The sequence below is a fragment of the Nelumbo nucifera genome, chromosome 4, assembly GCF_055504915.1.
Source record: "Nelumbo nucifera cultivar China Antique chromosome 4, China Antique-T2T, whole genome shotgun sequence".
NCBI classification, from domain to species: domain Eukaryota; kingdom Viridiplantae; phylum Streptophyta; class Magnoliopsida; order Proteales; family Nelumbonaceae; genus Nelumbo; species Nelumbo nucifera.
In genome coordinates, this window is record NC_142652.1 from 18,221,555 (window position 1) to 18,274,071 (window position 52,517).

Sequence of the window (52,517 nt, forward strand, 5' to 3'; positions counted from 1 at the left end):
GGGTTCAACCTGTAGGGGAGACCTTGCGAAGAAGGCTAATGAGGCTCATCCGCGCTGAAATGAGGTTGGTAGAGCTGCTTAATCGGTTGGCCATCAACTCCTGTGGGAACTATGAATGGCTCGACTTGCAGGGGCGACCTTACTCCGAGGTGCTTGTCACCAGACTGCTGGTTATTGAGGTCATTCTATTGCTGATTTTTTTTGTGGTGGCACGAATGCATCGAACTTCTCCCATGCTTGCATCTGATTGTCATGGGGGGTTCTCAAGGTTCATCATAGGTGTTCTTGCCCCCCTGTAATTGATTCTTCATTTTTTTGTTGTTAGTGCTGCTTAAAAATGTCATTGAATTAATAAAAAATGGAAATTAGAGTGAGAACTTAAATTTTTTAAGAGGGGAAATCTTAGCTTTTTGGAAGATAAGGACTTAGCCTTTTAGAAGGTGAGAACTTAGCTTCTTGTAGCATTTCCCACATATGGAGCCAAATGATGGTGCGCGATCTGGATGCTCCTAGTTGGAGGGCAGCTCAGACGCCTACAAAGAGAGGAAATCAGAGAACCCAGGGTGGCTAACCCGGCGAGGTCTCTCCGGTGCTTAAGTTAGTATTTGATATGTAGCGAGCTAAAAGTATGTATGCTAGTAGGCTAGTAAGCAAATAATCGCACGTACCTACCTCCATGTCACTGGGGTTGGTGCCTTTATATAGGCATTGTTTGGTGTGGGCTTCACGCATCACATCCGAGATTTCCGGGAGGTCGTGCCTAATTGGTCCTAAATCCTTGAAGATAACCGCCACACACGTTGGCCATCCTCCGGAACACTCAGTACGTGGACCAACTTCTGAGAAACTTGGGAGTGTCGGGATATGCATGCCGAATTTGTCGGTGAGCACAACTCGCATGTCGCCACCTAGACCTCAGTTAGGCCGGTAAGCCCTCGAGGGAGGTCACTCCTTGCATCGAGGTCACTTCGGCCAGTGACGAAGTGCTACATGTTGTCCCTGAATGAGGTGTTCCTAGCCGACCTAAGTTGTGGTCGAAGTCACCAGGTCGAAGCACAGACGAACCGCGACTTGGGACTCCAAATCATCGCTTAGGTGGTGTCTATGTGTCATCCAACTGCTCTAAGATGCCATGTGTCATGATGTCATTGGAGGGCCAAATCCGCCCTCATAAAAAATGTCATGCAAAATTTAATGTCAATCTAAAAATCAAATTATTTTTCTTTTTGGGTAGTGGGTTATTGGTTTGGGTCAAATGATATCATAAACAAACAAAAAATTAAGTGTGATAAGTAAAAATTATTTATATAATGTAAATGAAACTATAAAATATTAATCAAACTATATAATAGAACTAAAGGGACCAACCACTTGTACAATCAAGTTATAAATTTCTATCAAATTGATGTAAATTTCACAACCAAGAGTTTTTCGCGTGACTTCATCACCTTAATACGAAAATAAATTTCTATCTTAACTATGATATATCTAAAATTCAAGTAATTAATATGAAAAAAAAATCATGTACAATGCATGTATTTAATTACTAGTCATTCAAAAGGAAAGAATAGCTTTTATAAATAGTGTCGTGTCTGTTAGGTCAAAAATGGAAGAAACCTAAATCTCAAGTCTATAATTAGACGATAATGCGTTTCTAATTTTATTCTTTGTTCTAACGAATTCAATGAACAAGAAAAAATCACAAAAGTAGAAAAGCTACGGTGACAATTCGTCTAGAAACGAAACCATTCACATCTAATCAGATGGAGAACCAGTGACCAAAACAGGGATATATATATAAGCAAGCAAAAAATAGCATAAACCATCCCATTGATAAAAAATAGAATAATTTATTTTCTTAAGTTAGCAAAGAAGAGGGCCTTCGTGCCATGCTATACATAATCACAATCAAATGAGATGAAAATCTTCTGGCGAATATAAAAGGGTGTCTTTTATTCTTAAAATATTCTGTTCAGTGGTTTTTAATTTTTTTTCCCTAAGGCTGTGTTTGGAAATGATGCAAATATGTGTGAATGCAAATATATAGAGTGTAAAATGGTTCATGTAGATTGTAAAGTTGGATTAGTTTTGCATTGACAAATTTACCTTCTTATCAAATTGACTTTTAGCTATAATGGATGTAAATACGAATTTCAATAAAGCATATATTTTTATCAAAAGCCCAGTTGAATGCAAATTTATTTCTTTTTTTATTGATGTATTTTTATATCTTATTACCAATGTAAATATGCACTGATCTGCCACTTGTTAATGCAAAAATGTAATTAATGTTGTCAAACACAAACAAAAGTGAACCAGAATACAAATTTACCCTGAACTGGGATTTATACTCCATTTGCATCATTTCCAAACACAGTCTAAGAAGAAAGTGAATGATTGATTTTAATTTATTAGTGCGGGAAAGGAGTCCCACTCCCACTGTTATTTTTCAAAAATTCTGCTTCTACAAGATTTCGACACAAGGAAAGCAAACACCAGCTCTAAACCAATTTTGTAGTTTTCTTTGCTTGTTATGTTCAGTGTGTCCTTCCGTCCAGTGCCCCACTAAGTTAATTGGGCTGTTGGCCTATCAAGCATTTGTCTAATACTCCTACCACCAGCCAAACAGGCAGATCGCCATAGTTTTTTTTTTCTTCTTGTGGGTAACAGTTCAACCATTTAGTTAAATATTCAATATATTAAGTTATAATAAAATATAAAGATATTACAAATAGATAAAATGTAGAAAAATACAAAAATGTTGAATATGTTTTTAATATTATATATTTGCCATATAAAACAATGGTAAATTTAACAAATGAACAACATTGTTATATTGACGACAAAAATGGATAAAAATATAGAAAAGGAGAATGTCTGATCTCTGACCCATTGACTAAATCAAACAATTTGATTGGCAAGCCATCAGGTCATTAATTTAGTTTGTGTTTGTATAAGTTTCAAAGATTTATACTTTTAAAGCTCCATAGGGAAAAAGACTTGAACCTAGACCCAGCAAAAAATTGACCCAACCCACGAACCCGACTCAATCCAACCCGAAAAAAGGGTTAGGGTCTCATATTTAGCTACTCGAATGTGAAATTGATCCGATATGACCCGATCCGATTCAAAAAAAATTGGGTTGGGTCATGGGTTAATGTGCTGACCCGATTGTTAAGTCTAATTGGGCTTATTTATGCACCGTTACAAGTTTCCACTCTTTATTTTTTTTTTCTATTTAGTCTTTATTTTTTATTGTTTACTCTTTAAATTGTTAAATGCTCAAGTTTTTTTTATACTTGGAATTCTAAGGTTAATTCTTTTAATTTTGACATTTTTCATGTAATTTTTCTTTATTTTTTTTTAAATTTCAATTATTTTTTGAGATGACCCGAATTGACCCATGGGTCAACCTTAACCTGAACATTTAGGGTTAGGGTCTAGTATTTGACAACCCAACCTAAAATTTATAACCTGACCCGAAATCAACTCGAAGTACCTTGACCCAACCCACCCAACCCAATTGCCAGGTCTACTTGAACCTCCCCTGAGATTTCTCTTAAATATTAAAACACCCCCGATTGTTCCTATTGGACTTAAACCTCCCTGTCAAAATCATAAACTGTTTTCTGTAACAGAGGAATTAAAATGACTAATACAACCCTGCACTAAATTTGGGATTTAATGGGTCTAGTTCATTTAGAGAAAAAAACCCATTGCATTCAACATTGGAAAGGTGAAAACTTGACTAATGTTTATATTATTGTTGGGTTTCTCTTAACAAAGTTAGATGGATTGATTATCAGTTCTTTTACAAGAAAATCATAAGGAGAAATCAGAATTGATTTCTTTTTTAGTTTTCCTCCAAAAAAATTATTTCTTTTTCTAATGAAAAATCGATGGGTTCATTATAAGGAAATCATAAGGGGAGGTCTTAGTCTAATTTAACATGGACGGGAGGTTTTTGTCTGTTGACATCACTCATAGGGAAGGCCTTAGTCTAATTTAAAATGTGAGGGGATGTTTCAGTATTTAGGTGAAATATTAGGGGAGGTTTAAGTCTTTTACCCCCAATTTTATTTGTCTTTGTGCTTTGGGGCTCAAAAGTGTTTTGGCTATAGGTTTTTATGTTTGTAAAAGCAATTTTTACCAAATGCTCAAGACACCATTTTAGCACATTTTTATTTCCTAACTACCCCAGTCCAAAGCTCAAAATCAAAGGTTTAGCCAAATAACAACTTAATGTATTTTTCTAAGTAAATGGTTCAGAAGATAAACAAACTTGAAATCATGGCAATCAACCAACCAGCCAGGTCAATGACAAACTGAAAACATCGGAATCCACCAAGGATCTGTTTGTTTTATAAACAGAACCAAAATCAAAATCCCTCTGAATCAGAATGATCACCTATTCTGTAGTAAGAATTGGATTGGAATGAAGATTAGTTGGAATGGATTCTCATCCCAAAAAGAGGAAAAGAGGATGTTCATTCCCTTAAATAGGGGAATGCCATTCCACCAAGAATAAGAACAGAATTCTGATTTCACCCGATAACCATTCTAATTCCAATTTCAAACCTCCATTTCTACTAAATAAATGAACCCTAAACTATTTTTCTTTTATTTTTTTCTACCCATACCACCTAAGGTGTTATTTGACAAAATTTAGACTACACCGCATCCTTATAAATACCAAGTCAGGATCTGCTATAATAAGACACTATCTACAAGACACCATAGCCCCAAAAATATAGAAAGAATGACTGTTCAGCCACTCAAAATTCTTAATCCCATCATACAGGTAGGATAAATCCTAACCATAGATTGATATCAAATTAATGAACAAAATACGATTTATGGATAGGGCTACTAAGGGGCTGTAATTTCAAAATTCTGCAGAACTACAGTGTACTTTTCCGTAAAAATATATCAAATTTGCATATGGATAGAAGATACGGATTCCCAGGGTCAAATGTAAAATATTGCGACCGGATGAACTTACAGAAATCCGGGTTCATATATTATTTAGGGTGCCCTACATTAATTATATTAGAAAAAAAAAAGGAAAACAGAAAAAGGTACAACGACGTTTAATCGACTGTTGGGTGGATAAACCAGAATAATTTTCTATAGATGAAGTTCGACATTATTTATAGATCAGAACCATCAGTGGATGGTCTATCTCAGATTGCGTAACACTCCAAACCAAATGAACATTATTCAGAAGGTCTGACCGTGATGCAGTAGAACCAATTGAACCACAAAAAAGTCTACACCACCTCCACAATTATTTTTTTTTTTTTCAAATTTCATGCAAATTAAATGGACCCCAACCAGGCATTTAGGGATGTCAATAGGTCAGGTTTAGTACAGGTTTGCATCAATTATATTCTAATCCAATCTGACTCAATATCGATTCAATACAATCCCTATTATTTCAATTGTATTTTTTTATTAGTAATTTGTCTTTTAGATTTTAAGGAGTCATATTTTTAATAAAAAAAGAGTAAAATACAAAAACCTCTCCTGAAATTTTTGATAATCATAAAAACCTCCCCACTAGTTTTATTTTAATAAATATTCTTCCCTGAACTTTTGAGAAGCTTGACAAAAATCTCCCTTCCATCACCTTTCCAAACAAAAAACATTAAACTGATGTAGCAGTTTCTCCTAAATACCCATTCTACCCTTTTAAGCAACTCGTGTAATACACGGATTAAACCCGTATGATGTACAGGTTTGGTTGTACGGACCGGATCGGTTGGACCCATCATTTCGTATTCAAGCTTTTCGAAAACAGGTCTTAGTGACCCGCATAGGTCGTCTTCTTCTCCCAAACTATCAAACGGATCATGCGCTGACCAAATTAGTTTTTTGAGTGCTTTTTACTTTTTTTGTTAAATCTTCGTTTTTTCACAGTAGAAAAGACGTTTAGCCTCGTACCTGCTGTTTGCAATGGTTTGGAAGAGCTGAAACGTCCATGACCTCTGAAACGTCTTTCTCTCTCTCCGTCCGTCTACATATATAAAGGGTTGGAACCTTACTTCATCTTCGTCTTCTAAACCCATTTAATTTCTTTTCTCGGTCACCTTCTCTCTAGACTACTCTAGACAAGAAGATGCGTCCCCTTAAGCAAGAGCTTGGAATCAGTACTAATGGATCTAACAATAATGTCCCCGTTGTGAACTGCAGCTCGGACAATATCATGGGCATGCCACGCTCTGAGCTACCTGCTTTGTCCAGTAATGTCAACCCGTCTTTGGAGGATCAGATGCCTGAGCAGCTATAGGCAGCCGCTAGTGCTCACTACTACATGGGTCGTTGCGCCCTATCACACTCAATGTAATCAGATGAAGCTTATGCTCTTCGTGCTCTCAAGTTAAATATGTATCGTTGAATTTTAATTTCATCGTACATGCATTCGTTCTTTGCAGTTTGAAGATGTGAGTTACAGTATAAAGATGGAGAAGTCCGGAGAATGTTGGTTTTCTGCACCGGAACCCAAGCCTGCTGAACGCACCATACTCAACGGCGTTGCTGGGGTTGTTTGACCGGGCGACCTCCTAGCAATGCTCAGCCCATCCGGTAGCAGGAAAACGATGCTCTTGATGGCCTTGGTAGGCAGGCTTCTGGGGAAGTTCTCCAGCAGCATCACCTACAACGGGTAGACCTTCTCTGGCCCCATAAAGCGTAGGTTTGTGTCACAAGATGACGTACTGTATCCCCACTGCACCGTGCTGGAGACGCTAACCTATGTCGGGGAAGTTCTCCGGTAGCATCACCTACAAGCTGGTCAGTATCGGGCAAGAGATGCTGGTGAACCCGAGTCTGTTATTGTTGGGTGAACCCACGTCGGGGCTCGATTCCATCACTGCTCAGCGTATCGTGGCAACATTGCAGGGGCTTGCAAGAGGCAGGAGAACGGTGGTGACGACGATACATCAGCCATCGAGCTGGTTGTACCAGATGTTCAATAAGTTGGTGGTGTTATCGGATGGGTGCCCGATATATAGCGGCAGTGCGTCTTGGGCACTCAAATATTTTGGTTCTATCGGTTACATGCCCGGGGGTTAATTTGTCAATCCAGCTGATTTTCTACTACGCGGGTTGCTTAAAAGGGTAGAATGGGTATTTAGAAGAAACTGCTACACTAGTTTAACGTTTTCGTCTGAAAAGGTGACGGAAGGGAGGTTTTGCCGAGTTTCTCAAAAGTTCAGGGGAGGTATTTATTAAAATGAAACTAGAGGGGGAGAGTTTTATGATTGCCAGAGACTTTAGGGGAGGTTTTTGTATTTTACCCTAAAAAACAAAACCAAGATGTAAAGAAATCCTAGCTTTTAAAACTATTTAGAAGTCAAAAAGTTATAAAAATACTTTGCATACATGCAGGGGTATCATGATCTGGCTAAGGGGATCAACCAAAACCTGAACTTGACTCAGGTCAAAGAATCATAACCTTAACCAGATCTTAAAGCTGAATATACTTGACCCTACCACAGCCCTATAAAGTTGGGTCAAGTTGGATTCACCATTTAACCCTATCCATTGACATGGTTAATTGTTTATAAATAATAATTTATAGGGAAATTTCCTTATTAGTATCCTTTACTTTGGGCCTAGTGCCACTTTGGTCCCTGAACTTTAAAACATGACAATTTAGTACCCAAACTTTCAAAATGTGTCAATCTAGTACTTGTCATTAACCAATCTATCAGCTGTTAAGTGATATTTGAAAAGACATAAATGCCCTTTGAGTGTCATCTAATTTTCTTTATCAACTATCTCCATGTTGATAAAAATGAAAGTCTCAAATCCTTGCCTCTTCTATTCAAGAAAGTTGGGGTTACATCTTAGTGGGCATTCTGGTGACCTCAACTTTCTTGAACAAAAGATGCAAGGATTTGGGATTGTTTATCTTTTGTCAATGTTTGGATAGTTGATAAAGAGACTTAGATGACATTAGAAGGGCATTTTTGTTTTTCAAATGGCATTTAATGGCTGGTTAACGGCCAGGTTAATGGCAAGTACTAGATTGGCACGTTTTGAGGACCAAAGTGGCATTAGATCCAAAGTATAGGGTACTAATATGGAATCTTCCCTAATTTATATTGTCGGTTGACATTCCAAGCCCAAATCAATTAATATGGTTGGTTTAGCATGGCAGCAACTGACATTTATGTTTGGCATTTATGAACCCTACCTAAGATATATACACATACCACTATTATATATTAGCCTCTTTTTTTGGTGTAAATGAGGGAGACATTAAACATACTATTCGGTTCATTAAGTATATATTTGGCATCGATGCTGCAGATGTTGGAAGCACCATTTTTGAGAAAGTGGTGCTTTTTTTTGTTTGGAAACATTGTTACCAGGTAGGATGTTTTTTAGAGCAACAATAACACTTTCTGTTTGGTACTAGTGCTCTTAATCTGTTTTCAACACTGGTACCAGTGCTCTAAATCTGAGAAAATGTCAAATTCGCCCTTGCTCCAACCCACGCCTTTTCAATTTCTAAGGTATGGCTTGGAGCAATGTTTTTTATGAAAAAATAGTTTCAAACATATTGGCGTTTCCTAGAGCACCATTTTTTTCTTATATAACGTTGATATATCACCATTTTCTAAAGCAACGACATCAACAAAAGCTAATTTCAAGATAAAAGCTCCAAAGGTAGAGACAAAATATGATGCACATAATACCCATTGATCATATATATATATGTATATATATACGCCTCAGGTCAGGTCAGTGAGGACTGCTAGGTCCTCGCTCAGGTCAGTGAGGACTCACTCACCCACCTACTCCTTATCTATCTAATTGTTTCTTCTATCTACTGAATTCAAAAGGTGACCCGTCGCGCCGGGCTATAAGATAAGATACAGCTGTTGTACTACTTGACTGGTAATATATATATATATATATATATATATATATATAATTGTGTTCGATCAATTTATCTCCATTAAGATAGACACAACCCATTGGTTTAGCCCTAATTTTTGTTAAATAAAATAAATAAATTAAAAAAAATGTCTATTGAGGTGGGATTGGTATAGGCTATCTCGAACCACATCATCCATTGATAATACTAAATATTAGGCTCAAGGGGAGAGAATAATTTGTTAATAAATTATTTCCAAATAAATAAATCACTTAGTAAAATAAATAAATAAATGTTTAAATAATAATAATAATAAAATAAATAAATGAATAAATAAAAGTTGAGATAGAAAATAGAAGATTTTATAGGATGTTATAATATTAAATAATTGTATGTGGCACTAGTATAATTTTTGAATGCCATTGAGTCAATTATATATAAAAAGATTTGTTTTATACATGCCATTGCTATAATTTTTGAATATAGAGAAACTTGTGTTATACGTAGCAATCTTGTTAGTAATTTTAGACCGCAAAAAAGATATAAGTGTCAAGCCTCCATATATATAAATTGTGTTAATTAAAGAGTTTCTACCATCCATCCTACGGTCCTACACTCCTACCCCTTATTCGACCGGCGAAAGAAAAAAAAGAAGGAAAGATGAAGTTCGGCAAGGAATTTGCTTCACAGATGGTGCCGGAGTGGCAGGAAGCCTACATGGACTACAACTATCTCAAGTCCCTACTCAAAGATATCCAACGCTTCAAGCAAAGAAACAAGTCGCCAGCGGGGGCTACATCGGCTTCCCTCCTAAAGCGAAAGATGTCTTTGTACAGGGCGTTCAGCGGGCTAACGCAGAGGCACCATGGTGTGAAGATCTCCCCCAACCGAGAAGACAATAATATTGATCATCAGGACCATGTGATACTTGTGAAGGCAGCGCAGGGAGAGGGATCCGAGGGGTGCTACCGGACTGATTTTTGCAAGCTGTCCGACGAAGGAGGAGAGTACGAGCTGGTGTTCTTGAGGAGGCTTGATGACGAGTTGAACAAAGTGAACAAGTTTTGCAGGTCTAAAACGGAGGGGATGTTGAAAGAGGCCGCCATGTTGAATAAACAGATGGAAGCGTTTATAGCATTTCGGATTAAAGTGGAGAAGCCCACGCTGTCGCTGGGGTTGGACGAAACCGCCGAGATCAGTCGTCTTGCTTCAGATGTCGCTACCTCCGCCGCTACTGTCACAGCCTCCAGTCCCTCCGGTGCTAGAAGAACCACTACTGCTGCAGGTTAGTAGTAATTACTACAATTTAATATTATCGTACAGACTTGAGACTTCGTATATATGGTGGGTCCTGTGATGAAAAAACAAGAAACACAACCTCTATTCGCGGACCAGACAAAGAAAGATCGGTGGCTCGAGTTCGGATCTGCTGATGACAATCAGCATTACTATACGACCCGGGTCACCTACACTTTTTCATGCACTTCCTATTACGTGTAAAATATCTATATGCGCATAAACATATAATGTGGATGTTGTTTGGATCTAAATAATTATACTTTGAATTTTTTTAACACCTGTTCCTTTGAAATACCCTCAATTACATTGAAAAAGATAAAAATAACTTTTAACAGTTGTCAAAGTGTTTACCAAATGTACTTCCTATATTGTGGCTACCCAAGAAAAAAAATCCTCCCTCCCCTAGGTGTCAGTTATTTTAAGTACCAATTGTCTGACTTGTGGGTTTGCCATTTGTGAATTCAAACCGGGACCCGTTCGATAGCTGCCGGAGGGAAGCTAACTCGCATTCTGGTCGGTCGATGAGTCACTATTTACACTTTAATCGATGCCCATTCGGTGGAACAAGCTAGTCAAGTATATTGGTGGTTTAGGTGAGAGCATTTAATTACTACTCTGCAACCGTCGTAATTAACCTTTGCTGCTGTATGTTTCTCGCTATGGCAAGTAAGGGCCAAGGGGCCCTTGCAACAGCGATGTAGCTCCAACCTCTTTATTTTTCGGGGTAAAGAACGTAGCTTCAGCCTTGAACCAACGCAGTTCATAACAATGACTTCGCCATCTAATAAAAATACAAGGTTCAAATTTTAGATATAGTAGATCTAATATACAATGTTCAAATTTAACGAGTACTTGATAAATATATTCTGACATCTGAACAATAAAAACTCCATAATCTTTTTCAAGAATATGTTGGAGGTATTTTAAGGACAGGTGTCAAAAAATTTGGAATTTCCCAAATGTTCATTCATCGTACTTGCAACGTTGTACATGCTTACCTGATCCGGATCGGATCTTTGGATTTTGGATACACATTTAAAGCTGTTTTTTTTTTAATTAAATAATAGAAAAATATGTCTAAAACTGATATTTTGAAAAAATATATATATATATATATATCAATTCATCACTTTGAAAGTATTGGGGTGTATCAATATTTTGAACACCTTATTAAATGAATTTCCCGTTTTAATCTGGCATCATCAGATTTTTTATTAGAGCAGTTTTTGAAAAACAGACCTAGAGGCTTTACTGTTTACCCTCCATGTTGCAGGTCAGCCCATGAGTCCATGACAGATCATTGTATGTGTATGAATTGGGGTTTATTCCTACACCACATCCAGCCATGCATTAATTGAGGACATTCTCGTGCATGTATAAGTTTTAATTTAACTTTTTTATACTAAAAATAAAAATTAAGATTCCGGACGAAAAAAGCATATTTTGAGAAAAATAGTTGGCCAAGGCACCCCAATGCATAGATTGCAAAGGTTACCTAAAAACAAAAAATATAAATCATCCAAACTTGACCACTAAACACAAAATTATGGCCATTAAAAGTTTTCTTACCTTATATGCATATAATCTGTAACCCGTCACTCACCCGTTGTACAAGTCAAATGGGTCGACCGTTGAACCACCTGGGTCAAATCAAGTCATTCTTAGGTTTGGGATTAACCCAGACCGGAATCAATCGACACCAAGTGGCATTTCAAACAGTTCAACGGCAACGACGGTTTGAAAACTTCAGAATTTTGAGTTAAGGGGCTTAAGGCCAGTTAAAAGTTTTTAATTTGTCCAATATTAATTTGTATATCTGCATGAATGATTGTTGATCCGTTTCATCATTTAGAGAGATAGATAGATAAATAAATAGATACATAGAGAGAGAGAGATTATTCAATTCAATTGATATTCAATTAATTTGGAATTTATAATAACCAGATAATAATGAACTTGCAGCAAGGCACATGGATGTCATAGAAGAAGCTGAAGCTAGTAACAGAGGAAGTTCATCAGAAGAGTTGGTTGAGGTTGAGGAAACAGCTGACATCATCAGCCAAACCAAAATTATCCATCATGTTATCCATAAAAAGAAGCCGAACAGTATTGTCAAAGCTAATAGACCAGCTCCACTAGATGTCCTTAACCAGGTGAAGATCATCAACCCACTGGAGTCTCCTGTGTCCATGTTAAAAGGCGTCATCAAACTCTCCAAAGGTTCAGAGTTGAATTTCAGAAAACGGGAGCTCAAGAGAATTCAGGAACAACTGAAGCGGGTTTTTGTTGAGTTTTATCATAAACTTCGACTCCTCAAGAGCTACAGGTGACAATTTCTAGACATCTTCCACCGTTGTGGGCCGGGTGCCTTATTATCTTTTAGTTTTGCAAATTAACCATCTAATTTCTTTAGTACTGAATGAACCAGCTTTATCAATCTTTTGGCCTTCTCAAAGATCATGAAGAAATTTGACAAGGTGATCATATCTCCACTTTATATATATAAAACCCAAAATTTATATTTAAGTATTTCAAATGATCGACCTGTTGATCTCTTATACGTACACTTCAATAATATAGGTGACCTCACGAAGTGCATCAGGAGCTTACATGAAAGTGCTTGATAACTCCTACCTCGGCAACTCTGATGAGGCAAGTACCACGTACCACGTATCAATTCTTCTTCTGATGAATCCGTTGGCTCATAATTAATTGTCATTCATTGGCTTGTATGTTCTCTCGCTCCTCACAGGTGTCTAAGCTCATGGAGAGGGTGGAAGCTACATTCATCAAGCACTTCGCAAACTCCAACCGCAGTAGAGGCATGAACATCTTGAGACCCAAGGCAAAGCCAGAAAGGCATAGAGTAACCTTTTCTGTGGGTATGTAATTACTACCTACTTCTATGAGAGGAAATGAGTTGGTTTGTTAATTTTACCTTCGACCTGCTTAATTAATGCTCTAATGTAAAAGAAAAAAAAAAAAAAAACAAAGGTGAAAATTAAGGGAGATCGATCCCTTAGGCTGAAAAGTTGTCTATTAGTTTCTCTCTTATTTTGTATCAAACCAAACAAAGACTTAGGGACCCATTTCACATTTCAATCAATCAATTATCAATATGAATGTAACTGATAAATTGAATCTTGTGGTAATTGATCAGGTTATCTTAGCGGCTGTGTAACGGCTCTCATAGTAGCCATTGCTATCATTATACGTCTCAGGCATATCATAGAAAAGAAAGAGGGTACTCAGTACATGGATAACATGTTTCCACTATACAGGTCAGCTAATTAATCAGAGATATCTCCTCGTGTCCCTCATCACTAATTCCACTACTGTAGTTATTGAGTATGAATGAATCATGGATACCCATAAGTATGGATGATTCACAAAGCTCTGAATTTGAGAAAGTAGCCTGCAGTATAGCTTTTCTCCTTTCTGTAGCTAGCCAGAAAGACCACGTAGTTACTTAAATACTGTAAAAGCAAGGTCGAATTGATGCAGGAAACAATCTAAGCCTGTTACATATATAATTGGAAGATTTCACAATTTTGAGCAAGCATGCTTGATACCTGCAGCTTGTTTGGATTCATATTCCTACATATGGTCATGTACGCCGGGAATATACACTTCTGGACGCGATACCGAGTCAATTATTCATTCATATTTGGTTTGAAGCAAGGAACCGAGTTGGGTTATCGAGAAGTCTTGCTCCTCGCCTTTGGTCTTGCAGTTCTTGCACTTGGCACTGTGATCTCAAACCTGGACATGGAGATGGATCAAGAAACAAAGGACTACGGCAACAGTGAACTACTGCCACTGGGACTAGTTATTGTATGATTCCTGGGCTCACCCATCAACTTCTTCCCATTAGATCTGTTGGTGATGAAGCTTTAATTAGAATTACAAAGAGTCTGCATTTGACTAATAATCCTTCTCAGTGCAGCTTCTACTTGTCATAGCATTCTGCCCATTCAACATCATATATCGATCAAGCCGCTTCTTCCTACTTAGGTGTGCATTCCACTGCCTGTGTGCTCCTCTCTACAAGGTAATGCTGGCTTAATTGCTGAAGAGAAATTCTTCAGGGACATGATGGATGACGAAATTGCAGATCGAGAAAATTATATATTTATTTACATGCATGTTATCCTTAATTAATTTAATTACAGGTCACCCTCCCAGATTTCTTCTTGGCAGACCAGCTTACTAGCCAGGTGAGGTGAAGACCCATATTAGATGCTTTGTACCCGTAATCCAGTTTGTTTGAATCTGACCAACAAATGCTTGTTATTGTTCTATTACAGGTCCAAGCTATCAGAAGCCTGCAATTCTATCTCTGCTACTATATCTGGGGAGACTACAAACACCGACGAAACGCTTGCAAACAAAGTGAAATTTATAAAGTTTTCCTTTACATTGTCGCCGTGATTCCATATTGGTGCCGCTGCCTTCAGGTAGGTACTGGTTTCAGTACTCCAGCTACCTTCATTAATTGCATTGAAGCTCCATGTTGATCCATCTTCAATTCTGGCACTTGAAACTCGAGATATAAGGTGTTTTCATTTAATATTAGTGCATCCGGCGCTGGATTGAAGAAAAGGACCGAATGCAAGGATACAACGCCCTGAAGTACTTCTCAACTGTTCTAGCTGTTGTCATGAGAACAGCTTACAGCCTTTCAGAAGGAATGACTTGGAGAATCATGGCTGTGGCCACTTCAATCGTCTCAGCAATTGTGAGTACATACTGGGACCTGGTTTTTGATTGGGGGCTTCTGCAACGTCGCTCGAAGAACCCATGGTTGAGAGACAAGCTTCTCATCTCACGGCAAGGTGTTTATTTTGGAGCCATGGTATGTACCGCAGCATCATCTAGCAACTATATAGCATTTTGATTGATTTCCCACTTCCCAGTCTTAGTCTAGTATGATCGATCTTTTACATATTTCCACACATACTAATTGCAGATATTGAATGTGCTGCTGAGATTTGCGTGGCTGCAAACTGTGTTGCCTCTGAAGGTGCCTTTCTTACACAGAGAAGCCTTAGTTGCAATCTTTGCCAGCTTAGAGATCATTCGTCGTGGCATATGGAATTTCTTCAGGTATGTCTTACAGTTAAACGCTTCAGTTAATTAAGATTATCCCTTGAAATCTTACTCTTGCCTTTCTGAGCATAGCTGAGAAAAGCAAAGAAAGTTTCCTTCACTAGGAACCTTTTGTAGGCAAGGAAAAGGAACCATTTTCTTCCATATGCTGTTCGTTCTGTTTCTCTGATGATAATTAGAATTTCCTCTGTTCAGGTTGGAGAATGAGCACTTGAACAATGTTGGAAAATATCGTGCTTTCAAATCAGTACCACTCCCCTTCAGTTATGACGAGGACGAAGACAGGGATGAGTAGGAAGACTGAATACAGAAAGCCCACAAGCAAATCTTTACTATTTTCCGTGGCAAAATCCTTAAAAATTAAACACAACAACACACAGAACCAAAAGCAAAGCTTGTAGAATTGAATATGTAAGGTACATTTGTAAGCGGTACAACAAAACAAATTTCTCTGTTTAGACATTGCTCGAACTTGTGACTTATGTCACTTGCAATGTATTACGACAAATCATAAAAATTGAATAAATTCATAACGGATGGTAATAGGATCATTTGGGCGTTCACAGGGACAATGGGGGGAAAGACAGAAACTAAGAGTTGGTAGAATAGCAGAAACGAGGCCCAACCGTCTCCCAGATAACTAAAGCCTTTTAAGTTTTAACACCCCAAGGTGATATTGCAGAATCATTACACAGGTGTCCGTCTCAGAACGACAGAAGAACTGGATGAGTAGTTATTGGGTTTTTCTTTTCTCCTTTTCAAATGACTCCACTCACAGGCTTGGCTGTAAATTTATGCCTTGGCATAGAAATGACAGTTAATAAGCCTTTTTTTTTATTTTATTATAGAATCAGAAAGGCAAATATTACTAGAGTTTCATAATGCGACAGAGAGGGGCAGCCAAGGTGGTGCTCTGCATGCAGTTGTGCTCCAGAATGAGTATGAGATGGGGCTACGTCTAAAGCTTAAACTGTGAATGGTGATGCTGATCGATTAAAAAACCGCAGCCTAATATTAAAGGGGAAGAAAGTATGAACACAGTGGTTGTGAAACACAGCCATGCCAAAAACCTTCCTATTAGGGGGGGGGGGGGGGAGATGGAATCATTAAACATAAAATTAGACAAATGACTTCTTAAACAGAAAAGCAATCACAATTTACTTCAATTAATTTCCTATACAAGATATGCTACCCTAACCAAATACCAAGCTGGATTCTTTGTTGTTTTTTGAGAAGATCACAGAAATATAATGGAAAAAGATTGCTGATATCAGCTAGTAGAGTTCTGCTTAGTTCAGCCTTCTGTGAAATAATATCTGCAAACATGAAGAGAATTATATATACATTAGCTGGAGCATCTGGCCAAATGGGACATTAAGCCTGCCTTCTCTATAATATGCAACTATGCCTCCGTTAGCACAATATATGAAGAATAAGCAATGCAGAAATTTTTTCTTTTTATATTTGGTAACGACCTCAAATATTTACATAAGTTGCTAGCTTGATGCAATGCTGTGCAAGTATAGCGATAAGTATGAATACACACAATACAATATTAAGAGATCTGTGAAAAGAACATAATTTTAGTTAGGTAAAATTAGAATGAAGTAAGGTGTTCTTTTTCTTGACCTGTAAAGCTTGTGCCCTATTTTCAATTTTGCAACATTTTTTTTTTTTATTTTTGGCAAAAGGATAAACCTTGCATTGATGTGCAAATAAAAATTCCAAGTTCCATCTACAAAAGAAAATATATTAAAATCAAAAAATGAATTAAAACATATACCATGACAACTTCTACAAGGTTATCAGCGAATGTGGTCCTAGCATGCATGAACAAGCATCTCTGATTCTGTAAATTACAGGAAATCGCCCAATATTTCCCAAAAAAAGTAATAATTTGCCACCAAATCTTCAACAAATACCAGCAAAGTAATAGAAAGCAATAGATCATTTCACTATCTGATAGAAGTGTGAGAAAAATCTAGCACGCCTACCTGTCAAGATATCAGATGACCAATTGTAAAAATTTGTTCAACTACTATCATCTATATAAGGATCATGTTTGGAAAATATGGTGCTTACACACCTCCGAGAAAAAGACTAGGGGTGCAAGTCAGGCACCCAATATGAAGATTTTGCAATCCACCAGGCCTGGGCTTCCAGGCCAGGCCCATAACCCAAGTTTCAACCCTAAAATAACGCTCCCTATCCCCAAAAAATCCAACAAAATAATTTAAGGAAGAAAGATTTAACTTTGTAGCCAGGACCCCGTACTCTTCTATCCCCATTTCAAACGGATGACTACTGGATTCAGACCACCATGTTTACAAGTGTAACAGCTTCCCTGCCATTCATATATCAACAAATGCAGGGATCCATTCTATCTCAATTGCATCAGCTTGTAAAATTCCTGTACTGCCACACCTCTAACTACTAAATATACTAAGATGGAAACTCCACACTCAATGATCAACTCCCACACCAAGCAACCCAAAAAGAAAAAGAAAAAGAAACATGGGTACAAAATTTTGAATAACTAATCAAGGAGGAACAATTTAAAGCAGATGAACTCTCCAAACTCTTCACAAAATTTTAACAAAACAGGTTGAAGCTGTATATATCCACCTAAATGGCTAAACAGTCTGTCTGGACCCTAATAGAAAGGCCATTACCAATGCTGGTAACAGATCCAGGGTTTTGGGAGTGGTAGACTGGATACAGTCCTAGTGGCCACTGTCAAACTTGAACCCATGTTCTCATGCTTGCTAGCCTGAGATTTTACCACTAACCAAGCAATGCCTCCTTCTGTTGAACCATAATGCAACATTGCTAATGAGAAGCCACTGCAAACAGTTATCAAAGTATCACTCAACCATTTTTTTTCTTCTTTTTTTTCCTCCCATATTGATGAAGTATCAACCATGTGTATATAACCAACAGAAAGGACCCTTGAGGAAGAGGTTTTGCTTATTTTATGATATCATACTTTGAGAAGTCAATTTATTAAATGTTCCTCTCTTTGGAATATTATCTCTAGTGAGGCCCTTGAAAACATGCATATTATGTTCTGTACATGGAACATTACTACTCATTAAATTGAATGCTACACTATTTACTTCACATTTTTCCTTTCTCTTAATTTTACTTGGTATGAATTTGACATTGCGAAAAAAAAACCACATCAGATGCCCACATATTTAAATTGGCATGAATATATCTAATCATATAAACCATAAACCCCTGTTACACTAGTAATGTAAATAATGAATAATGACAAGCATATGCTGAAAGAGCAGTTTTTCTTTCTAAGAAAAACATGTCTGTTTACAGCACTAAATGACAGATATTGTCATCAGATTTCATTTTTTCTTTTAACATGTTTACCAAAGGCCATACTGCATATGAAAATGACTATGTCATATTTTGAAACTGAAGCATTCAATTCACAAAATCCATGGAGTTGTTGGGCACATTAACAAGGAAACATACATGGAAGTGAAGAATGTGGAACTAACTTTGTATAGGACCCAATCTTTGGAACAATAAATACTTCATGCCGCAACTGCTAGGGGCCTTTTGCTGGTCTTGATCCCTCTTATAGCTGCATGCAATAATAACATTTTATGCATGTAAATAGGCAGGTAGACCTCTGAAGTTTTTAAAGCCATTAGCAGAAAGCAGGAAAACAGATTAAGTAAATGTCTATGTGAAAATTTTGGCAAGGAATAATGGATCAATACCTTCAGCATAATCTTTAGCTCCAAAGACAGCAGAACCAGCAACCAATGCATTCGCTCCAGCTTCAATAACCTGTCAGAATATAACAAAAGTCACAGATAAGTCATGGTTTATAATAGATTAAAGCATGGAATGAAGCCTAGATAAAAATGCATCTAAGCATAAGATATAGAAAAAAAAAAGTAGATCTGCTGCCTCTTAGAGCCTGACAACTTGACATTTGATTTGGTAATGTTGTTGCGAAAAACCCAAGAAAAGCAGATTTGAATGGCACCCAAAATGAAAGTAAAACAGAGACAAAGAGAAATGAGCACAGAGAACACACAGATTTATGTGGTTCGGCTTATAGCCTACGTTCACGGGCAAAGGAGGAGCAGAAATCCACTATGTAGTCAGAAATGGAGAAGAAATACAGAGTTGTGCACTCACAACCTCACTCACAGAAAACCCTAAACCCCAAATACACTCAATGTCTCACTCTTCTCTCATAAGACAAAGACTAAGTGTACAAGAGAGAAAACCCCCGAAATACATAACTCTTCGTATTCAGTTCGGACCTATGAGCTGAAAATGGATCGGGTCCATAAAATTTCGCCTTCAGGTTTTTCTCAAATTATTTTGGAGCGGATTCATGAAGCAGGTCACCACAGAGAATTCAAGGCACAAACATAACGCATGTAATTGGCCTTTTTTTGTTGTATGAATATATTCACACTTCAAGCATCATAATCAGATCCAGATCCCAACAATTTGGAGTTCCCTTTTATTTTCTGGAGAGTTAGCTGGACTTGAAAGCATGACCTCATGTATAACAACTTGTCATGCAGAACATAAAAAAATTGCAACACTATCTATCTAGGATCATATCTCCATTCAAGCAAAACCATACACAAAAAGCACAGAAAATCTCATTGGAGCACCTTATATGCATTTGCTGGACCAACTCCACCATCAACTTCAATCCATGGATTCACACCCTGCAAAGGTACAAGTCCAAAATATCATCCTACGGATAAAGTAAGTTTGCATAATAGACAAGTATAATTCAAATCCCATCTCTTGTTATTCACCTTCTCGGCGCACATTCTTCTCAATTCAGAGATTTTCTTAACTTGGCTTTCAATAAAACTCTGCCCACCAAATCCAGGGTTTACTGACATAATCAATACTAGATCAACCACTGCCAACATGAGACGATAATCTGGTCATTTTCATGTCCATTTTATAATTAAACCTAAAAATTATAATATGATAAAGTAAACACATTAAACCAAGAATAACTTTTGAGATACAATTGAGAGCTCCAAGGCCTTAGTCAAAACTTTTATGTAGATCATCTTTCTCAGTTCTTGACAGGCAGAAAGCATATAGACTGTTGCATGTGATGTAGGTAGATAATTAGATAGATAGATACATAGAGCATGTGTTTTGTCTCAGACAATGTGGTTAGATAGAAAGAAGGATAGATAGACAATCAAACATGAAGCCAAAAAGGCAGATAGGGGTAAGAGGATTGTTAAGAAAACAGAGTCAGGAAGATGAGAGTGTTTTAATTGGAAACTACTCAAGGAGTGAATACTATTTGTCAATTTTTTCTTAATTCAAGTCATTTATAGCCACTTCAAGTTATGGATGAAGGAATTCCCCATTGTTTGAGCTAATATCACCCATCACAAAGATAAACAAAACAGACAAACAGGAAGTTAAACAAAGTAACTTTCTGAAATAAATTATGATAAGACTTCATTATGAAACCAGGGTAACACTGTTCATTATTGAAGGGTTCTTGAAGGTACTACAAAACAAATCTTACCATCAAGAACATATTCTATAGTAGATAATGGGGTAGCTGGATTTAGAACCACTCCAGCTTTAGCTCCTAGACTCTTAACCTGAAAAATAAGAAGCAAATGAATAAATAAATAAACACCACTCAGATAATGGCATAAATAAAACAATTGAATATTATTCTCACAAACTGATATCCAAAAAAAAATCAGATACATTTTTCCTCTTATTAAAATCAGAAAAAGGCTTAGCTTTCTCCTTGTCCTTTCCCTTCTGCAAATGCATTACAGTCCAAGTAAATCAGGGCCTGTGCAGTTAAATGCATTATCCTAAAAGGTTTACTGGGGCGTGTGCCTTGAGGCAAGGCACACAAAGGCTGCATTTAGGCTTAAGACTCAATGTCCTGATTTGAGGGTTAGACCCTTGTTAGATGGAGTATACACCTCATGCCTCAAGGTTTGAGGCTATAAGAAGCATAAGCCTCAAAAGTTAGTGATCCTAGACAATTTTAATAGGAGTTTAAAGTTTAACATGTATAGGGATGGTTATTTTGGTCAATATCACCAAATGACTACATAAACAATACATGTCTTGTGGGCTTATAAAAAAACCAAAAAAAAAGAAAAAAAATACATGTCTTGTGTTTAAATATATATTCAATTTATATTATTGTTATTTTGGTCCCAGTTTTCAGTTCCACATAGCTAGAACCAACATTGGGTACTGACCCTTTTATGTACTTCTATTTTTACTTCTTTTTTCATTATAAATTATAACCTATTAATGTGTGTACATATAAATTCCATTTGCATTTAGGAATTTGTATCTTATTATTTTGTTGCTTGTTTATTATTTCTTTATAATTCGTCAATTTGTATGTATCAATGTTTATAGTTTCTGGATTTATTTATAATGTACTATGTTTCATTGGTTTCTACATGTTAATTCAATTTGTATGTGCAGATGCATTGAATGGAATGTCAACTTTACCATTACTAATAAAGAAGCAAACAGTTTCCCAAATGAACTCAACAGCATCTTCAACCAACAAAATTCCTTTTCATCACCAAGGATTAAGGGGATTAACAATGAATGTTTTGCACATGTCTAGATGATTAAACCCAACATCAAATGACATGAAGATTGTGTAATAGGGAAGCAATACGCTTAAACAAAAGACTAGATTTGACATTTTTGAAAACAAATAGTTTATGAACCTAAAAATATCAAATGCACTGAAGGGTTTGAATACTATGATATTATGACATCCTATTGTTCTCTTTTGCGACCTTCCCAATCCAAGTCTTGGACTGTAGTGGAATTTCAGGTTGGGTTTGTGCACAAGAAGAATAGATCATGAGCAAACCTGCACCAGATAACCAGCTGTACTAGTCTGATTTCCTGAGTGGAGAAGTGCTGGGGTCAAAAAGAAGAGGTAAAGTGGCAGCTGCTGAGAGGGAGACGGGTGTTTTGGAGGTGAGATACGGGAAACATACACACACACACAGAGCTAGTTTGCCAACCTATCTTCTTTCCCATAAAGCCAGTTATAGGTGGGTAACTACTTGTCATGATCCATCTTGTCCATAAACAAATGGTGGTTCTTTCCATCAGATTTTGGACTCTTGATGCACATTACCAATGTCAGAACACCCACAGACCTGTTAATTGCATATACATTGTCCAGCAGTCAATTGTGTGCAGTTCAAGTCATAGGTCAGAACTATGCATGGTATCATTTTCATCTAGATATATAGTTTTTTATTTCTTTTCACTAAAAGGAATCAAGAAGCAAAAATGAAAATTTGATATTATCTCCCTAGTCCAAACAATATTTTGACCCACTTGTATAATCAAAAATTCAGAGTTAATCTTACTTGATTAAGTGTTCGATGCAAATGGATAGTGGAAGATTGTTCACAGTGAACACTGACAATGTCAGCCCCAGCCTTGATAAAATCTGGTACCCGCTGCTCCGGTTCAACAATCATCTGCAAGGTTTATCTTTCAAATTAGCCATCATTGACGACCATCCAACATCAATATGGGACTCATGCAACAAAATACAAAAATACTGCTTTAGACTTTCTCTATGCACCAACTAGTTCAGGCTATTAAAGGAAAGGGAACAATACCAAATGTACATCCAGTGGAAGATCTGTCACTGGCCTCAACGCATCAACTACAAGGGGTCCAATTGTGATATTTGGAACAAAGCGTCCGTCCATTACATCAACATGAATCCAATCACACCCCGCCAACTCCACTGCTTTTACCTAAAATGAGAATAATATTTGAAAACCCACAGAGAAAACCCCCTCCTTTTTTTTTAAAGAGTCTAACAATATAGAAGGGACTGGTAAAGATCACCATAAAAATGCTAAATGCTAGTCATAGAGCTTCTATACCATAAAAATTCTAAATCTAGTATCAGAGACAGAGAGATTCTACATCTGATGCAAAAGTTAGATACACATAACGGAGAAGTTATGTAAAACAAGAAACATATTCCCATTGGGAGTTCAAGCAGTTCCATATTCCCATTAATTACATCAGGAAACTTTCAAATTAGACACCTGAAGCATAGTTAGAAGAAAACCTGTTCACCCAACGTAGCAAAATTGGCAGAGAGAATAGATGGAGCAACAATGATATCACTTTTTGAGAACTTGTCAACACGTGCAGTTGCCTTCACTGTTGTTTGAAACTTCCTCCTGGACTTGAACAAAGGAAATTAGCATAATGGTAATAGCATTGCACTCTATAGATCACTGGACATATTAAGAAATAGATGAGACATCTTCCAAACACCATATAAAAATCAACTTTCCACTTCAATTCTGAAGCCCCTCATATAGGGGGCATTGCTTGGCTCAATGGAAAAATCTTGAGATTACTAGTGTGAGAACATGGGTTTGAGTCTGATAGCTGCCACTTTATGCAATAAAAAGGTTTGGGCGGTAATGACCTTTTACAAAGGCCCTCATATGATCGCAATTAAGTGAGTTGTAAAACTTCAATCGAATCAAATTGCATACCCAAAACTGATACATAATTAAGTCCCAATTGCAATGAGATTATTAAACATACTGTTTCACCCATTTTCAGAACATGCCCAGGCTAGAAAATTTAAGTTCATCTTGGCTTAACTACAAATAAGGAAGGTGCAATTTGAAGATCCAAATTATGGATATGCAGGACATAGTTCCTTCATTTTTAAACAAAATCCTAATCTGTCCATCTTCAGCTAACCTCCTTTCAATACCCATCCTGCATAAAATCCTTTCATGTTCAAAGAAGAAGCCAACTTCCCTTAACCTCTTCATCCTTAATTAAGTCACTCGATTCCTATTTATACCTTAAAAGAGTAAATCTACAACTTCAAGATACTTCCCGGCATTTATAAGCCAAATCGTGTATGGAATTGTAGAATTCCAAAGTATAGTGTTTTATGGGACAAGAATTACTTATATCTTCCTCGATTCACTCCATAAAAAATTACGACCGAGCTGCATAAATTCGTTTTAATAGCTTTGATCTCATCAGTACAAAAGAAGGAAGACATGTAACTAGTGATCCAATTAAGTAACTAATAGTCTAATAGCCATCAAACAGAAAGCCAGAAATAAAAATAAAAATAAAAGATTAAAGGAGAAAAAGAGATAAGAAAGATACCTTGTCGAGGTGAGCGAATTGGGAGGAGAGAGGTATGATCTTCGAAGCTTAAGGCCGCCGCCAAAGCCACTGATTTGGGATTGAAGAGTCGTCGAGCACAAAGAAGCTGTAGCAGACATTTTTCCTTTCTTTGCGGTTAGGTGCTTCTTCCGGATTTCTTCTCCTACTCCCTCGTCCCTCCCACCGGTCGTTGGATTAAGTTAGTTTTCTCTTCTTTTGTTTCAAGTCAGACAGCTCCGGAGTCCGGACTAAATCCTGGGTGAAAAAAGCAAACGAACCTACGCAAGACACGTGGCAACCTTATTGTGAGCATATTTATCCTCAACGGTTGGCCCCTGGTTCTGGCTTGAAAACTTTCTAAAATGGCAGATCTTAAGAATTGCGAGGGTAGTTTTTTGATATCGCCACTGGAATATTCCATTTTAAGACTCCTACAAACGTCTGCATTCAAACTGGCATCTTCCACTACCTATCCAAAAATCCATTCGTTGTGGCAATAACATCTATCTTTCAAGCAATGCTGAAATTTCATTTAGGGGGTGTATTTTTAAGTGTATTTACCCATGTTCTTTTATTTTCCATGTAAATAAGGTAATGTCCATTTTATCCATAAAAATCCATTATTTACAAGGGGCATTTTTGTCCCTTTCAAGTGTTGGCAACTTTCCCTAAGGTGAGAAAGTTATTTACCCACCTAGGATATGAGTAAGTGATACCCCGGAAAATAAACTTTCCCTGGTCCCCACATAAATCTGAAAAAAAAAAAACATGAGATTTTTGGTCAATGAGAATTAAAATCCCATTGGCCAACTTTCCCCCTCTTAAGGGTTTTGAGAGAGGGGAAAGTTGGTCAATGGGATTTTGTGGGAAAAAATTTTTCCCAGGTATCACTTCGTGAATTTTTACAGTGGGTAAATAACTTTTCCACTTGGGGGAAGTTTCCAACACTTGAATGAGACAAAAATGCCCTCTTAATAATGAATTTTAACGGTTAAAATGGTCATTTCCTTTTTTACTTGGAAAATAAAAAAAAAAAGGAATGGGGCCTTAGTTCCTAGGAAAAACTTACCCATGTAATTTACCCGGATAAATAACTTATCGAAAAGCGAATGGGGCCTTAGTTCATTTAATCAACTTTTCATTAAGACCTATTTGTTTTGCCATATGAAAATAGAAACGTGATCACCTAAAGTAATTAGAAAATGTTAAAGGGCATGGACCCATGGTTGTTTATTTCAAAAGTACCCCTAAACTGAGTGAAAAATGTTCAAGGATATGGATCCATGGTTATTTATTCCAATAGTACCCCTAACACTTTTTATATAGAAAATAAAATTGACCAAATAGAGAAAAATAGAGTGGTTGTCTATGTTTTACTAGGGGCAAAATTGATATTTTCATTTTAGTTTCTTATGATTAAATTTATTTGAATGGATATTAAGGTTAAAACTATCATTTTCTATTTTCATCTTATGGAATGTCGATTAAGGTGGTGTTCGGTAGTGTGTAAATATCGTGGACGGGACCGTTTTGGTCTTGTCCATGATAAGATATGGCGTTTTGCTACACAAAATAGCGTGGACAGGGATGGGCGACACCCAAATTTATCGTCCCCAATATTTTCTCGTGGATGGTCCACACTATGGTGTAGACAATTTGTGGGAAGGTTTTAGTGTAACGTACCTGCATTACATTGGTCCAATTACTCTCATTTTATTTAATCTTTTAATAATTTTTAAATTTTAAATTTTTAATATTTTATTAACAAAATAATATTTTTTAATGTTAATTCTAGCACAAGTTTGACGATTCTCCTTCTCAACTCTTTTTTCATTATTTAAATATTAATTTTTTAATATTTTTATCAATAAAATAATAATTAAATATTATTATTATTATTTTTTATATTTAAAATAATATTTTTTAATTATTTAAAAATGCAATTGTTTTCTACATATTGATGCCTTCTTTTTCAATTCAATTACCATATAAAATGCAAAAATTAGACATTTATGATCAACTATGTAGATTTCCCATAAAATGTATATGAGATACATGGAATCAAAAAGTTTGGTAGTCCCACACCACACTTATAGAACGCCACTGTGGGTGTGAACCGGTCCGGTGAGCACAATCTATCCATAGTTCAGAATAACTGTGGATTGTGGTGTGGTGTGGATTGGTCCCTACCACAGGGTGTGGTGTGTACCAATCCACACCCACCAATTTCTCATCCATACTATAGAACACCCCCTAGTAAATTAATTGAAAATTGTATAAGATGTTTTAGTAAAGTACAAACTACAGGGTAGGTTTTAGTAAATTAAAGAAATTATAGGAGTGTTTTAGTAAATGATCCTAAAAAGATTATTGAAGTATTTCAAATAAAAGAAAGAAATGAAAAGGACTATTGAACATTGAAAGCACGTAGGAAGATTGGGCCTTAAGGTGGTACTATCTGAAGCCCATTGGATTGTTTGGATGTTTTCCTAAAAAAGGATTTTTCTAGTTGAGGATTGGGCCTTGAGCCCTTGAGTTGGTATTAATTCACACAGAAGAATTGGACATCATCTTTTGAGACTGGATCTGCTCCTCATAGAGTGCACCTTGCACAGATCTCATAGCCTCATCCCACTATGTATTGAAAACATCTCTCGTCCTATGTGTTGTTATTCATGGGAAGATGTTCCCAACACCGTAGGCTGGGTTGTGAGGTACGCTTTGTGAGGAGCATATCCCAATTCTCATCTTACCCAATAACTTTAAGTTATTAGGTTATAGGTTAATCCTCACTTAGAAAGTACCATTCCACAAATCTTTCTAACAAAATCATTCAAAACTTCAATAGATTAAAAGACCTACTATTTTTCACAAAAAAAAATGTAGGCAGGAAGTTTGTTAAATAAATAAATAAAAGACCTACTAAGCTTTGGGAGCTGGGCTCGGAATATCTTGACCATTTGATAACATGTGATTTTGAGAGATTTTCCCAAAAGACAGAAAAATAGAAAAACCATTTGGTAAGTTTTGTCTAAGTATGATTGTTACATGATGTATGTAATAAATTAGACACGTGTGAGCCTAATTGATATCTATAATGCAAAATCGCACATTGTCCCACAAAAATATTTATACTTTTATTAATTATTAATTTAAATTATTTTTATTGTTGTTTAATAAATTATAAATATAGTAATTCTTTTACCATTTTCATTATTTTAAATACTTTTTACTAATTTTCAAATGCCTTATTTGTATATTTTAATTATTTAACACATATTACTTTATATTGTACTTATTTTATGATTATTTTTTATTAATTAACAATACTATTATAATTTATAAGAATAATAATTAATAATATTATTATAACAATTTTAATTTCATAATAATTTAATAATATTATAATTTTATGTTATAATATTATAAAACCGAGCTAGGAATAGCAAAGTGAGCCACAAACATCAAGGGAAACAAAGGTAGAGAGAGGAGAGAAAAAAAGAATGGGGCAAAGCCATTATTGTCGATGAGCAAAACCGAGAAGTTGAGAATTTTTAAAGAGCAAAGCCAATCAAGAACACAAAGGGGGAGACATAGAGAGAGAAGAAGAAGGGGGAGAGCAAAAAAACAAACAAATACATTTAATCCCAAAGGTGGAATTGTTGACCTACCAAATAGGAAAACAATTTCATCTTTAGGTTAGTTTTAAATTTTGTAAGTCATTTCCATCATCATAAAACACAATTCTTGTTTTTTTCGTTATCTTTATTTAATATGATTAATATAAAAAGTTAGAGATTGCTCAATTTTTATTTATTTATATTTTTTGAATTTATTTCTTTTTCAAACATTTTATTACTTAACAATGAGTTCATTGGTTGACCTATTTGACCTGGATGGTTGAATTGCTTACTTGCCATTAAGACAAATGAATGGTTTCATTTTTGGGTCAATTTTAAAAAGCATGGGTTTTATATTGCTTCTTTATGCCCATGGGTTTTATATTGTTAAAAGTATTAAATATAGATATAATTGATAGAATTTATTAGTGAGAGAAAGTATAGCTTAAATATAAAATTCGATGAGAGTGTGAGAGTTAATAACTTTAATATAAGACTTAATGTAAGAGAGTTGAAAGAGAAGAAAAGTAGTAGTTCAAATTATATTTTTCGCCCTTACAATTAGAAAGGGACCAAATACAAAAATGGTAAGTAATTGGATTTAATAAAAGATAATTGGAATTAATACCTTAAATATAAGATTTAATGATAGGGAATTGAATGAGGTAAAAAATAGTAGTTCAATTTACTTTTTTGTCCTCATAATTAAAGAGGGGCCCAATTCAAAAATAGGAGTGTTTTAGTTAAAAAAACATTTCACACTCTCATTCATACTTTTATAGTAGTATAGGTATGATATAGACTTTATTATTTAACTATGACTTTGTGGGTTAATCCAATATAAGGGTTTCATTTTTCATCCGCTTTAAAGAACATGGTTTTTATATGTCTTTTTTTGCACCCATGGGTTTTATAATGTTAGAAGTAGTGGATATAGATTTAACTGATATAATTTATTGGTGAAACAAAAATAACTTAAATATAGGATTGGATGAGAGAGTGTGGTAGTTAATACCTTAAATTTTAGACTTAATGAGAGGAAATTGAATGGTGAAAAGTAGCAGCTTAAATTACATTTTATGTCTTCACAGTAAGAAAGGGACCAAATTCAAAAATAGGGATATCTTAGTCAAGAATAAGATTCAGTGAAAGATAAATTGGAATTAATACCTTTGACATATGTCTTAACAAGAGGAAATTGAATGAGATGAAAGTAATAATTCAAATTACATTTCCTGTCATCACAATTAGATATATAATTATAATTATAATTATAATAACAATAATAATATTAGAGATGTGTTTGGATGTTTTTTATAGAATTTCTATATTTTCTATGATCTTTCATATTTCTATCTAATTTAAAATTTTTATTATTTAATTATCATCATGGACTGGCCCGTTTGACATAACATAGAAAATTGTTTTATTTCTATGTCAATTTTAAAATTATTACTCCATTTCCACATCAATAAAAATAATTCTTGTTTATGACACTTATTTTTATATAATATGATGAATGTATAATATTAGGGATGCCTTCAAAATTTTTTATAAAATTTTTATGTTTTTATAGCTTTTTGCATTTCTATCTATTTTTAGTTTTTAATTATTTAATTATGACATAATGGGTTAACCTAGACAATTTAATTCCTAATCCATACCTCGAATGGAAAATATTTTCCCTTCCGATACAACTTTAAATTTTGTGTTCCATTTCCATTACCCATAAAATAAGTCTTATTCATCAGATTTATTCTTTAATATGATTGGTATATAATATTACAAATATGCCAAATTTTCTATTTTTATATCTCTATATTTTTAAAATCTTATTATTTATTTATAACCTCACAAATTAAGCCATTTGGTTTTAAATTAATTTTGTATTTTATTACACCATTAATAAAGAGTTTTCGTTTATCACACTTACCTTTTTTTAATATCATGAAATAATATATAATATTAAAAATGTGACATTTTTATTTTTATTTTTGAAAAATCTTATTATTTAATTGTGACATCATGGGTTGAACCATTGGCCCACCACTTAGAGAGGAAAATGGTTTTGTTTTTGGATCAGTTTTAAATTTTGTATTTCAATTCCATTTAATATGACAAATATATGATATTAGAGATTTGTCCAAAATCTTTTAAAGATTTATTTATTTTTTCTATTTTTATCTATTTTTAAATGTTTAGTATTTAATTATGACATCATGGATTCACCTATTTGACCCAAATGGTTGACATGCTTTCTTGCCACTTAGAAATTTGGTTTTGTTTTTAAGTTTATTTCAAAAATAGAGGTTTTATACTACCAATATTAGTACTTATGTATTTAATAAATGAAATTTAATGACAAGAGATAAAATACCTTAAATTTAGGATTCAATGTGAATGGAAGTTAATGCCTTAAATATGAGACTTAATGATGCAAAGAAAATGCATTGAAAAGTAATATCCAAAATATTATTTCTACTTTCACAATTGAGAGGGACCACCTTAAAAAATAGAGGTATTTTAGTCAAAAAGGTTCACAAGCCAAGGGTCTAGTAGCATAGATATAGATATAAATGGCCTTTAGTAGACTTGTTCAAGAACCGGGCCAGGCCAAACTTTGTGTCTTTATTAACAAAAAATTTCTAAGCTCGAGCTTGAGCCCAACTTGACCATTGGGCCTATATCTTATATTCCCTTATATAAAGTTCAAGGCCCGGTCTGGATATGGAAAGTCCTACCTACAATGTAATTTAATAGACTAATAAGCTCATTCCTATTTCCCAAATTGTAAATTGGTATTTGATAATAGTTTGAAAACTAATATATATTAAATATTATTAATATATATTTTTATTATATATAATATTATTGGGTCGAGCTTATTTGAGAAATCCTAAGCTTATCCGTCAAACTACCTGGCCCATCAACAGGTATAGTCCCTCTATGTTCAATCACATGAGCAAAACCCTTTTCAACGTACAATAGGAGCTTTGATTTTAGACCATCGTCCATGTTTTGGCCGTTTTTCGAAAACCTTAAGAGTTTTTTTGGGTAAATTATGAAGACCCCCTTGTACTATGGGGTGAGTGACAAAGACCCCCTCTGAACTCTAGCTATTAGACAAAGACACCCCTCCATTAGCATTCCATCAGTTAATTTCAAAAAAGATTCTTCTCATCCAACTGTTTAAAGTTTTCTAAATACCCAAACTACCCTTTCTTTAATTTATGAAACCATCTTACTTGTTTTACACTTAATGCTGTTCATTGTCTTGTCCTTTAAAGTTAACTAAAATGGCTATAGTAAAGACAACAGGGAATGTCTAGAGTTTTCAAAATCCATACCCAACAGGTGAATATCCCTTTTTAATTAACTCACCAGAGATTTTTTCCTTTTCCAACGGTGAGTGTCCCTTTTTTAATTAACTTAGAGAGATTTCTTTCCTTTTCCCGTAATGATCACCGGTGAGATAACAAAAGTATTTCTTGATGAGAAGCAATGATGGTATTTTTGGATTAGTTAGGTTTTTAAAGAAGATGGGCAAGAAAAAGAACATAGAGAAAGTTTAATGTGGTATTTTGATAATTGAACGCCCCCCATCATCTAATTTAATGATTGAGGGGCTATTTGTTGCAATATAAAAGTTCAAGGGATCTTTATTGTAAATTAAAATATAAGAGATTCTTTGTCACTGACCAGGCGGTCATTGTAATTTATCTTTTTTAGGTAAAGTACAAAAACCTCCTCTAGAGTTTCTAACAATCATAAAAATCTTTCCTTAACTTTCAAAGAACTCAACAAAAACCTCCCTTGACAGAAAACGTTAGACTGATGCATATTTTTTCTAAATACCCATTTTACCCTTTTGTAAATTAATTTATATTTTTTCATTAAAATAATCCAATGCACATAAGCTTTCTCTTCCTCTTGAAGTAAAATACGAACAATGTATCATATGGTTAATGGAAGACTCGGCCCTTTCTCTAGCGGTGCTCAAAAGATCTGATACTCCTTTCTCATGGGTGGGTGAAGATGAGGATGACGAGAACTCTAAGAAAGCCATAAGGATTGAAATAAAGAGTTGTGTCCGATCTGATTGGATTTCTTCCACCTCAGGCTAGGGAATGCCAGAGCAATCAGAGTGGTTCTTGGGCCAATCATCAACATAATGGCAAAGGGGATGTTGTGGTTGTTCTCTGTCATTGAGTTTAGGCGATGAATTAAAGTTTCTGCAATTCATGTAAGAGCTTCGTTGCGTGGAAATCATTGTTTGCAATAACTTCGCATAAAGCTTATGTGTATTGGGCTATTTCAGTAAAAATGTATATAAATTAATTAACGAAAGGGTATAATGGGTATTTGGAACAATTGAAGCTTCGGTTTAACGTTTTCCGTTAGATCAGTGACAGAGAGGTATTTGTTGAGTTGTTTAAAAGTTTAGAGAAGGTTTTTGTTAAAATGAAACTAAAGGGAAAATTTTTATGATTGTCAAAAACTCCACCGATGGTTTTTGTATTTTACCCCTTCTTTCTCATGGGCTAAACGACCCCAACCCTATCCTATGGCAGTGTGATTTGATCTACTGTCTCTACCCCGACGAGTCAGAGATCCTACCGACGGTAGCCCAGCCGTTTTATAATCAATTAATTATAGTCAGAGATCCTGGTGGCAGTGGGATTAGATTCGAAAATTATTAGATAAACCCTCGCATTTCTAAAACGTCTTCCTTCCTCTCTGCATGAAAGTTGATCAACTGTTTTATAATCATAGTCACGGTTCCTCTGCAAGATCAGATCCAAGAAGTCTCCTTCTGTAAAACTCATCTCATTTTTCGTGAATTGAGTAGCCCAGCTGAGAAGTCGATGGATACGAAGAGATTCAGGACGCAAATATCTCCACCGAAGCACTCAGATCTGGCAAATGACTGTAGTTCTCAAGTAGCAGGGAGGAAGAGTACTGGACTCAATACGATGAAGTTGATGGGGATCCTGGTTGTATGTTTAATGATTTTCCCAGTTCTGGTCTCCATCATTTATCGAGACATGAAGTCAGATCGAGTTCGGGGATTTGCAGAAGCAAGGGATTTTCTATTAATAACCGAAGAAGGTACTTATTTCCAGTATATCTACAAAATCAAATCATGCGTTTTCTTCTTATCTATCATCTTCTTTTTCGGCTGTGTTCACCCATTTCTCGTTTTAATAATTTTTATTTCTTGGAAGACGAACTTTTGCCTTAGCTACTTCCAGAAAATTCTGACTTTTCTCATTTACGTAACCCCAGTAGAATTTCTATATCAATATGATGTTCAATTCACTTGATTTGTCGTCTACGTACGATATGATATTGTTTTTCTAACTCCGTCTTGTTCATCATCGTCAGTCATTGCCGTTGCCATGATCATCATCTTAATTCGTAATAACAACGTTTTGTGTTGTTTGATTCAATGTGATTGTATACTGGAAATGAACACAATTGATGAGTGTTATTTGGAGCTCTTAAACTAAAATCTACATGTTTGATCTAGGATACTAATTGTTAAATTTCTCACTGTGCTATATTTATTTTTTAAACTATGTTGTTCTCTGTAGATGTAATTATAGGGTTCAAAATAAAACATTGTTCTGCTCGTTCAATCAATATCTAGCTAGTAATTTCTTCCTTATGGGATCAGAATTTTTTCTGTTTTTAAGTCCATATATATTTCTGAATGTTCTTTTTAAGTCCGTATATATTTTTTAATTTGTTTCTTGAAGAAAGCATAGTTGAGGATGGATTTTATGGTTGTTTACTAATATTTTAATTGTCCAAGGGATTGATTGGAGGAAATTGAAAAGATAGGATAATATCAACTTCGACGTAATTAAACTGATCCAGTTAAACACTAATTAAAGAACCTTTCAATCTGCTCAAAATTTGAAGGAATGTTTGAATATGAATTCTTAGCTATAGCCTTTTTTTCTTTTTCTTTTTTTTTTGTTTTTTTGTATTTATGAATTTCTTACTGATGTTATCTCTGTCTCATTATGTCTTGTTGTTCATTATCTTTTTCTGATGTCTTCAATGCATTTCATTCCTCTTACAACACAACCCGGCTCGGCTTGTTTGCAAATTTATTTTTAAGCCATTTCACCTCTTTGATTGAAATACCAGTCTCTCATGTTGTAATTGCTTTACCACCATAGTGTCATTCAAGTATTTGGTTAAGTCCACACATTAGAGATCATGTACTCAAGTTGTTCAAGTTTCCACCTTGTTTAGGGTAAAGAAATATAACTGATGGCTTTAAGCTTTTGTTCTGGTCTAGAACCTGAAGGGTAATTTCTCTGATTTTCTGTCTTTCATCCTTTATTATTTATTATGTATTTTTGTCTTTTTCTCCGCCCCCAATAACTAAAAAGACCATTTCAAACAAATTAGGTATCAAGTTTAGAACATCTGTGACTATTTTGACATTTGAACCCCAATATTCCTTCTACAAAATTACAACATAAAGGGTGACTATTCCACAGCTGCTGCTTCACTTGAGATCATAGGTGAGCATAATCTACAGATCCATGCACTTGCGCAGTCTATGTTTCTTCCTAACCTATTTGTCTGTGGAAACAAATTAACATCTACCTTAAATAAGCACTCATGAAAAGAGTAATTTGTAGTTCATTTTGCATGTTTGATTATGATATTTGTACCTAATAAGTTAATTCTGAAATAAAATTTGAATTATGACTGAAAAGGAAGAGTCAGATGATGCAATCAAATAATATGCATTAACTATTTTCTTGTCCATTCCATAATTAACTAAATTTGGATGGAGCATGACTCAATGGTTTCAATTTGATTTCCTAATGCTTGATCTGTTTGCTTTAATGGTGCTCCCCCTCTCATTTAGATTGCTAATTTGTGCTCCCTTCCCCAAATAAAAGTTCCAAAATCAGGTTCCGAAGACATTATATCCGATCAAACTGTTGAGGAGACTCAAGACAAATTGCTTGGCGGCCTTCTTGTTGATGAGTTTGATGATGAGGAATCTTGTCTAAGTAGGTACCAGTCCATCTTATATCGCAAGACACTACCACACAGACCTTCTTCGTATCTTGTATCCAGGTTGCGAAGGTATGAAGCTTTGCATAAGCGCTGTGGAGCCTATACAAAGTCCTACAACAGGACATTGGAGCAGCTCAAGTCTGGCCACATCACTGGGCCCACAGATTGTAAATATGTGGTATGGATATCATTTAGCGGATTGGGAAACAGGATTCTAGCATTAGCTTCAGCATTCTTGTATGCACTTCTCACAAATAGGGTCCTACTTGTTGACCGTGGGAATGATATGACTGATCTCTTCTGTGAACCATTTCCAGGGGTGTCATGGCTACTCCCTTTGGAGTTCCCTCTTAATGATCAGTTCAACAGCTTCAATCAAGGGCATCCTCATTGCTATGGTAATATGGTTTTAAACAACTCAACAGGATCAGTACCACCACCTTTTGTATATCTTCATCTTGCCCATGATTATAATGATCATGATAAGCTTTTCTTCTGTGATCAAGATCAATCTCATCTCCAAAATGTTCCTTGGTTGGTCATCAAGACTGACAACTATTTTGTCCCATCACTCTTCTTGATCCCATCCTTTGACAAGGAACTGAGTAACCTCTTCCCCGATAAAGAAACGGTTTTCCACCACTTGGGTCGCTATCTTTTCCATCCCACAAATTCAGTATGGGGGTTGATTTCCAGGTATTATCAAGCATACTTGGCTAAAGCAGATGTGAGGGTGGGCATCCAGATTAGAGTGTTTGATACTGGCACAGGCCCATTCCAGTATGTGATAGATCAGATCCTAGCTTGTTCCCTGAAGGAGAAAGTGTTGCCGGAAGTTGATGTCCATAAACCCATCATCACTGGGCCATTGGGAAAATAAAGGTCTATAGCTGTCCTGATGACATCTCTAACCTCTGGGTACGTTGAAAAGATAAGGAATATGTATTGGGAGCACCCTACAGTCACTGGGGAGGCGATTGGGGTTTACCAGCCAAGCCATGAAGAGTATCAACAAAGCGAGAAGCAGATACACAACAGGAAGGCATGGGCTGAAATGTATCTCCTGAGCCTGAGCGATGTCTTGGTCACAAGCGCATGGTCGACCTTTGGGTATGTAGCTCAGGGTCTTGGAGGCTTGAAACCATGGATTCTCTACAAGCCTGAGAATAGGACAACCCCTGATCCACCTTGTCGTCAGGCCATGTCCATGGAACCTTGCTTCCATGCTCCTCCACTTTATGATTGCAAGGCAAAGAGAGGGGCAGATACGGGGGCATTTGTCCCGCACGTGAGACATTGTGAGGACATGACCTGGGGCCTTAAGCTGGTCGATTGCTCGTGACCAGTTCTAGGTGTTTGTATTTATTATCTCATCAGTATTATCAGTTGATGCCGAGGATAATGGTGAATTGGTGATTGATAAACACGACTAATCATCTCCACAGGTAGGGGCTGAATTGGACAAGTCCAAACTTAATGGTCCAAGGTATTTATTAAATTGGTTTGGACCTGGTTCATCCATAATAAATTTATATTAGATTGGGTTAGATATATCTGATTCATTAATAGAAGATAAAAATATAGGTGTCAATAGATCAGATTTAGATTAAAACTGATGAAGGGGAATTTGGCCCGACCTCGCAATCACCCGACACGTGGCAAAAACAAGCAATTCGGGACAGTAGAGCGCCCAAAGCGAGCACCGAAAGCAAGTCCAAGCTCACTACTGAGCCCGAACTCCACCAGATCGCCCTAAAAAGAGCCCGAGCTCCCTACCAAGAGTCCGAGCTCCCTATTAAGAACCCGAGCTCCCTACTGAGAACCCGAGCTCCCTGCAAGGAGCATGAACTATATTGGGCCCCAAGCCTCACAAAGCTGTGACCCGAGCTGGCCCATGGCAGCTCGGAACACTCCCCAAACCGAACTCAAGACATCTCGCTCGCCACTCCAACATCGCTTCCGAAACACCAGGCTGACCAAACGTACCTGACACCAAGGATGTCCGTACCCAAGGGCGACGCACCTGACTGATTTGAGATCTGACGCCTGACAGTCGCACTTCAAACGGCCTCCTGCTACCGCCACTTGCCACCGTCATTACTAGCCACAGAGACGGCTCCGACAAAAGGAGCAGTGGCGGTTCTGTCCGGCCAGAGGAAATGACATCCAAACTGGCAGGAGTTCAGAAGCAATCATGCCCGATCTGACGGAAGCCTGGAAGTGAGTGCGCGAAGTGGTTATAAAAGGCTCCTACCCCCCAGGAACGAGGTATGCTAACTTTTGCGCTATCTGGTCTATCTTGCCTTTGAAAGACTCTAACTTGAGCTTCAGAGCCCTTATGCCGGGTTCTCCCCAGAGCTTCTCTTCTCCCTCCGTTTCAGGTCCCTGCCACCCGGTTCAGAGGCAAGATCGTTGACAGCTAAGATCGGCCGGATTGTGCATCATCAATTGGTGACGTCTGTGGGAACGCTTCAAAAGGCCTCCCTCCAAAACTCTCATACCCCTTTCTTCTTCTTTGAAAAATTCAATACTCATGGCCTCTTCCAGCAACGCCGGATGCGGCACAGAGACAAACACCACCGGGGAACAACCTCAAGTTCCCGTGGTGTGTGTTGGGCAGTTCACCATCCCCCTCTCGGTGGACGGAATTCCCAATCTGAATATGCCACAAGCAGTGGCGCCTGTAAACCTACCTGCCACAAACATCCCCTTTCCTCTCCCCATCGAGACTACCTTCACTGAACCAACCGCCGTCCCCCTGGCAGCTAGCCAAAATCGGTTGGACGACCTAATGCAGTGCATGTAGGCAATGCAAGCCCAAATGCAACAATTCCAGCAACATCAGCACCAAGTGTTGCACAACCTCTCCCAGTATCACAATCAACAGCAGTTCCCCCAACTGCCACCGAACCAACAACTACTTCACCTCGCCACCCTACTCCGAAGCCGGTCAAGGCCTCTCCGCAGGATGGGCGCCTCCACCAAGGAAAGGCCTCCAGGCCCCAGAACCCCCCAAACAGCCAAGCCTCGTCCCCAGGCCAGAGAGAAAGAAAAGTCATCCCCGCCTCGCAGCTCGCAGGCGGGTCGGGAACCTCGCCCGCGAGATCGGCACCTCGGGGCTCCAAACCGGAGTTCCCACTCGTGGAAAACTGATTCGGCGCACTGGTAGCAGCGGACTACCAGCACTCCGGGCCCATCGAGCTCGGCAACACGGAGGCCAGCAGCGCCAGTACAAGGCCCACTCAGCAGCGAAGGCGCCGTCGAGGTCGACGAACCGCCACCCGCGTCCTGTCAGAGCTCAGAGGCAAAGGCGAGACAAGCTCGGACGAGGTAGGAGTTGCCCCGATTCTCTCAGTTCCTTCCCCCCTTGCGTCAGAACTCCTAACAATCCCCTTGCCCAGAGATTTCAAGCTTCCGCCTCTAGACAAGTATGACGGGTCCTTCGACCCCAACGACCACGTTGACGCTTTCCAGTCCCAAATGTACCTCGCCAGAGCCAGCGAATCATACATGTGCGTGGCTTTCACCACCACCCTCAAGGGGGTAGCCCGCACTTGGTACAGGAACCTGGCCCCCGGGTCGATAAAGTGTTGGGCTCAGTTCGTGCAGGTCTTCACTGCACACTTTGTCACCAGCAAATGGTGCCCCAGAGCAGAGGAAAGCATCTTCGGGGTAGTCCAAAGGAAAGGAGAACCCATACGGGGCTACATCAAACGATTCAATGAAGCATGCTTACAGATACCATAGTTAGACCCCGCGGTGCAGCTCGCCGCAGCAAAAAGAGGAGTGACGCACAAGGAGTTCAAATGGCACATGGTAGCTAACTAGCCCGCGACCGTGGCCGAGTTCCTCAAGCTCGCGGACAAGTTCATGAGGACGGAGGAGGAAATCAACCAACGAACCGAGGGCGGAAACGAGAAAAGAAAGAGGGATGGCGAGCCCTCTAACTCAGCCGACCGAAAAAACCCGGCCCGGGACCCAAAACCGAACCAGTCGTTCCGAGCTCCCCTACCAGTTCGGACGGATTACACGCCACTGAACACGAGGCGGACCGAGATCTTAATGACGATCAAGGATGCCCCGTACGTGAAATGGCCACCTCGCCTAAAGGGAAATCCGAACGAAAGAAACAATAATTTGTATTGTAGTTTCCATAGGGACCATGGTCATAGTACTGAGCAGTGCAATAACCTCCGAGACGAAATAGAGGGGCTCATCCGTCGCGGATACTTAAGAAACTTTGTACAGCACAACAATAATGGCAATAAAGCGGATCGACCAGGCGAGCACAAAAAGGATGCCCCCGAAACTAGCAGCAGGCCTGACGAACCGTTGCAGCGACAGCCTCCGGAAGAAAGGCCAATTCGGGGAACCATCCATGTAATTGTGGGAGGTTCGGTGGTAGCGGGGTGTACATCGGCGGCAGCCCGGACTTCAATTCGCGAAGCGGTCCTCGAGGAGCGGAACCCTCCAAAAAGGCCAAAGGCCGAAGAGCCAATCCTCTTCACGGAAGACGACGCGCGAGGAGTTCGCTACCCCCACGATGACGCACTTGTCATTAAATTAAGGATCATCGACTTCGAGGTTAGACGCGTACTCGTAGATTCGGGCAGCTCGGCGGACATCCTCTTTAGATCAGCATTTGATCGGCTACAGCTGCCGAGGAGCGAACTAAAGCCCGCAAACACTCCCCTGGTGGGCTTCAGCGGAGAGGAAGTCAGGCCCCTTGGAAAAATAACGGTGCCTGTGGAAGTCGGCACGTGGCCTTGTGCGGTCAGACTCAACCACGACTTCTTGGTGGTCGCGACCCCCTCCCCATACAATGCCATAATAGGACGGCCAATCATGCATATCCTACGGGTGGTGGTCTCCACCTACTATTTGGCCATGAAGTTCCCTACGGACTTCAGTGTGGGGGTAGCGCGGGGCGACCAGCTCGAGTCCCGCAAGTGCTACATTGTCGCCCTAAAGGGAAAGACCAAGGCGGCCGGCGACCTCGATCTAGAGCGGCCTGCGGAACAAGGCGAAGAACGAGCCTCGCCCACAGAAGAAACAGTCACGATCCCAACCTCGCCTACGGACCCAGCTCGCGCACTCCAGATTGGTGCTTCCGTCAAAGAACCCTTACGGACCGAACTGGTAAGTTTTTTACTCCAAAATTTAGATATTTTTGCATGGTTCGCGGCCGATATGCCTGGTATTGACCCTGGTCTTATGACTCACAAACTTAACACTGACCCTTTAGTCAGACCCGTTAGACAGAAGAAACGGAACTTAGCCCCAGAGCGCTGGAAGGCGGTCGACGAGGAAGTCGAGAAGCTCCTCGCGGCAGACTTCATAAGGGAAGTCCCTTACCCGAGCTGGGTGGCCAACCTTGTGCTGGTGAAAAAGGCGAACGGCAAGTGGCGCATGTGCATCGACTACACCGACCTGAACCGAGCTTGCCCGAAAGACTGCTTCCCCCTTCTTAGGATCGACCGCCTAGTGGACGCGACCTCGGGACATGAATTGCTAAGCTTCCTGGATGCCTACTCAGGCTACAACCAAATCCGGATGGACTAGTTCGACGAGGAAAAAACCAACTTCATAACCGAGTTCGGTCTATACTGTTACAAGGTCATGCCCTTCGGGTTAAAAAATGTCGGGGCGACCTTCCAAAGACTTGTAAATAGGCTGTTTCGGCCCCTGATTGGCACAAAGATAAAGTGCTATGTAGACGACATGGTCGTCAAGACATGGTTTTCACAAGAACTAATAAAAGACTTGGACTCTGTCTTCCAAATCCTGCGTCAGTTTAGCATGAAATTGAACCCTAACAAGTGTGTCTTTGGCGTCACCTCAGGCAAATTCCTAGGCTATGTTGTCAATCGACGCGGTATCGAGGCCAACCCGGACAAGATAAAAGCCATCCTAGATATGAGACCACCTCGGAAAATAAAAGAAGTTCAGAGGCTAAACGGCCGCATAGCCGCTCTAAGCCGCTTCATGTCCAAGTCGGTAGATCGCTGCCTACCCTTCTTCAAAGCAATCAAAGGCAAAGGGTTCGAGTGGACCCAAGACTGTCAGCTTGCGTTTGACGAGCTAAAAGGTTACCTCGCCAGTGTGCCAACCTTAGCTCGGCCCGAGGAAGGCGAAGTCTTAGAACTGTACCTCTTGGCTAGCGATGAGGTGGTCAGTTCGGTACTAGTAAAGGAAGCAGACCAGGTCCAACGACCCATATATTATGTTAGTAAAATCTTGCAGGGAGCAGAGACAAGGTACCCGTAGATAGAAAAGCTAGCGTATGCACTGGTGATAGCAGCACGGAAACTCTGCCCGTACTTCCAGGCTCACACCGTAATCGTCCTGACCGACAAACCTCTGAGACAAGTTTTACTCAAACCCGAGGTTTCCGGCTGATTGACGAAGTGGGCCATCGAACTCAGCGAGTACAATCTCCAGTACAAGCCAAGAACTGCCATTAAGGCCCAACCCTTGGCAGATTTTATTGCAGAATGCACGTTTAGCCTCGAAGCCCCTGAGCCGGTCGAGCCCAAGATCCCCAGTTCGGGCGAACTCGGAGCTCCCAAGCCAAACGAGTCTGAACCCCGTGAAGTAGCAGCCAGTGTGGCATCCCTCCTGGTTAGATCAAGCGCGAACTAGGATGAGGAGCCCTGGATCCTTCACGTAGATGGCTCCTCGAACCAACAAGGCAGCGGGGCTGGAATAGTGCTACGCGGCCCGAGCGGAACAAAGCTGGAATACACACTACGCTTTGAGTTCGCGACATCCAACAACGAGGCGGAGTACGAGGCACTGATAGCCGGGCTAAACCTGGCGCACAAGGTTGGAGCAAAGCACATGGTTATCTGCAGTGATTCCGAGCTCGTAGTCAACCAAGTTATGGGCGAATACGAAGCGCGCGAGCTCACAATGATTGCATATTTGGCAAAAGTAAAGGAGGCTCTGCTCAACTTCCAGTCACACTTCATCAAGCAAATCTCGAGGTCAGAGAACGCTGAGGCCGACGCCCTGTCCCGACTAGCTAGCACGAGCCACAACGCCAGGAGAACCGTGTACATAGAGGACTTACCTCGGCCCAGCATTCTCGGTGGGGCAGAAGAGGTCGCTCCCATCACTGAAGCAGAGCCGAGCTGGATCGACCCACTCGCGAGCTTCCTGCTAGACGAAACCCTCCCCGTGGACCGCAACGCAGCCAAGAGGGTGCAGCGCCAGGCAGCCAAATACGTCATGATAGACGAACGGTTGTACCGACGATCCTACACGCTCCCCTACCTGCGATGCTTGTGTCCAACCGAAGCCGAGTTGGTACTCCGCGACACCCATGAAGGCTTGTGCGGCGGACACCTGGGGGGCAGAGCCCTCGCCCAAAAAGCACTTCGACAAGGATACTACTGGCCAACGATGAAAACGGAGGCAATCGAGCTTGTCAGAAAATGCGACAAGTGTCAGAAGCATGCCAGCATCCACCATCAGCCCGCTGCCGACCTCAAATACCTCACCAGCCCATGGCCCCTTTGCCCAATGGGGCATCGACCTCCTGGGGCCATTCCCACCAGCGACAGGCAGGAGAAAATTCCTAGTGGTGGCAGTAGATTACTTCACAAAGTGGATAGAAGCTGAACCCCTGGCAATAGTTACAGCCTGAAACATACAGAACTTCTTTTGGAAGAACATTGTATGTCGCTTCAGGCTACCTCGGGTACTGATCTCCGACAACGGCAAACAGTTCGAAGATATCAAGTTCCAAGAATGGTGCCAAAGTATGGGAATTAGTTAGAACTTCACATCGGTCGCACACCCGCAGGCAAATGGCCAAATAGAAGTAATGAACAGAGCCATCCTCTGCGGACTGAAAGCACGATTAGACCGAGTGTTCTATGGGCTCACCGAACCACGGAAAAAACCGCCATAGGAGAGACCCCCTTCAACCTCACCTACGGCACCGAGGCGGTGATCCCGGCGGAAATCGAAGTGCCTACGTTGCGACTAGAAGCATACGACGAACAGACAAACGAGGGCGAGTTACGCACCAACCTCGACCTACTGGACGAAGTGAGAGACCTCGCGCACATCCGAACTGCGGCCTACCAACAAAAGGTAGCTCGGTATTATAACGCGCGAGTAAAGAAGAGGAAATTCCGCGTCGGCGACCTAGTTCTCCGTAAGGTCATGGTGCCCGAACCCGGCGTAGGGAAACTTGGACCAAACTGGGAAGGACCCTACAGAGTAAAGAAAGCACTTGGTGAGGGAGCATACGAGCTCGGAACCCTAGAAGGAAAACAAGTACCCCGAGCATGGAACGTCGTCAACTTAAGAAGATACTACCTATAAACCACCAAGGCAAGTACCCCGAAGCCTAGGTGTTAGAAAACGAACTGAAGGCCCGAAATGGTTAGTTCGGCAAAAAACGCAGCTCGAAGACAACCAGCACTTGAACAAAAAACCATTTCATTTCATATAGAGGTGTACATTCAAAAAAAAAAGCCATTTTACAAGCCAGGGGCTACTTCATCATTATCAGAAGCCACTTTGACAACACCCGAAGGACCTGCCTCCCCCTCGGAGTCCGGTTCGGCATCCGCAGCATTAGCCATCTCTTGAGTAATGCGCGAAGTGGATATGGCGCTGGTATCGAGCTCGAGGTACGTATTTCGGATCATCCACCGGCTTAGCTTGAAACCCCTCCTGTAGGAGTCCACCATCAGATCATCGAAATCCGGCGAAGCAATATAATCACTGACAGCTTTCTTCTTTGCGTCTTCGATGCCTTGAGAGAAGATCTGAGTCCTCTCCCTGATATCCTCCTGAAGATACTCGACCTGGTGCTACAGGTCCAGCTTCAATTCCGCCATATGCTTCACCACCACTCCCATGGCCTCGGCATCTCTCTGAGACCTCGCCTGCCTAGACCGCGCGAGGCGAGCAGCAGCCTTAGCAGCACAAGCAGCCTCCTCGGCAGTTCGAGCAGCCTCCTCGGCAGCTCGCGCCTGCCTCGAGCATCTCTCCACCTGGTTCGCTAAGGCGTGAATAGAAGAGTTCACCTATCAAAGGGAAACGGGATCAAAGGAACGAATAGAAGAACAAAGGCCGGAGAACTCTAAGGCAGGACACTTGGTGCAGAGGGAGCTTGGTCCACGCCACAACTTCCTCGGGAAACATCGCCTCCTTACTCCGTTGAAGAGCATGAACAGGCGACAGCACACTCCTGAAGTCCCCCGGGGCCTCCGAGCCCGACGGCCCAGCTCGCGTATGGGCAGACTCGGAGTAAGCGGGAGCCCCTGTGTGTGTGGTTTCGGCATAAGGAGCCCCCGCCGGCTCCTGCATAGGAGGAACCATCTCGGGCTCCATAGGTTGATCCTCCGCCGGATAGTCCGGCACCTCGGGCTCCGCACCCTGGGGTGGTTCGGCGCGAGCTCGCTTAGCCACCCGTTTTCTCCTCTTCATGCCTTGGAACAAGTGCCCACCTCGTGTCCCTCGAGAGTCCATCGTACCTACGAAAAGCAAGACAGTAAGACACGTAAAAGAAGAGCAAGACAGGATCGCTAGGGAAAGAACCTACCCGAATTCAGGCCCGCAGCAATAAGCTTGGCCTCCGTCAGATACCGTTGACACTCCAACCCAAGCCGCGCCCATTGCCGGAGGCCCTTCGCCGTCTCCTTATCGAGTGTGACGCCGGAGTCGGGAGCGGCCATCCCCCAGCTGGTCTGAAACGGCCACCCCAGCGCACTTCGCACCCCAAAATAGTCCCGCTTCCACACCTGGGGCCTTAAGCTGGTCGATTGCTCGTGACCAGTTCTAGGTGTTTGTATTTATTATCTCATCAGTATTATCATTATAACTTTCGATACGATTTTGGGTAGAAACTAGAAAATTTAAATGAATATGTTGTATATTATTATTATTATTATTATTATTATTATTATTATTATTATTATTATGTATACTCTGTGAGAAAATATCAGTTGATGCCGAGGATAATGGTGAATTGGTGATTGATAAACACGACTAATTATCTCCACAGGTAGGGGCTGAATTGGACAAGTCCAAACTTAATGGTCCAAAGTATTTATTAAATTGGTTTGGACCTGGTTCATCCATAATAAATTTATATTAGATTGGGTTAGATATATCTGATTCATTAATAGAAGATAAAAATATAGGTGTCAAATGGATCAGATTTAGATTAAAACTAATGAAGGGGAATTTGGCCCGACCTCGCAATCACCTGACACGTGGCAAAAACAAGCAACTCGGGACAGTAGAACGCCCGAAGCGAGCACCGAAAGCAAGTCCAAGCTCACTACTGAGCCCGAACTCCACCAGACCGCCCTAAAAGGAGCCCGAGCTCCCTATTAAGAACCCGAGCTCCCTACTGAGAACCCGAGCTCCCTGCAAGGAGCACAAACTATATTGGGCCCCAAGCCTCACAAAGTTGTGACCCGAGCTGGCCCATGGCAGATCGGAACACTCCCCAAACCGAACTCAAGACATCTCGCTCGCCACTCCAACACCGCTTCCAAAACACCAGGCTGACCAAACGTACCTGACACCAAGGACGTCCGTACCCAAGGGCGACGCACCTGACTGATTTGGGATCTGACGCCTGACAGCCGCACTTCAAACGGCCTCCTGCTACCGCCACTTGCCACCGTCGTTACTAGCCGCAGAGACGGCTCCGACAAAAGGAGCAGTGGCGGTTCAGTCCGGCCAGAGGAAATGACATCCGAACTGGCAGGAGTTCAGAAGCAATCATGCCCGATCTGACGGAAGCCTGGAAGTGAGTGCGCGAAGTGGTTATAAAAGGCTCCTACCCCCCAGGAACGAGGTATGCTAACTTTTGCGCTATCTGGTCTATCTTGCCTTTGAAAGACTCTAACTTGAGCTTCGGAGCCCTTACGCCGGGTTCTCCCCGGAGCTTCTCTTCTCCCTCCGTTTCAGGTCCCTGCCACCCGGTTCAGAGGCAAGATCGTTGACAGCTAAGATTGGCCGGATTGTGCATCATCAAAAACCATTTTAAAATTAAAACGAATTTAAACAAATTGAATAGAATTGAACTGATCTAAAATATTCAAGTTCAATTGACACCCTTATCTCGAGGGGCGTTATTATTCGTTGTAGTCGCTAGAGGGTAAAATCCCTCGTTAGCACTACAATCAACAGCGTTTTAATAAATGTAAATGGGGACAGACAGTGTTTGCCAATGGCCCTTAAGTTCATTGGGTATATGAACATCCCTTACCATCTGATCAATTAATGCTTCGTAGATTTGCGGATATGATGTGCACCGAACTACCTATCCATCCACCGATATAAAATGGCTTGGATAAATCATAAAATGTATGTAATCCCAATTAAGCAATTCTGACAAACACCTGGTAACGAGCTCACTAGTGGTGAGCTACTTGGTGACGAGCTCCATGGTGGTGAGCTACTTGGTGAAGAGCTCCATGGTGGTGAGCTACCTGGTGACGAGCTCCCTAGTGGTGAGCTACCTGGTGACAAGCTCCCTGGTGGTGAGCTGCCTAGTGATGAGCTCCCTGGTGGTGAGCTACCTGGTGACGAGCTCCCTAGTGACGAGCTCCCTGGTGGTGAGTTGCCTGGTGATGAGCTCCCTAGTGGTGAGCTACCTGGTGACGAGCTCATTGGTGGTGAGCTACCTGGTGACGAGCTACCTAGTGACAAGCTCCCTGGTGGTGAGCTACTTGGTGATAAGCTCCATGGTGGTGAGCTACCTGGTGACGAGCTCCTGAGCTGCCTGGTGATGAGCTCCCTGGTGGTGAGCTACCTAGTGATGAGCTCACTGGTGGAGAGCTACCTGGTGACGAGCTCCCTGGGGATGAGTTGCCTGGTGACGAGCTCCCTGGTGGTGAGCTGCCTGTGATGAGCTCCCTTGTGGTGAGCTACCTGGTGACGAGCTCCTTGGTGGTGAGCTACCTGGTGATGAGCTCCCTGGTGGTGAGCTGCCTGGTGATGAGCTCCCTGGTGGTGAGCTACCTGGTGACGAGCTCACTAGTGGTGAGCTACCTGGTGACGAGCTCCCTGGTGGTGAGCTACCTGGTTACGAGCTCCCTGGTGGTGAGCTGCTTGGTGATGAGCTCCCTGGTGGTGAGCTACTTGGTGACGAGCTCACTAGTGATGAGCTACTTGGTGACAAGCTCCCTGGTGGTGAGCTACCTGGTGATGAGCTCTCTGGTGCTGAGCTACTTGGTGACGAGCTCCCTGGTGGTGAGCTACCTGGTGACGAGCTCCCTGGTGGTGAGCTACTTGGTGACGAGCTCCCTGGTGTAACGCAACGCGACTGCCCTCTGCATGAGGTGATCTCCTCTCCTTTGTAGGCGGCGGGAGTTGAGGGACCTGCGAGAACTCCATCTTTTCCTCTTTGTAGACGGTGGGAGCTGAGGAACCTGCGAGAATTGAATCAGAGGACCCGGGGGTATTTTCCCAGTGGGGACTCTCCAATGCCTAAGTTAGCATTCTGATTGTAGGGAGCTTGGAGAGAAATGAGAGAGCTAGAGAGCAGGGATTACCTCCATTTTTTCATTCTCTCCCCTTTGTCTTTGGGGGTCGGAGTCCTTATATAGTGGTGTCCTGTCAAATCAGGTGTAACAGCCTCTGTCAAGTCAGGCATAACCGCCTCCGTCTCTCTGCCGCAACCGTTACTGCCAGAGCTGAGGTGGCGGGTGCAGGCGGCTACTGTAGAGTACAGCTCTGTTAGTCAAGGGACAGCTCTCAGGACTGGCAGACACGGTGCCGCCTCTTGAGAGAATTGGACAGGAGATCTTCCTGCGATACGCCGAGCTGCCCCTAAGTGCCGAGCTACCTATGCCGAGCTACCTGTAAGTGCCGAGCTGCCCCTAAGTGGCGAACACTTCGTAAGACGCCAGGCTGCCTACGGAGTGACCAGATGCCTGTGGCGAGCTGCCTATGCCGAGCTACCTGTAAGCGCCGAGCTGCCCCTAAGTGGCGAGCTCTTCATAAGATGCCAGGCTGCCTGCGGAGTGGCCAGCTGCCTATGTCAGGCTGCCCCTAGATATTTCGATTTCCCCGAGCTATGCCGAGCAGCTTGTGGCGAGCTCTGCCGAGCTGACTGTAAGTGGCAAGCTGTGGCAAGCTCTACCAAGTTGCCCGAGCTTCCCGAGCTGCCCAATTGTCAAGAGGCTGCACTTGGTTTGCATGAGGTGCCAGGTGTCACAATTTCCCTGGAGGGCCAAATCCGCCCTCATCATTTGCCCCCCACTCCCGAACTGAGGGTAACTCAGCGAAGGGAGTAAATTTCTTCTTTTGGCCTGTAAGTTGACGAGCTAGTAAGTGCTGATCCAATCTCCGCCAGTTCAGTAGTGTAGCCCTTAGGCTCTGGGGGTAACTTATAGTTCACTTTTGCTGATTTTGCTCATGCTGAGGAAGCGACTGGATATTTAGCAATAGTGTGGCCCGTAGGCTTTGGGAGCGACTCGTAGTCCACTCTTCTTGACTTTGCCCATGCCGAAGAGGCGACTGGGTCTTAAGCAGTAATGTAGCCCGTAGGCTTTGGGAGCGACTCGTAGTCCACTCTTTTTTTACTTTGCCCGTGCCGAAGAGGCGACTGGGTCTTAAGCAGTAATGTGGCCCATAGGCTTTGAGGTACCAAACTGACCAGGTGTCGAGCTACCTGTGAGGTGTCGGGCTGATCAGGTGCTGAGCTACCTGTGAGGTGCCGAACTGACCAAGTGCTAAGCTGCCTGCGAGGTGCCAAGCTGACCAGGTGTCGAGCTACCAGTAAGGTGCCGGGCTGACTAGGTGCCGAGCTGACCAGGTGCCGAGCTACCTGTAAGGTGCCGAGCCGATCAGGTGGGTGCCTTAGTGCTATGATTGCACTGCATCAGCTTCGTAATGCCGGTCACCCACTCCTACAAGAAGCTACTAGGAGTTCGACCTTCGGGGGCAGCACTACTAAATTTAGGTCGCCAGTTCACACGGGAGCCTTGGAAGGCACGACCAATAAGGGCGCCTATGTAGTCTGTTGGCCACCAACTCCCGCGGAAGCCACGAAGAGCTCATCTTTGTAGCGGGGACCTTGCGAAGAGGACTGATGAGGCTTTAACTGAATTGAAAGTAAACTTAGTCTGTTAGCTCCCTACGTAGTCTTTGAGTTCATAAAATATGTAATCTATAAAGCAAGAGCTTCAATTTCAAAAAAGTGACGACTTAGCTTTCTAGGAGAAGAGGACTTAGCTTCTGTAGGATGAGAACTTAGATTTCGTAGGATGAGAACTTAGCTTTTTGTAGTGTGTTCCCACAGATAGTGCCAATTGATGTAACCGTTTCTAGTCACGTACCAATTTTTTGTGATGTATCAATTTTTTTTGGCTAAGTGCCTTGTCATTTGACCTGCTCCCAGGAGAGAATGGTGGGTGCTCCCTGGTGGTGAACTGCCTAGTGGTGAGCGACTTGGTGACGAACTCCCTGGTGGTGAGCTACCTGGTGACAAGCTCCCTAGTGGTGAGCTACCTGGTGACGAGCTCCCTGGTGGAGAGCTGCCTGGTGACGAGCTCCCTGTTGGTGAGCTACCTGGTGACAAGCTCACTGGTGGTGAGCTACTTGGTGACGAGCTCCCTGGTGGTGAGTTGCCTGGTGATGAGCTCCCTGGTGGTGAGCTACTTGGTGATGAGCTCCCTGGTGGTGAGCTACCTGGTGACGAGCTCCCTGGTGGTGAGCTACCTGGTGATGAGCTCCCTGGTGGTGAGCTACCTGGTGACGAGTTCACTGGTGGTGAGCTACCTAGTGACGAGCTCCCTGGTGGTGAGCTACTTGGTCACGAGCTCCTTGGTGTAGCGCAACCCGACTGCCCTCTGCATGAGGTGATCTCCTCTCCTTTGAAGGTGGCGGGAGCTGAGGGACCTGCGAGAACTCCATCTTTTCCTCCTCTTTGTAGGCGGTGGGAGCTGAGGAACCTGCGAGAATTGAATTAGAGGACCTGGGGGTATTTTCCCGGCGGGGACTCTGCGATGCCTAAGTTAGCATTCTGATTGTAGGGAGCTTGGAGAGAAATGAGAGAGCTAGAGAGAAGGGATTACCTCCATTTTTTCATTCTCTCCCCTTTGTCTTTGGGGGTCGGAGTCCTTAGATAGTGGTGTCCTGTCAAATCAGGCGTAACAGCCTCTATCAAGTCAGGCGTAACCGCCTCTGTCTCTCTGCCGCAGCCGTTACTACCAAAGCTGAGGTGGCGGGTGCAGGCGGCTGCTGTAGAGTACGGCTCTGCCAGTCAAGGGACAGCTCTCAGGACTGGCAGGCACAGCGCCGCCTAGCGAGAGACGTGGGCGCAAGCCTCCGGATCTGTCAGGTATGGTTGTCAGGTAGGAGATCTTCCTGCGATATGCCGAGCTGCCCCTAAGTGTCGAGCTACCTATGCCGAGCTATCCCTAAGTGGCGAGCTCTTTGTAAGACGCCAGGCTGCCTACAGAGTGACCAGCTGCTTGTGGTGAGCTGCCTATGCCGAGCTACCTGTAAGCGCCGAGCTGCCCCTAAGTGGCGAGCTCTTCGTAAGACACCAGGCTGCCTGCGGAGTGGCCAGCTGCCTGTGGAAAGCTGCCTATGTCGGGCTGCCCCTAGCTATACCGAGCTCCCTGAGCTATGCCGAGCTACTTGTGGCGAGCTCTACCGAACTGACTGTAAGTGGCAAGCTGTGGCAAGCTCTGCCGAACTGCTCGAGCTTCCCGAGCTGCCCAATTGTCAAGAAGCTGCACTTGGTTTGCATGAAGTGCCAGGTGTCACAATTTCACTAGAGTGCCAAATCCGCCCTCATCAATAAGGTTGAATTGGTGAACGGGAGACCTGGCGAGCTTCTAGTCCTCATTAATTGATGGCCCTTGCGAGTTGAATGACTAATGAGTTTTTTCTTTCTTTGTCTGATAAACGGTGCTTTTAATGTACAATGTGTGAATCAAGGTTAAAAATTTTGATACCATTTCGTATTAAGTGTATCATATCATATCGTATTGAGAGCTGTTCGAAAACTTAAATAAGAATGTTTCAGACATTGACCACTTTGAGGGGATAGTCATGTTTAAAACAAAGGTTTAAAATATTGTTACATATTACCCCGTACTAGTCGATATATATTATATCATGGTCTTTTCGATATACCCCTATAAGGGGTGTTTCGGGTCAGATCATGGTTCAGAGGATAGTCGGGCCTTAATTGATCTCTTTGAACCAGATTTGAAAAAAAAATCCAAAAAAAAACACACACACAAAAGAAGCACCAATACAGCCAATTGCCTACTGGCATATCAGCCCGTATCGATACTTTGAACCTTGCTTAAAACCAACCCCTGATATAATTTTGAAAAAGAAAACTGATGATGCGCAATCCGGCCGGTCTTAGCTGTCAACGACCTTGCCTCTGAACTGAGTAGTAGAGAACTTGAAACGGAGGAGACGAGGAAGCTCCGGGGGGAACCCGATGTAAAGGCTCCGAAGCTTAAGTTAGAATCCTTCAAAGGCAAGGTAAAACCAGATAGCGCAAAGTTAGCATACCTCCTCTTTGGGGGTGGAGAGCCTTTTATAATCACCTCACGCACTCACTCCTAGACTTCTGTCAGGTCGGGAATGAGTATTTCCGTGCTTCTGCCAGTTCGGGCGTCATAGCCTCTACTGGGGCAGAACCGTCACTGCCCTTTTTGTCGAAGCCTTCTCTATAATTGGAGGTAGCGATTCACAGGTGACGGTGGCAGGTGGCCGTTTGAAATGCGGCCGTCAGGCATCAGATCCCAAGTCAGTCAGGTGCGCCACCCCTGGATACGGACTCCTTCGGTGTCAGGTACGGTGTGGTTCGTCCAGTTCAATGCTCCGGAAGTGAAGTGCCCGGAGCGGTGCGTGAGGCGAAGTCTTGAGTTCGGATAAGGGGGGCCCCGGACTGTCATAGGACGGGCCAGTTCGGGTCTCTGCTTTGTGCGACTCGGGGCCAAAGGGAGAGTTTGGGCTCCTTGTAGGGAGTTCGAGCACTAAGTAGGGAGTTTGGGCACCTTGCAGGGAGTTCGGGCTCCTCGCAGGGAGTTCGAGCTCTAAGTAGGGAGTTCGGGCACTTTTTAGGGAGTTCGGACCGTTGGTCTCTTCCCTTCAGTGTTTGTTCCCTCGGTAAGTGCCGAGCTACTTGTTTTTTGCCACGTGGCGTGATTTGCGAGGTCGGGCCAAATCTTCCTTCATCAATTGTCCCCCACTCCTCGTGCTAAGGGTCTTGCCCTGGTGCGGGGAGTTCGCAAGGTGTCAGGTAGATTTGTTCTGCACTTTGAATCTTGGTTCTGCTGGCGCGAGGTGCGTTGTCGGTTTCTAGGGCTTCTTCGAGCGTCCATTTAGGCGGGAAGCGCGCCGGC

The 52,517-nt window shown here is 40.9% G+C and overlaps 2 protein-coding genes and 1 pseudogene across 6 annotated transcripts; 2 read left to right on the forward strand and 1 right to left on the reverse strand.

Annotated features, from left to right (window-relative positions):
* Positions 1-9,400: 9,400 nt before the first annotated feature.
* On the forward strand, positions 9,401-15,812 carry LOC104598079 (phosphate transporter PHO1 homolog 3-like). The gene is made up of 13 exons (XM_010259979.3): positions 9,401-10,172; positions 12,149-12,512; positions 12,615-12,663; positions 12,767-12,838; positions 12,939-13,068; positions 13,347-13,467; positions 13,765-14,020; positions 14,133-14,237; positions 14,359-14,403; positions 14,494-14,643; positions 14,763-15,041; positions 15,156-15,292; positions 15,491-15,812. The coding sequence occupies exons 1-13, from the start codon at positions 9,548-9,550 to the stop codon at positions 15,588-15,590; spliced, it is 2,433 nt and encodes an 810-aa protein (XP_010258281.1). The 5' UTR covers positions 9,401-9,547; the 3' UTR covers positions 15,591-15,812.
* Positions 15,813-16,401: 589 nt separating this feature from the next.
* On the reverse strand, positions 16,402-24,725 carry LOC104598078 (ribulose-phosphate 3-epimerase, chloroplastic). Of its 4 annotated transcripts, none has more exons than XR_735296.3 (10): positions 24,497-24,725; positions 23,421-23,535; positions 22,957-23,097; positions 22,699-22,812; positions 20,847-20,925; positions 20,104-20,213; positions 19,954-20,010; positions 19,036-19,105; positions 18,785-18,896; positions 16,402-16,611 (listed from the first exon to the last, which is right to left on the reverse strand). XR_735296.3 is itself a non-coding variant. In XM_010259978.3 (10 exons), exons 1-9 carry the CDS (start codon positions 24,613-24,615, stop codon positions 18,847-18,849), a joined length of 855 nt encoding a protein of 284 aa, XP_010258280.1. In that variant the 5' UTR covers positions 24,616-24,725; the 3' UTR covers positions 16,402-16,611; positions 18,811-18,846. The 4 variants fall into 4 exon arrangements, 2 of the variants coding, with proteins under 2 accessions (XP_010258280.1, XP_088759251.1); XR_016085503.1 differs by having other exon boundaries at positions 23,421-23,539; positions 24,495-24,725; XM_010259978.3 differs by having other exon boundaries at positions 18,811-18,896.
* Positions 24,726-32,682: 7,957 nt separating this feature from the next.
* LOC104598199 (galactoside 2-alpha-L-fucosyltransferase-like) lies at positions 32,683-36,619 on the forward strand (annotated as a pseudogene). Its single transcript, XR_016068501.1, has 2 exons — positions 32,683-33,225; positions 35,043-36,619. The product of XR_016068501.1 is annotated as a galactoside 2-alpha-L-fucosyltransferase-like (transcript).
* The last annotated feature ends 15,898 nt before the right edge of the window (positions 36,620-52,517 follow it).

Excerpts from the sequence above, each read along its gene's own strand:
- LOC104598078 (XM_088903125.1), bottom strand. The coding sequence starts at position 24,615 with ATGTCTGCTACAGCTTCTTTGTGCTCGACGACTCTTCAATCCCAAATC. Across the intron at positions 23,098-23,420 it reads TTGCTACGTTGGGTGAACAG|GTAAAAGCAGTGGAGTTGGC; the intron begins GTTTTCTTCTAA and ends TTCTCATTTTAG. Across the intron at positions 20,011-20,103 it reads GAAGAATGTGCGCCGAGAAG|GGTGTGAATCCATGGATTGA; the intron begins GTGAATAACAAG and ends GTACCTTTGCAG.
- LOC104598079 (XM_010259979.3), top strand. The coding sequence starts at position 9,548 with ATGAAGTTCGGCAAGGAATTTGCTTCACAGATGGTGCCGGAGTGGCAG. Across the intron at positions 13,468-13,764 it reads AACATGTTTCCACTATACAG|CTTGTTTGGATTCATATTCC; the intron begins GTCAGCTAATTA and ends TGATACCTGCAG. Across the intron at positions 14,404-14,493 it reads CAGACCAGCTTACTAGCCAG|GTCCAAGCTATCAGAAGCCT; the intron begins GTGAGGTGAAGA and ends GTTCTATTACAG.